We start from the raw sequence: 72,089 nt of genomic DNA, 5'->3' as shown, positions 1-72,089 counted from the left end.
GTATTTTGTGTTAGTATTATCACTTTATATCTTACACACAATCACAGAGTAAATCTTTATTAGAAATGAGTTCTAAATCAAACCTGAACTGGATCCTTCACTCAAAACTTCAATCTATTACATTTAATATTTCATTCTAAATAAAAACGCTTCTAGTGGTCGCACTGTATCGTACTCACCACTGTTCAGTAGAGACGCATTGGAGAAGGAATTGTACTCGGCAGCAGGTTCGAGTACAATCTCGCCAGGACTCATCTCAGCTGTACAGAGGCAGGGTCAGAAGTGGATGGTCAGGGGTACAAGGTTTAGGGTGGAGCAGGAATTAATCAGAAAGAGGAAGAAAGGTGGAACAGATGATTAAACAATAAAAGTGTTCTCGTTAGAGCCTGACCGGGGTCCTGAACCCACCTGAGGATCCAGAGACTGATTTTAGACGTAGCGAGTCTCTCTCGGCGTGTTTAGATCCTCGAGATTCAGAGCTACTGAATCCTTCCTGCTTTGCTTTTAAATCCACCACCTTGTTTAACTGGGATGTGATGGAAATCGACTTCAGAGTTTCACCGGACGATGATGACGATGACGACAGCTTCCTGTCCGGCTCCTGTCGAACACACAATACAGACGAGGTGCACTGAGATATTATTATTATTATTATTATTATTATTAATATTTTTAAAGCTGGAAAATCCATCGACGTCACAAAATGAACTAAAAGAGATGAAATGACAGTGTTTAGAAGGTGAGCGCTGGATTGTGAGACGTCATTTTCTGACATTTATTTTCTTTTTCTCTGCATTTAAATGTAAAAGAATCTTAGCGAAACAGTCATGATTGGACGTTTTGACTGTATACGATCTGTAAAGTGTTAGTGATGCTCTAAAGAGGTTTATGAGAGTAAAACAGAATTAAAAGAGAGTCACCTCGGCCTCGGAGTCGTCTCTTCTGTTATCATCAGTTTTAACGACGATGTTCTGAATAGTTCTGATCCAGGCCTCTCTTCTCTCCTCTGAAACAGCCTGTAATACACATTTCCTACACACACACACACACATGTAAACATGTACACAACACGTGCTTTATCATAAATATAGAATTATAATGAATGTTCATGGCTGATGGTGAACTCGACTCACTTTGTAGGTGAAACCACCTTAAAGCAGAAACGGCGTCCGATGCTCTTATAGTGTTCAGCCGTGCACAGACGTAGATCCTCCATCACCACAGTGGGGTTCTGCTGGGGGGTAAATACTTTATCAAACATCTTTTCCAAATACCATTTTAAATCAAAGCACAAGCAAAACGACTCAAACTTTAGCAAACGAGTCCTTACAAGTGATTCTTTAGAATCAGTTTGAGTAATTTCTCCTTTTTTATTTATTTATTTATTAAGATTTGAACTTCATGTTTTACACACTTTGGTTCCATTAATGACAGAAACGGTAGTTACCGTGCCGCCCCCTTTTTTATATATACAGCGGTACCTTGTAACTCACCAATTCCCTTAAACTCAACATGTTCAGTTTGTTTAAAATTTTTTTTATTTATTTAATTTTAAATGAACAATAAACAGCCGCTTTGTTCAGCAGTAAAACCTCATCAGCGTGTGAATCTGAGCTGAATCTGCATTAGTGTGAAATAAGCGTCAGATCCAGTGTTACAGCTCCACATGTATCTGTGTTTATCTGGATTTTCCTTCCTGTTTCACTTTTAAACTTGTGTTACAGCTCGAGCTTCTGAGAAATGGTGAGAATCAGAGTCTAAAACGCTTCTGGTTCAAAATAAAGCTTAACGTGGTTTAATGTAGTAAAAGAAGGAGACAGGAGCGTCAAGTTTTGTGCACCGCCGTCACACTTCATAGGAAATAACGGCACAGTGGCGCAAAAGCGGTTTTGTCACTTCTCATGTGAATGCGCCGGTGCTGAAGGGAATACGGTATTCCAACATCAAGCATCTCCAGCATAAAGTAGCATCATAAAACTATAAAGAAGTAAAGCTAAAGTACAGCTTTTATTGTATTTTTATTGATGTTTAACTGTTTGTAATTGTATTTCAGTGTTTTATATTAGATTTGTGTTATTTTCAGTGTTTAAGTGTCAAAAACAACCTCACTATTTTACATGAGACTAAAATATCTGCAGTTCTACGAGACCATGGATGCATTAACAGGTTTCCCAAACATCCTTATGGAGAAAAAAAGCTCGAAACTCAACATCTTCATGGGTTAGAACACACAGCTTAGGTTAAATACAATCTCTAATATTTCAGCTGCCAGTGCTTCCATCATCATATTTACTCCTGCTGGATCATTTGAACTGGACCATTACTACTGAAAGGCAGCTGAAAAAGCTCGAGTTTACTGCAGATAAAGCATTTGATTTGATGTAAAGGACACGTTACAGACCTCAGACTTCTTCTGGTACATGAGCTGGTTGTTTTGGATCAGGAACCAGCGCCTGAAGAAAAGAAATAATAGAAATAAAACAACGGCGTGGTGGATTTAATACATTTGAACTTGTAAATAATACAATATTTCAATAATAGATCAGATTTAAATCCTCGTGTTTTCTGATTTAACACGACATTGATCAGTCTGAGTCAGTACAGTTACATTACTCCATAATGATCTGCTTCTTGGCCTCCACGCCGCCCTTCGATTCGATTTCTCCAGCACAAACACCCTGAAAGGGCTGAGGATGAACTCGATTGTGCTGCCAGCACCGACACGGGATACCCAGAAAGCGCTGCATTCTAGCGGGACGGTGGGTAGCACATATCTTCTGTTCAGGAGCCATGATGAGAGTGATATGCACACACTGAAGGTTAAACTAAACTGAGCTCTCGTTCCATAAGTACTCACTGTTAGAACCCTCAGTGCCATCAGAATGATGATGTCACAATGGCACAAGGAGGCAGAGTGCAGAGGTAACGTCACCATGGTAACGGTGTACCTCTATATTACCAAATATGGACGTGTCTGAACTTTATCATTTGTTTATTTATCATTATGTTTTATCATTATTTGTTTATTTATCATTAAACAGAGTTTCTTACATTGTTTCTTATAATTGTGGTTATATCAGCTATTGTTGAGTGGCGGTTCTTGATGCCGTCTGGGGGATGGAAGATCACGGGCGTTCAGATTAAACTTGCACTCTTGGCCTTTACACTGAAATTCCTCCTGATTCCTTGAAAGGTTTAATGATTATATGCACTGTAGAGGGAGAACATGCACATCCCTTCCAATCTTTCTTTGAGGTTCATTGTTTGTAAACATTTCAATCATTTTCTCACACATTTGTGGACAAACTGGAGATCCTCTGATCATCTTTGCTCATCAGAGACTTTCAGCCTTTCCTGGATGCTGCTTTTGTACCAAACCATGATTACAATCACCTGTTCACATCACCTGTTTAAAATCACATCATTATTTAGTATTTTCACCTCATTACTAGCTCTAAATTGCCCCCGTCCCAACTTTTTTTGGAATGTGTTGCAGGCCTGAGATGCAGGATTGGATGTTTATTAATGCTTTGGGCGACGTTCTGCTGGGAAACCTTGGGTCCCGCCATCCATGTGGATGTTACTTTGACACGTAGCATCTACCTAAGCATTGTTGCATACCATGTTTACCCTTTCATGGAGACGGTTCCATGATGGCTGTGGACTCTTTCAGCAGGATGATGCTCCCTGCCACAAAGCTAAAATGCTTCAGGAATGGTTTGAGGAGCACAACAACCAGTTTGAGGTGTCGACTTGGCCTCCAAATTCCCCAGATCTCAATCCAATCAAACATCTGTGGGACGTGCTGGACAAACAAGTCCGAGGCCCCACCTCACAACATACAGGAGTTAAAGGATCTGCTGCTGACATCTTGGTGCCAGATACCACAGCACACCTTCAGGGGTCTAGTGGAGTCCATGCCTCGTTAGGCTTAGGATCAGGATTTAGTGACTGGGGAGGCCACTCTGATAAACCACTCAACTCGTTTACAATGCAGCATCATGCTGGATGTAGCTGTTATAAGATGCTAAATTCTACATGTCTATAACATTTAAAACATCTAAAACTTTTACCAGGCACTTTTATCCAAAGCAGCTTATTATAGTGCAAGGATTAAGAGCTTGGACCAGCGAGTGTTTCCTATGAAATGTGATCCTGAGCTTTCCTGAGCGACGCACCACCAATTGTTCCACGTTGTGTTCACGTTTTTTCTGCGGCGCTCAAGGTTCCCCTGATTCAGCTGTTTGCTGACCTTTTCAAAGCTCCTCCGATGAGACAAACTGTTTGATATGAGGAGGTAAAAGCGACTCAGGCTGTACGAACGATGCTTAACGCGAACAAAGCTGGATGATGTTTTACAACATTGATCAAACCAAGCCATGAGCGAAGCGGCAATTTACGCTGAGGCTCACAGTAAACATACCCACTTCCCTCTGAAATCTTCTGCGTTTGGCGTCTAGTTTTGGTTTCTCTGGAGCCGCCGCGTTTATCCAGAAACTGGGGAACGTTAATGTAGGTGTGACGTTAATGTTTTGAGTCGGGGGGAAATGAAGACGGGGAGAGTTTTAGATCTGGTTTATGTGAGAGCGCCACCCAGAGGTCAAACAGTTCTAGCAGGTTTTATAAAACTTGATTATAGCGGCAAGTTAAATTTTATTTCTAAAATACCTCACTAGTCGTGTAAAAAAGAATAACAGGCTGCAAATGGCCCACGGGATGTACAACCCCAAATCAGAAAACATTGGGACAGTACGGAAAATGCAAATACTGAAAACACAGAGTTCCTTACATTGACTTTAACTTATTTAATGTCAGACAGGATGAACCTGAGATATGTCATCTTTCATCTGCTCAACTTCATTTCATTTATTAATAAACATTTATTCCTGCATTTCAGGCCTGCTTAACATTCCTTTAACGCCCAGGCCCCACACTGTTGCAGTGCAACCACGATACTTACTGTGATAAAGTGGTCATGAGTGGTCAATGTTATGAGGCCGCCGTAAGAACTAGCCAGAGATGCGTCGTCAGGTCATAGCAAAAGTTGATATTTTATTGAAGTATCCAGTGATAATTTACAAACATTGGAAAAAGAAAAGAAAAAGCATAAAATGATGCAAAGGCTACTGCAGCGTGTACCTTGCTTTACTCGGGACTAACTTTGTAGCACACAACAAACAATTATGGCCCTCCGAGCTGCGGTTCACGCACCCAGCTGCTCCACAATCAAAACTGTCCTCCATCTTGATTAGATGGGCGCTTATAAACGGGATGCCCCTCCCCCTTTCCTGGAGCATACCATTTGCGGGTCACAGAAAGGATCCTGAAACAATACATTCATTCACAATACCGGTATTATTCAATTCAATTCAATTCAACTTTATTGTCATTATACAATACAGGGTTGTACAGTATAACGAAACACTGTCAGGCTACATCTCCAGTGCAGACAATGAAAGACAATAGTGCAAAAACAATGGGGGAGGGGATGGGGGAAGTTACCAAAAGAAAACCATACATAAGGTGCATAGACAAGGTGCAATGACAAGACAATATAAGGTGCAAAAACAATATAAGGTGCAAGAACAAAACAAGGTGCAAGAACAAAAGCAAGGTGCATAGACAGATTGAGGTAGTGGATTTGGATTTAGCAGCTAGGTTTGGGTAAACAAATTCGAGGTAGTGGATTAGCAGCAAGAGTGCAGTAAAAGTGCGAGTGCAACAGTCGTAGAGGTGGTTATGTCCTGGTAGTTATAGTAGGAATGACTAGTTTAACCGCTCGTGGGTAGAAACTGTTCTTGAGTCTGGTGGTTCTGGCTCGAATGGTCCGGTACCTCTTCCCAGATGGCAGTGGCTGGAACAGGAAGTGGCTGGGGTGTGTGGGGTCAGAGGAAATGTTCCTGGCTTTCCTCAGACATCTTTTATTGTAGATGTCCAGTATGGGTGGGAGTGCGGTTGCAGTGATGTGCTGGGCAGTTTTCACCACCCTTTGAAGAGCCTTGTGTTCAGCAGCTGTGGCACTGCCGTACCAGACCGTGATGCAGCTTGTCATGATACTCTCCACAGTGGATCTATAGAAGTTACAGAGAAGCTGCTGTGGCAGGTTGACTCTCCTCAGTCTTCGAAGGAAGTGGAGACGTTGTTGTGCCTTTTTGATGACGTGTGATGTGTTGAGTGACCAGGTGAGATCCTCAGCTAGGTGGACGCCAAGGAACTTGAAGCTGCTCACTCTTTCCACCATTGTCCCCTCGATGCTCAGTGGTGTGTGCACTCTACTCCCCCGTCTGAAGTCGATGACCATCTCCTTGGTTTTGCTAACATTGAGGGAGAGGTTGTTAGCAGTGCTCCACTCTGTGAGCATCCTCACTTCCTCCCTGTACAGCCTCTCATCATCGTTGGTGATTCTGCCGATTATTGTGATGTCGTCGGCAAACTTGATGATGGTGTTGGAGCTGTGTTTTGAGATGCAGTCGTATGTGTACAGTGTGTACAGCATAGGTGAGAGGACGCAACCTTGTGGGCATCCTGTGCTGAGTGTGAGGACGGGGGAGGTGTGGTCACCCATCCTAACAGATTGTGGTCTGGAGCTAAGAAAGTCCATAATCCAACTGCATATTGTGTGACTAATCCCAAGTGTGCTCAGTTTGGAGATCAGTCTGGATGGGATGATGGTGTTAAAGGCAGAACTGAAGTCAATAAACAACATCCTGACATATGTGTTAACTCCATCCAGGTGACTGAGTGCGGTGTGCATTGCCAGAGAAACTGCGTCATCAGTAGATCTGTTGGCACGGTAGGCAAACTGATGAGTGTCCAGGGTGATAGGAAGACTACTCTTAATATGAGCCAAGATCAGTCTCTCGAAGCACTTCATCACTATGGGTGTGAGAGCGATGGGGCGGTAGTCATTCAAACATGTGATGCTGGACTTCTTTGGGACTGGTATGATGGTGGTGGCCTTGAAACAGGCAGGAACAGTAGACTGTGCCAGGGAAAGGTTAAAGATGTCTGTGAAGGTGGCAGCCAGCTGGTTGGCACATGCCTTCAGGACCCGTCCTGGAATGCCATCTGGACCTGTTGCTTTCCGGGTTGGCACCCTCGAAAGAGCTCTTCTCACCTCGTCTGTAGCTAGGATGAGTGCTGGCTCTTCTGTGGAAAGCGGCACGGCAGACGTGGATGGTTGAGCCTGAGCAGTGGTCTCGAAGCGGGCATAGAAGGTGTTCAGTTCGGCAGGGAGTGAGGCGTCTGTAGTCTCCAAGTTACTGACTTTGCTCTTGTAGTCGGTGATTACTTGTATCCCTTGCCACATGCGTCGGGGGTCTGAATTGTTGTTAAAGTGGGCTGCAATTTGTGTGCTGTACTTGTGTTTAGCAGCCTTGATGCCGACCCTCAGGTTACGTCTAGCAGTCTTGAGTTCTTCGGGGTTGCCAGATTTAAAAGCTGCATCCCGTTCTTTCAGTAGACTGCGGACTTCGCTGTTCATCCATGGTTTTTGGTTTGGAAATGTGCGGATTTGCTTTGTTTGAGTCACATCATCTACACATTTCTGGATGAAGCCAGTGACAGATGATGCATATTCATTCACATCAGTCAGACAGTCACTGGTGGCTGCAGTTTTAAACATATCCCAGTCCGTGCACTCAAAACAGTCCTGCAATACTGATTCTGCCCCTTCAGGCCACACACGCACAGTTCTCACTGTAGTTTTAACACGTTTCAGTAGCTGTTGGTATGTGGGCTTCATCAGTAGCGAGATGTGATCACTCTTTCCGAATGGAGGTAGCAGGATGGAGCTGTAGGCATCCTTCACATTCGTGTAGACATGATCCAGCGTGTTTTTCCCTCGTGTCGGACAGAGGACGTGCTGATGGAACTTTGAAAGCACTGTTCTGAGATCAGTCTGATTGAAGTCCCCTGCGATGATGAGTGCAGCCTCCGGGTGGCGAAACTGATGCTTGTTGATAGCATTAGCTAACGTAGCTAGCGCTAGCTTAGCGTCGCTTTGTGGGGGTATGTAAACAGCCACCACGATGAGTACAGTAAATTCCCAGGGGAGGTAATAGGGTCTGCATCTTACCACCATAAACTCCAGGTCAGGAGAACAGTGGTGATCCACAACAGCTGAGTTGTTACACCATCGGTCGTTTACGAACACACATAATCCTCCGCCCTTTGTTTTTAGCGATGCAGCCGTACAGTCCGCGCGATGTGCTGTTAGTCCCTGTAGCATGATAGCCGAGTCTGATAGTCTGCTGTGAAGCCAGGTTTCCGTAAAAATAAAGACACAACAGTTCCTGGTTTGGCGATCTGTTATGAGCCTGAGTTCAACAACACATCAACACTATTAGTTAGCACACATATCTAAGGTAACTTGGTATTCTAACAGACTGATGTTTCCCTAGTGAGTAAAGGTGTGCTGTTCTCTGTGATGTGTCTGGCGCCTTGACATCATCACACACCCCCCACCCTAGGCACGTCAATCTTCAGAATGACGTGACAAATAATCTGCCGTGATATTCTGAGAACCCTTCTTATACAGAATATTAAACTTAAATGGTTGCAAAGACAAATACCACCTAGTAATTCTAGCATTAGTGTCTTTCATACGTGCCATCCATTGTAATGCTGGTCAATGGTGGTCAGTCTCAAGTGTGAACTCAGCCCCAACTAGATAATACTTTAGAGAATCTAAGGCCCACTTAACAGCTAGCACCTCTTTCTCTACAGTTGAGTATCTAGTCTCTCTGGGAAACAATTTCCGACTAATGTACAAAATGGGTTTTTGTTCTTCCCCTTGCCCCTGGAGTAAAACTGCTCCTAGACCCAGACCTGAAGCGTCTGTTTGCACTAGGTTTAGCATACTTGTCAGTGCCTCTCAGTACTTTATCCATAAGTCTTTGAAAAGTTGCTGCTGCTCCATGCAGCCCAAAAGCCATCACTTTAAAATGATATAGTCCACTTGGCACCCGAAATGCAGTCAATTCTCGCACTGCTGGGTCCAATGGGACTTGCCAATATCCCTTACATAAATCAAGGGTGGTAAGGAAAGCTGCCTTACCCAACCTCTCTATCAATTCGTCAGCTCTAGGATTGGGGTATGGGTCAAAAGTAGAGAAAGCATTCAACTTGGAAAAATCCACACAAAATCGCAGTCCTCCGTCCTTTTTGGGCATCAGCACTACAGGGCTACACCACTCACTGGATGATGGCTCAATAACATCCATCTCCAGCATTGCCTTCACCTCATTTTTCAGGTCAGGGACTAGACGGGCTGGCACTCTGCAACATGTTTGCCGGATAGGCTCGGTCTTTGCTAGCTGGATCTTGTGCTGCGTCATGTTTGTCCTCCCTGGCTCTGTACTGAAGAGTAACACTGGCAGAATCTTTGCTATCTTTGCCCTGCTGGTCCTCACTGAGATGTGACACACCCGGTGTGCCTGGTGCTGTGCTGGAGCCCAGAAAATACTGCTCTTGGTGCTCTTCCTCTTCTCCAATTGCTCTTATCCACTAGTTGAGGGCTGTTGGGGGCTCTTTCTGGTGCCATTTCCTGAGCATATTGATGTGGAAGCTCTGCACTTGTTTCTTCCGATCTGGCAGCACCAGTTCGTAGGTGATCTGGTTGATCTTCTTGCGGACAGTGTATGGTCCTTGCCATTTTGCAAGTAGACCAGTGTCAGAAGTTGGTAAAAAGATTGAGTTCTCTATCACCTGGTTTTAGCTCCAGACATCTTGCTGCCTTGTCGTACCACCTTTTTTGCTTTGCTTGAGCTGCTGCCATGTTTTCACGTACCTTTACCGAGAAATCTGCCAATTTGTCCCGCATTTTGAGCACAAAGGAAAGGATATTCAACTCATCAGTAGGGTTGTCACCTTCACATGCCTCTTTAAGGACGTCCAATGGCCCTCTCACTTCTCTTCCATACAGCAGTTCAAAGGGAGCGAAGCCTGAAAAAGCTTGTGGGACCTCTCTGTAAGCAAAAAGAAGACAGGGGAGCCACGTGTCCCAATCCGAGCCAGTGTCATCCACAAACTCTTTCAGCATAGATTTCAGGGTTTTGTTAAAACGTTCTACCATGCCGTCAGTCTGGGGGTGGTATGGGGTAGTTGTAATGCCCTTAATGCCTAAAAATGAATACACACCTTTTCACCTTTTAGCAGTTTTGGTTTGAAGTTTATAACCCGGATGCCCCTCCCCCTTTCTTGGAGCATACCATTCACGGGTCACTGAAAGGATCATTAAAACAGTGTATCCATTTACAATACCGGCATTATCAACAACATTAGCATATGCATATTTTTATGAGCTCATACTCCTACATCTGTCTAATCATTAATGTGTGCACACATGTTTAAGATAGCTTGGGAGCAAGGACGGATTAAGGATAGTCTGGGCCCCTGGGCAAAGAGTTAATTAATTTGTGTCTCTGCGCTTAAGAGAAATTGAACATAATAATTTTGAAACAATACAAATTCAGAAACATTAAGTAAGGGCCTGAATCGCATATTTGCAACAAAACGTCTGTTATGAAATATGGTAGCTTGCCTGGCAATTTGTAGGTCCCTAGAAAGTCAAGGAGCCATGGTAAACGACTTCTATGGAAGTCAAGGGCCCCATAGCAGGGGCCATCATGATCAAGGGCCCTCTAATGGTATGCCCTGCTCTTCTCTAGGGCCCCTGGTAGGGGCTCTCATAACCAGGGCCCTCTAAAAATATGCCCCCCTCTTTTCTAGGACCCCTAATAGCCAGAAGTTGAAGTCAGAGCAGTGCCACAACGCCTCATCCATTTTCATGAGGGCCCCAAATGCATGGCTAGGGCCCCCAAGAGGCCCTGGGGTCAAAGTCCCTAATAGTCAGAGGATCCTTAAAATGGAGGGCCCTCGGAAATAAAAATATATTGTATCATAAATGTTGATAGGCATCGCAAAATGTTTTGGGCCAGGGCCCCTCCGGGGCCCCCTGACCTCAAGGGCCCCTGGGCGCTGGCCCCACTGGCCAGGTCAGTAATCCAGCCATGCTTGGGAGTCTGACAGAATCTGGTGTTACTGGTGATGTGTCTGGCGCCTTGACATCATCACAGTTACTCATAATAATGTGAAAAGTTCATACAAATCTTAGTCCGTGTGGGGCGAGGGTGGTGTCGATGGTACCCAAGCTAGTCAGGATGCAGTCTAACGCGCTGCGTTCAGGTCACAGTCTCTCATTGAGGCGTGGGTTTGAATCCCACTTCTGACTGCTAGTGCTTCATACAAATTTATGTCTTTAACCCTCTAACATACATAATAATGTTAAAGATTCAGCAGTTCGTACAAATCTTTGGCCATGTGGGGGTGTTGAGAAAAATTGTCTTTCATAATGTGCGTTTAGGTCAGGATGGCCGAGCGGTCTAAGGTGCTGTGTTCAGGTCGCAGTCTCCCCTGGAGGCGTGGATTCGAATCCCACTTCTGACAGCTCATGCTTTATACAAATCTACTTCTTTAGAGGACACAGCCATCAGGGAATACAGTTTTCATGGAAGGGTGTACATGGTCTGCAACAATGCTGAGGTAGGTGGTACGTGTCAAAGTAACATCCACATGGATGCCAGGACCCAGGCTTTTGATCACTGAAAATCTGAGAAACTGAATCATGTATTCATCCTGATCTTGCTCTGTTTATTGTTGCAGCTCTGCTGGAGGGTTATTTTTTTGTTGTTTGTGGTGGTGGTGGTGGTGGTGGTGGTGGTGGTGGTGGTGGGGTCTTTGTTCCCATTTTGGTTTATTTAGTATATGATGTACTTTACATCCATTTAAATATGTACTTAAATACTTAAATATCCATTTAAGTATGTTTATTCAGCGTCCATTTACATTGTTACAGCAGTATTTTACGACAAAAATGGAAATGTTCACATTATTGAAATGGATGTAAAGTACATCATTTACTAAATAAACCAAAATGGGAACAAAGACCACCCCACCACCACCACCACCACAAACACCAAGAAAATAACCCTCCAGCAGAGCTGCAACAAGAACAGGACAATCTCCTACAGGTCCAACAAAATCAAAGAAAAAATGCACTTCATAAAAGACCTGACATTGTTCGTCCTAAAGGCTAAGATCAACGTTTTAAATAAACTGAGTCTGTGATGGTTTAAAAACAACGCATAATATAGAAAACAGTACGTGAGCTTACACACGTTGCACTCTCACTTTATAATGCAGCATCAACACTCTGTCAGTACATTACAATTTACAAATCCTAAAGGAAGGTTCTGTGTAAGGGGAATTAGCTCAAATGGTAGAGCGCTCGCTTAGCATGCGAGAGGTAGTGGGATCGATGCCCACATTCTCCAATGCCGAAACATTATGACCACTTAAAGGCAACACATAATATGAAAGTCATTGCTCACTGAAATGCTGCATCAAACATTAGGTCAGTCTGTAAGTTTTACAGCGACAGTTATGCTCTATTTTTACTCAAATCGTTTGGTTTAAAGACCTTTTTTGACTTGTTTAAATTGACAAATGTAGCGCCCCCTAGCACCCCTGGCTGTATTTGGAAAGTACTCCCTGACTTCTTTTATTTGTTTAAGAAATCTCTTTCTTTGTGGTAATGTAAGGATTTAAAAGGGCCACTACTTATCAGTACTTACGGTTATTTAATATTTAAACTATACTCTTATTTAAACCAAAAAAACTACTTCAATTACCCTATATATATGTGGTACTAGCCTTGCACAAAAAAACCTGCGACTAACACCATTTACAGTAGCTGTATTAACATTATCCCTGACTCACATACCAGACTTGTACACATTAATAATACTTAAACAAATTAACTATTTACTCATTTACACAATCATTAATATGCATTTCAAACACCAATATATTATACAAAAATGTTATAATACAGATTCACTTAAATTACCATCAGTAATATTCAAAATATTATCAATCTCTCCTAAGTTAGGTAAATAACTAACTAAAAAAAGGGTACCCAAAATTACCGTTGCAGGCCTGATCCAACCTAATAGTCCCAATCAGCACAGATCACGAAGTATATTTGGTCGGTTGTGGTGGAGCTGTCCACGTTCTTTGTTTACATGGATGAAACAGAAAAAATCCACCAGTCTTTTTCCTTTTGATCTTGGATGAATCAATCAGAGTTTATCTGATGCTTTTAATCCACTGTAATCATCACAGTTGCTGAGGAAGCGTACTGCCTTCAATGTCCATGCGCGTAAACTCAAGAGACGAAGTTCACGGCTGATGCAGCATAAACAATGTCACTAATCGACTGCAAGATGTTAATATAAGACTCACTGTCCATTTGTCTTTACGCATCAAGAGAGATAAATCCTAAACAGGTGTTTTACCTGCTTACATGACACTTGTTTCACATCACGCTATTTTCTCCACTTTTTTCTTCTTTTTCCACCCACTTTCTCACGCTCTTTTCCCGACCTGTGACAGTTCATGCTGATTGGCTTAAAAATAAATCAAGGGAGGGCTATACATACACTTTACTTTAAACAGCATAAAACAACCAGAACATTATTTACAGAACAAATAAGAACAACTTATTTACTAGTTATAAATTAACATAAACAAAATATTAGTAATCCCCAAATTTTAATTGGGCTACACAAACACACAATAACTTATAATTCTCCAATTTTGAAATGTCTCGGAGTTTTATCTAAAACAACATTTTGTTAAAGTAGAGGTACGTGAGTTTTTAATGGTTTTTCTTCTGGTGAAACTGCTTCATAGAAGATGAACAGCTGAAACTCATGACATCCCCTTTAAAATGCAGCATCAACCCTTAAGTCAGTCTATCAGTGGTACAAAGAGAGTTTTGACTGGGTTTAGTTCGTCCTAAAGTCTGCGATAAAAGTCTGTGATGGTTTAAAAGCAAGGCATAATACAGAAAAGAGTATGTGAGCTTAAACACGTTGCACCCTCACTTTATAATGCAGCATCAACGCTCTGATAGTACATTACAATTTACAAAAGGCTAAAGGGGATTAATCGTAAGGGGAATTAGCTCAAACGGTATCGCGCTCGCTTAGCATGCGAGAGGTAGCTGGATCGATGCTCGCATTCTCCAATGCAGAAGCAGTGCAAACTTTTAAGCACATTTCCCTGTGAGATTAGTAGTAAATAACATTTAGACTTTCTAAACAAACCATGTAGTACGGGACAATGCCGCTTACTCAACACAGTCAGAAACAACTCGCCCGAACAGGGACTTGAACCCTGGACCCTCAGATTAAAAGTCTGATGATCGACTGAGCTATCCGGGCTGTGAAAACCTGGGCTGTCTCTCTTGAGGGCGATTATATAAAGTTTTAGGTGAAGGCTGTTGCTGTTTACACACAAAGAAAAACATCTCTGGAGGAGAATTTTTGCAGGTAGATTACAAACAGATTCCTTTCTTTCACCTTTTTCCTTTTTTTCTGTATCAACTGCACGACTGTTTTCCAGTCAAAATGTTAAAATGTTATGTGCATTTATATGTGGCAAGAGAAAAAAAAATCCATAAAAATCAAATTGAGTTAGCAAAGAACCTTGAATTATACTAAAGGGTTCTTCAAGTAGAAACAGTTCTACCAAGAACACAAAAAGAACCCTTTCAAAAAACATTATTTGGTCAGTTGGAGATCTCATATGGGGCTCCCTTTCGATTGATATATGATTTACAGCGTAGTGACAAAGTGTACAGTGCAGCAAATGGGTTACATTCAGTAAATTTACCATACATAATAATGTGAAAAGATTAAGCAGTTCGTACAAATATTAGTCTGTGTGGGGCGAGGGTGGTGGTGATGGTACCCAAGCTAGTCAGGATGCGGTCTAAAATGCTGAGTTCAGGTCACAGTGTCCCATGGAGGCGTGGGTTTGAATCCCACTTCTGACTGCTAGTGCTTCATACAAACTTATGTCTTTAACCCTCTAACATACATAATAATGTGAAAAGATTCAGCACTTTGTACAAATCTTTGGCCATGTGGGGGTGTTGTTGGTAATTGGCATTAGGACCTTGCAGACATGTTAGGATGGCCGAGCGGTGTAAGGCGCTGCATAAAATATGTGGGTATTAATATGTACAACTCAGTGCATTATTAGGCTGCACATAATTATAGTTTCAAACGGTCCTCTTTTTACTACAGTGTGTTTGAAACGGCTGGGGGTACAATTAGTTGGTGTGGAGAACATGTTACACATTCAGTATGCGATTGTTTCAAGCTGATCAAGTACATGCTATTTTAATTAGAAATATCTCACAAAGTACAAATTCTTTAACTTTCTAAACAAACCATGTAGTACGGGACAATGCCGCTTACACAACACAGTCTGAAACAGCTCACCCAAACAGGGACTTGAACCCTGGACCCTCAGATTAAAAGTCTGATGCTCTACCGACTGAGCTACCTGGGCTGTAAAAATCAGTGCTGTCTCTCTTGAAGGTAATTATATAAAGTTTTAGGTGAAGGTTGTTGCTGCTTACACACAAAGAAAAACATCTCTGGAGGAGAATTTTGCAGGTAGATTACAAACAGATTCCTTTCTTTCACCTTTTTCCTTTTTTCCTGTATCAATTGCACGATTGTTTTCCAGTCATTAAAATGTTATGTGCATTTATATGTGGCAAGAGAAAAAAAAATCCATAAAAATCAAATTGAGTTAGCAAAGAACCTTGAATTATACTAAAGGGTTCTTCAAGTAGAAACAGTTCTACCAAGAACACAAAAAGAACCCTTAAGAAACACTTCTTAGTGCTACATACATCAGTTGTATTCTAGAGGTCAGCATGCGATGAAACTGTGATAAAAACAGACATCGTTTTACTTTATACAACAGTTAGTTCCGACCTTACAATCTGATTGGTTGAGAAGCGTTTTAACCGTGCTGATATTCGTGATAACAGCACAGCCTTTTCACACCACAACTGTATTACTCCGCTGACGCGTTGCCAGTAACGACAAGCTTCATGCACACAAACGCACACGCAGGCGACTCAGACCTTTCTCCCGATCGCGTTTTAAATCCGTTATCTGATATACAATCTAGCGCACTGTGTAGGGAACATAAATCAGTTGTCTAATTCACTGTCTAGTGCACTATGTAGGGAACATAAATCCGTGATCTGATACACAATCTAGTGCACTATGTAGGGAACATTAATGTGTTTGTAACGTGAACAGTTAGTTTAATAGCCCAGTTAGCAGCTCCTAAAAGTTCTGTTATCACCAATATCCTTTGGTGTGTGCAAGAGGTTTTTTATTTCTTTTTTCCCTTCGGAGGTTCTTGCCTTTTTCTTCTTGTTGTTCTTACCTCCCTGAAATGAGTTTTTGCAACTTGGGATGTCTGCTTTGTAATGTTAAACTTTATATTCGTTGTGGAACTACCTTTTGGCGGAAGGTATTGTTAATATTAAAGCATACAATTGAAAAGATTAAGCAGTTCGTACAAATATTAGTCCGAGTGGGGCGAGGGTGGTGTCGATGGTACCCAAGCTAGTCAGGATGCGGTCTAAAACGCTGAGTTCAGGTCACAGTGTCCCATGGAGGTGTGGGTTTGAATCCCACTTCTGACTGCTAGTGCTTCATACAAATTTATGTCTTTAACCCTCTAACATACACTACCGCTCAAAAGTTTGGGATCACTTGCAAATTTCCCTCTTTTCCAAAGAAAAACACATTTTCATGCAATTCACAAACAATTTAGTCCATTACACAATTATTTTAAATGTATCAGATGATTTTTGAAGAATGAAAATGTTTGCATTAAAGCCTATTTTTGTATAGAGGCCTATTTTGCATATAGTCCTATTATCAGCCATTCTTAGTCCTCTGCCTCAATCTCTTGGTTTGGCTGCCAATCCAAGTTAAGAATGTTATTAGGCTAATTGATTGTTAGGAAACCCTTTTTTAATTTTGTTGCACAGCTGAAAAACGTTATACTAATAAGGGAGCATAAAAGGGAGCACAACATTCTAGGTTAGTTTAGTATCTGAAGCATCAGCAGTTGTTGGCTTGCTTACTGGCTCAAAATGGCCAGAAAGAAACAATTTTCTTTAGAGACTCGTCAGTCTATTGTTGTGTTAAGAATGGAAGGCTACTCAATGCGAGATATTGCAAAGAAACTTAAAATATCTTACCATGCTGTTAACTACTCCCTTCAGAGAGTAGCACAAACTGGCTCTAATAAGGACAGAAAAAAGAGTGGGAGGCCCCGATGCACAACTGTACAAGAAAATAAACGTCTTAGACTGTGCAGTTTGAGACAAAGACGCCTCACAGGTTGTCAACTGACAGCTGCACTAAATGGAGCCCGTCAAACACCAGTGTCAGCATCAACGGTGAAGAGGTGACTTCAGGATGCTGGACTTCATGGCAGAATTGGCAAGAAAAAGCCATACCTTACACTGGCCAATAAAAAGAAAAGACTGCGATGGGCCAAAGAGAAAAGACATTGGACACTGGAAGATTGGAAGAAGGTGTTGTGGACAGATGAGTCCAAGTTTGAGGTCTTTGGATCAAACAGAATAACATTTGTGAGGCACAGGAACAATGAAAAGATGCAAGACCAATGCTTAATGCCAGCTGTCAAGCATGGTGGAGGCAGCGTGATGGTCTGGGGATGCTTTGAAGGTGGTAAAATAGGAGATTTATATAGAGTGAATGGGATTTTGAAGAAGGAAGGCTACCACAAGACATTGCAACGCCATGCCATACCCTGTGGACAGCACTTGATTGGGGCCAATTTCATCCTACAACAGGATAATTACCCCAAACACACCTCCAAAATGTGTCAGCAATATTTAAGAAATAAGAAGTCAGCCAGAATTTTGACTGTAATGGAGTGGCCAGCACAGTCTCCGGATCTGAACCCTATTGAGCTGTTGTGGGAGCAGCTGGACTGTATGGTACGGAGGAAGACTGCATCAAGACAATCCATGCTCCAGGGAGATGCACCAGGAAGTATGGGGTGAAATCACATCAGATTACCTCGAAAATTGACAGCTAGAATGCCTAAAGTCTGCCAGGCTGTAATTGCTGCAAAAGGTGGCTTTTGTTGATAAAGGCTAAATTTGAAGTACACAGTCATCATTTCCATCAAAATAATTTTTTTTTACTCAGACAATGTCTGCATGTCCTGTTTATTAGCTATATTTCCTAATCTCATGTGTGTTTTCATTGAAAACAAGAAAATTTCACAGTGATCCCAAACTTTTGAGCGGTAGTGTACATAATAATGTGAAAAGATTCAGCACTTTGTACAAATCTTTGGCCATGTTGGGGTGTTGTTGGTAATTGGCATTACGACCTCGCAAGCGTGTCAGGATGGCCGAACGGTCTAAGGCGCAGTCTCTCCTGGAGGCGTGGGTTCGAATCCCACTTCTGACATCTCAAGCTTCATACAAAGTTACTTCTTTAGAGTCAACAGCCTTCAGGGAATACAGTTTTCGTCAAAGGGTGTATACGGTCTGCAACGATGCTGAGGTAGGTGGTATGTGTCAAAGTAACATCCACATGGATGCCAGGACCTTGGTTTTTGATCTCTAAAAATTTGAGAAATTTAATCGTGTATTCATTCTGATCATAAAGTATGTTTATTCAGCGTCCATTTACATTGTTACAGCAGTATTTTACAATTGAAATGTTCACATTATTTAAATGTATGTAAAGTACATTGTATACTAGCTGTTTACTTTTTTCCCTAAGTAAAAACTGTCATTACCTCAACATGTCATTACCAACACATAACTTCTTGTGATGGTAAAGACACTTAGTGATGATAATAACAGGTTTTTAGTTTCACCATCACTATCTTATTAACTGTTTAATAATTAAAGCTAATTAAAGCTAAATAAGCATAATGGTTTTATTATACAAGGGAACATTAATTTTCACTGATTAGTCAATATGGTCCATAAAATATCAGCAGAGATCCAGTAAAATATCAGTAATTACATGAAAAAGAAAAGTTAAGCTTAAAGTAATATCACAACCTTCAAAATGGGAACAAAGACGCAAATGCACATAAGGTAGTAAAGTTACATATAATCACAACCCCCTTCCCCTAACCACCACCACCACCACAAGTCCAACAAAATCAAAGAGAAAATGCACTTCGTAAAAGACTTCACATTGTTTGTCCTAAAGGCTAAGATCAACGTTTAAATAAAGTGAGTCTTAGATCGTTTAAAAGCAACGCATAATATAAACAAGAGTACGAGAGTTTAAACACGTTGCACCCTCACTTTATAATGCAGCATCAACGCTCTGTTAGTACATTATACAGTTTGGTGGGTTTTTTGTGAGGGGAATTAGCTCAAATGGTAGAGTGCTTGCTTAGCATGTGAGAGGTAGCGGGATTGATGCCCACATTCTCCTGAAACGTTATGATTATTTAAGGGCAACACATAATATGAAACTCGGTGCGGCGTTGCTTAATGCACAGCATCAAAAATTAGGTCAGGATTTAATCCGAATCCTTTATTGTCATTGCACATTGTACTTGTACACTTGCACAACGAAATTGGAATACAACCCCCCCCCCCCCCCCCCCCTACCTTCTCGGTGCAAGAAAAAACAGCAAACAATAAAAGTACTATATACAAATATAAATTAGGGCTGTCAAACGATTACAAATTTTAATCGCGATTAATCTCAGAATTTCATATAGTTAATCGCGATTAATCACATTTAAAAAAAAAAGAAGAAAACAAGGTTTTTTTTAAGTGAAATGTTACAATTAAAATGGTGAACACATTTTATGCTAAATGTACTTATGTTAAAAACTGCTGGGACAAGAGAAAACTGTAAGGGAGTTTTATTCACTCACATACTAGGCAGTAATACTATCCAGCAGAGACCCTTGACTTCGTATATATGTCAGATTGTAGGTTAAAATTTCTCCATCAGCAAACATTGTAGATCAGCGGTGCTTTAGGTGGGATAAGGCGTAGTTATTGTAACAGACTTTTCTGTGGTTGTATTGTGACAATGGTTTGATGGACGTTTCTACACAAAGTGAGTGTGTTTTGACCCTTTGGGGCTTCCATAGTTCATGGAATAGCGTGCATGGCTAACGACTCTAGCTGTCCGCTATTCGGTACCGTAACAGAAGGAGTTAATAAAGTGTTTTGCTCCCGACAATATGTGAATATACCGTGTATTTATTCCTTTATTAAGTGAGTGCATCACTACCACGCTCGGTTACATTATGTTAACAAACCGCAAATGAAAAACGGTGGCAAGCCTCAACATGAACTACAGATGACTCGCAGAGCCAAATAGAATTTGCGTTAACGGCACAATTTTTTTTTATCGCGTTAAATTGAGATCGTGTTAATGCGTTATTATCGCGTTAACTTCAACAGCCCTAATATAAATATAAAAATATAAAACAGTATAAAACAGAAGCAGAACTGAAGCTATTGCAGCTATTGCACATGTCCTATTCAAATTAAATTAAAAGTTAAAAGTTAAATTAAAAGTTGCACATGTCCCATTAAAGTGAACGAAGTGAAATTGCACAAGACCCATTGAATGACGCCTGTTGTGTCACATGTTTGTGTTTAACAGAGCTATGGCCCTGTTGTAAAAACTGTCTCTTAGTCTATTAGTCCTTCTTTTGATTTGCCTGTACCGTCTACCCGAGGGCAGCAGTTCGAACATTCGGTACCCTGGGTGTGTGCTGTCTTTTTTAATTTTGTGTGCCCTCCTGAGACAGCGGGTGCTGTAGAGCTCCTTTAGTGATGGGAGAGGGTGCCCGATGATTTTCTGGGCGGTGTTGATGACCCTCTGTATGGCCTTCTTGTGTGCTGTGATGCAGTTGGAGAACCACACAGAGATGCAATAAGTCAGCACGCTCTCCACGGAGCAGCGGTAGAAAGCAGTCAACAGATCTTTCCTCAGGTTCAGCCTCCTGAGGATCCTCAGAAAGTGGAGGCGCTGCTGGGCCCTCTTCACTACCGCCGAGGTGTTAGAACTCCATTGGAGGTCTGCGTCCATATGCACCCCCAGAAACTTGAAGCGGTACCCTCTCCACACACTCCCCATTAATCCAGATTGGTTGCAGATCAGACTTCCTCCTCCTGTAGTCTACAATCAGTTCTTTGGTCTTGGAGGTGTTGATGACCAAGTTGTTCTCTGCACACTACCCCACTAGCCTTTGGAACTCCTCCTTATATGCTGTTTCATCGCCATTAGAGATAAGCCCGACCAGGGTGGTGTCATCTGCGAACTTATTTGTGACATTGTCTGGATGGCTACTGACACAGTCATACGTGTACAGGGTATAGAGTAGTGGACTCAGCACACAGCCCTGTGGAGACCCAGTGTTGAGTCTGAGGTCTGTGGAGAGATGTGAGCCAACTCTAACTCTCTGTGTACGGTCTGAGAGGAAGTCTCTAATCCAGCAGCAGATGTTGGTTGAAAGTCCAATGTCCATTAACTTAAAAGTTAGTTTTTCCGGGAGTATGGTATTGAAGGCCGAACTAAAGTCAACAAAAAGCAGCCTGGCATAGCGTCCCTGCAGTTCCAGGTGAGAGATGGTGGTGTGGAGCGCTGTTACTATGGCATCCTCTGTAGATCTGTTAGCTCTGTATGCAAACTGGAATGGGTCAAGGGTAGGTGGGAGGCAGGACATGATGTGATGTTTCACCAGTTTCTCGAAGCACTTCATGACAATCGGTGTCAGAGCGACTGGTCGGTAGTCATTAAGGCTGCTGATGCTGGTCTTTTTCGGCAGTGGTATGATTGTGGCCGCCTTCAGACATGGTGGGATGAAGGACTGGGACAGTGAAGCATTGAATATCTTTGTAAAAATCCCAGCTAACTGATCCGCACACTCTTTGAGGACCCTCCCGGTCACTCTGTCTGGTCCAGCAGCCTTTCTGGGGTTCACCGCTCTCAGTGTGCACCTCACCTCATGTTCCTGCATCACGGTTGATGGGGCTGCTGCTGCCTCTGAACTTTCCACCTCGAAGCGTGCGAAGAAGTGGTTCAGCTCCTCCACAAGCGCCGGGTCGTCCTCAGCCATCGTGATGTTGCTGGACTTGTAGTTGGTGAGATGCTGGACTCCCTGCCACATTTGCCTAGTGTTGTTGGTTTCAAAATGGTTCTTGATCTCCCCTTTGTACTCTATCTTGGCCTCCCTGATGCCTCTCTTCAGGTCAGCTCTAGCTGCTCCGTACTGCACACCATCTCCAGACCTAAAAGCGATGTCACGTTGTCTCAGCAGGACCTGTACTTCTTTGGTCATCCAGGGTTTTTGATTGGAATATGCACGAATACGTTTGTCCACAGTGACATTTTCAACGCAGAAGTTGATGTATGAGAGCACCGACGTGGTGTATACCTCCAGGTCTTGATGTTCAAAAACACTCCAATCTGTGCTCTCAAAACAGTCCTGAAGCTGATGTGATGCCCCCTCTGGCCATGTTTTTACAGTCCTTGAGGCTGGTGGAATTCTCTTCCTGCAGGGTGTGTATGCAGGGATCAACAGCATGGAAATATGGTCTGACAGACCCAGATGTGGTAAGGGGTTTGTCATATAGCCTTTCCTGATGTTGCTGTAAACTTTGTCCAGTGTGTTTGCACCCCTAGTTGCACACTTAATGTGCTGTTCAAATTTTGGGAGTACTGTTTTTAAGTCGGCATGGTTGAAATCCCCCGCTACTATGTGCACTGCGTCGGTTCTGATATGAGTTCTGTTGGTTACTTAATGCGTTGTGTAGCTCACCCAGAGCCCGGTTAGCATTAGCATCGGGTGGTATGTATACGGCCGTTACCATAGCGACAGTGAACTCGCGAGGTAGATAGAATGGTCTGCATTTAACAGTTAAATATTCCAAATCCGGGGAACAATGGCTGTCTACAGTCTTTGTATCTTTGCACCAGCTGTTGTTTATGTAGATGCATAATCCCCCTCCTCTGCTCTTACCGGAGTCGCCGTTTCTGTCGTAGCGGTGAGCCGTGTAGCATGCTAACTCGATAGTCGAGTCCGGTATGGTGGGCTGCAGCTAGGTCTCTGTAATTATCGCAACGCTGCAGTTCCGAAGACAGTTATTATCAGCAAAACTGTAGCCTCAGTTCATCGATCATGTTTATTATGGATCTGGCATTTGAGAGGAAAATGCTGGGGAGCGGCAGTTTAAACGGTTGTCTCTTTAGCCGTGCTAGCGGGCCGGCCCTGCAGCCATGCTTCTGTTTCCTTTGTTTACGTTTCCTCCTGGGCTTACCGCTGGGTAAAACTATCCACGGAGACCCCGGAGTCCTGACTATTTCTCCCGGTATATCGTGAAAGCTGTGATAGTCCGATGAAATAATCCTTTCACAGCGGAATCCCAGGTCCAGGAGATCCTGACGACTATAAGCCCAACAAACTGTAATATTTACAAACTGTCCTCTATTTACTACAGTCTGTTTGAGACAGCTGGGCGTACAACTAGTCAGTGTGGAGAACATGTTACACATGCAGTGTGCTATTATTTCAAGCTTATCAGGTACATGATATTTCACTTAATAACATCTCACAAAGTACAAATTCTTCAACTTTCTGATTACACCATGAAGTACGGGACATTATCGCTTACCCAACACAGTAAGAAACAACTCACCCGAACAGGGACTTGAACCCTGGACCCTCAGATTAAAAGTCTGATGCTCTACCGACTGAGCTATCCGGGCTCTGCAAGCTGCTTTAACCCTCACAAGGATGTGACTTAAATTACAAACTTTAACATACGTTGTCCTGTAGAACAGTTCCAGCAAGAACACCAAAAAAACCCTTAAGAAACACTTCTTAGTACTACATACATTAGTTGTATTCCACAAAGGTCAGCATGCGACATCGTTTTACTTTCTAACTGTATTCATATTATGCCATCTAGTAGGGCTGGGCGATATATCGAGATTTTATAATATATCGATATATTTTCATACGCGATATAAGATAAGACAATATCGCATATATCGATATAGATGTTGCGTTCCAGTTAGATCCGACAGTTCGACTTTCTCTTCTCCCAGTTTGTCTCTGCACATGTTCACCTGCCCCGCCTCTCTCCCTCACTGAACACAACTCGCCCCTCCTCTCTCCTTCACCAGTAAGTCCTGCAGGCAGCGATAGCATGGAGACGGATAAAGACATGACAGAAGCTATCGAAGAGGAGCTGCTTAGTAAAAAGAATAATAATGGCTCAGTTATTTGGAGATGGTTCGGATTCAGTGTCAGATGAGCAGCAGAATAATGTATTCTGTAGAGAATGCCGAAAACAAGTCCAGACAAAATCTTCGTGCTCCGTGTACCATTCGTTTTTCACTTCAAATCCCAAAGTTGAAAAACAAGAAAACGAGTCGTTATTCGTTTCAAAAACCAATATAAACATACAAGCGCATGCACGGGCTGACATGCACGTTAGTTTATACTGGATGATATCCCGACGTCCGAGACTCATTTATTTATTTATCTTCTATTATAGTATTTCTTGTTCTCGGCCAATAAACATCCAAAAATTTATAAAATTGCATGAACTAACTCTGCAGTAAACAAGGAGCAAACAGCAATTAAACAACAAATAAAGCTGTTAAATAATGATAAAGTGCATTATATTTTGTAATATTTACACAGTAACATGAACGATTAGTTCTGCCTGAATTACAGAACTGAGTTCTATACAGTAAAAGAAAATATTAATGTAAATGTTAATGTTGTGGCGACTGATGTAAAATAATGTATAAAGTCCAAACGTGAGGGGGGTTTAACGAGAACGCTATATTTAATGTCGCACAAGCTCAGTGCAAAACACGCAAGCTCACACAAGCGCAGCCGGAAACGGTCAATTTCTGTTATCTTCCCTACACACTCGCTCCCTGCGCCCTATAGTACACTTAACATTCTTAAAGGGCCAGACAATTTGTAATTCACATTACACGACAGGTGAGACGTTAGAAAACTACAAACTTTTTCTTACAATAGTTATTTTTTTTCTTAAGGAAAAATTGTTCTTGTGTGAAGCTTTCCCAGCATGAATATTAATAAAAGTGCCTGTAAAAAATTTGGAACATGTAGCTTCGTCGCAGAAGTGTCTTTTTGTTATTACCTTATGGGATGAAAAAATATCGAGATATATATCGTATATCGCCATTCAGCTAAAATATATCGAGATATTATTTTTGATCCATATCGCCCAGCCCTACCATCTAGTGATCGATTGAATAGCCTACAACCAGCACAAACAGGGTTTGAGTTAATAACACATAATCCAGTCAGTTAAAAACCCAACAAGAAGGCTGTACCTAATAAACTCATACCAGAGAAAACATTTACATTTTCAGCATACGCTTTTATCCAAAACAACTTACACACTGAGCAATTGAGGGTTAAGGGCCTTGCTCAGGGACCCAACAGCAGCAACTTGGTGGTGGCGGGGCTTGAACCGGCAATCTTCTGTTTACTAGCCCAGTACCTTAACCACTGAGCTATCACTGGCCCTAACCTAAAACACATTATTTGGTCAGTTGGAGTGCTCATATGGGGCTCCCTTTCTATTGATATATGATGTGGTGTCAACGGTACCCAAGCTAGTCAGGATGCGGTCTAAGGTGCTGCGTTCAGGTCACAGTCTCTCATTGAGGCATGGGTTTGAATCTTACTTCTGACAGCTCATGCTTTATACAAATTTAACCAAATCTTTAACCCTCTACCATACATAATAATGTGAAAAGATTTGTTTCAAGTTTGTTTCAAAGTTATTGCATGTTTGTCAATTAAAAAAAATAATAAAGGTGTTTAAACTAAACAATGAATGAAAATAGTGTAAACTGACCTCATTTTTGACGCAGCGTTTCAGTGAGCAATGACGCAACGAGTCTCATATTACGTGTTGCCTTTAAATGATCATAATGTTTCTGCATTGGAGAATGCGGGCATCGATCCCACTACCTCTCGCATGCGAAGCAAGCGCTCTACCATTTGAGCTAATTCCCCATATAAAGAACTCTCCTTTACCCTTTGTAATTTGTAATGTACTAACAGATCATTGATGCTGCATTATAAAGTGGGGGTTCAACGTGTTTAAGCTCACGTACTCACGTTTATCGCAGCCTTTACGACGAACTGAACCAAATCGTAACTGTCTTTGTACCACTGACAGACTGAATTAAGGGTTGATGCTGCATTATGTAAGGGCCAAAATAGTGCAGGATATACCAACTGTTTAGTGCAGTGCAATAACAAAGCAGCTCTGTGAAGCAAGAACTGAAATTATGATGCATGTCATTCAACATAAAACATGTGGGTATTAATATCTAAAACTCAGTGCATTATTACGCTGCACATAAATATAGATTTAAACGGTCCTCTATTTACTACAGTCTGTTTAAAACAACTAGTTGGTGTGGAGAACATGTTACACATACAGTGTGCTATTATTTCAAGCTGATCAAGTACATGCTATTTTACTTAGAAATATCTCACAAGGTACAAATTCTTCATCATTCTAAATAAACCATGTAGTACGGGACATTACCGCTTACCTAAAGCAACTCACCCGAACAGGGACTTGAACCCTGGACCCTCAGGTTAAAAGTCTGATGCTCTACCGACTGAACTATCCAGGATCTGGAACATGCTTTAATCCTCACAAGCATGTGACTTAAATTACAAACTTTAACATATGTTGTCCTGTAGAAATTCAATTAATATAAAAAATTTTTTTTTCTGTTTCGGCTCTCTTGAAGGCGATTATATAAAGTTTTAGGTGAAGTATGTTGCTGCTTACACACACAAAGAAAAACATCTCAGGAGGAGAATTTTGCAGGTAGATTACAAACAGATTCCTTTCTTTCACCTTTTTCCTTTTTTCCTGTATCAGTTGCACGATTGTTTTCCAGTCCTTAAATGTTATGTGCATTTATATGTGGCAAAATAAAATAATCTTTAAAAATCTAATTGAGTTAGCAAATAACCTTGAATTATACTAAAGGGTTCTTCAAGTAGAAACAGTTCTAGCAAGAACACAAAAAACCCTAAAGAAACACTTCTTAAGACTTCTTAGTCTTAGTTTTTTATTATTGCAAATACCATTCATTATTTCAAATGCCATTAATAATTTCTAATCACTGATTTGTGAGATATCAGCAGTAGTAGGTCATGTTTAACTGGTTTAATATTGTTTAAGCGCTGATTATCGGCTGTTTTTCGTATGTTGGGCGGTTTTCCATGCATTTTGGCGGCCTTTGAAATGCGCAATCTGGCAACCCTGGTTGAAGCGTTCATTCATATTTTGGAGCGATGTATGTTTGTATGCTAGAATATAAATAACATCTTTTACAAACTGCTGTATATTTACATTGACATTTTCTCTTCTGTCTAAACCTTGAAATTGGGTTTGTAAAAGTAAGCGATACTGTGGATAATATATTTAATGAGCTGAACTAACTGAGAGAAGCGCTAACGGTGGTGGAAGAGTCTAAAAGGGTTTGGAACATAGTCGTATCATCATAGCAGTACAACACAGTTTTGTCCGTAGTATCCGAAAATATCCAGAAGCTAATATACAAAAAACTTTTATTTTAATAAACTTACCTTGTTGAAAAAAGTATGACCACATTTTCTAAACAAATACAGTATCCGCTGCTGCAGTCTCTACACAAACTTTTCTGCACTGAAATCGCAAGGACACATTTTATGGATATTACGGTAATGCACTGAAAACTCGTCCTACAGTCATGCAAGCACATACAACAGTGTGTGAGTTTACACTAATCAACCATAACATTAAAACCACCTCCTTGTTTCTACACTCACTGTCTATTTTATCAGCTCCACTTACCATATAGAAGCACTTTGTAGTTCTACAATTACTGACTCTAGACTGCTCACTCTGTTCTTCAATGGTCAGGACCCCCACAGGACCACCACAGAGCAGGTATTATTTAGATAGTGGATGATTCTCAGCACTGAGAATCAGGGCAGTGGTTCATTATTCCTGGTTCAATCGATTAAGACTCCCATGAAGTCACCCAAATGTCAAAGCATCCCCACACAATCACACTTCCACCACCTGGTGGTATGATGGATGTTCTTATTGTTTCTTATTATGGAATACATTCATTCATTCACTGCCTGTTTTATCCTGGTAATGATCACCGTGAGTCTTTTTTTTTTTTTAATTCAAAAAGTAAATAAAAAAGATAACAATAATATCATTTCAGTTATATCAATAGCAGCGATCAAACTAAAAAATAAAACTCTGGTGCATTTTAATATTGTAGCATTATAAGTTCATGCGTTTCTGTCAAAACAAAACAAAAAAGGTATGTAAATAAAACTGTTTAAGAGTAAATAGGGCGTTAATGACATTGTAACACTGACAGACTAGCTTAAAGATTAATGCTGCAACGAATTTCACCTTAATTTTATCATTTCAGATTCCGAGTTGCTGCCAAATGATCATAATGTTTCTGCACTGGAGAATGCGGGCATCGATCCCACTACCTCTCGCATGCTAAGCGAGCGCTCTACAATTTGAGTTAATTCCCCTTACGAAGACCCCACCTTTACTAATGTACTAACAGAGCGTTGATGCTGCATTATAAAGTCAGGGTGCAAGTGTTTAAGCTCAGACTCAGCTTTATAGTCATTCTATTATATAATACAATATTAACTGTATTCATATTATTCAATCTTGTGGACGATTGAATAGCCTACAACAAGCACAAACCGGGTTTGAGTTCATAACAAATAATCCAGTCAGTTAAAAAGCCAACAAGAATACACTCATACCAGAGAAAACACACCCTAACACGCTAGTGCCGTTACAGTGCTAAGAATGGTCCACCCAAAATCATTATTTGGTCAGTTGGAGTGCTCATATGGGGCTCCCTTTCTATTGATATATGATTTACAGCCTAGTGACAAAGTGTACAGTGCAGCAGATGGGTTACAGATTAAGGAGTTAGTACAAATCTCAATCCGTGTGGGGTGAGAGTGGTATTAATCATTTTCGGCTAGTCAGGATGGCTGAGCAGTCTAAGGTGCTGTGTTCAGATCGCAGTCTCCCCTGGAGATGTGGGTTCGAATCCCCCTTCTGACAGCACATACTTGATACAAATTTATGTCATAAACCCACTACCATACATGATAATGTGAAAAGATATTACGGTTTGTACAAATCTTAGTCCTAGTTAGTCTTAGTTTTCTATTACAAAAACTATCATTTACCCTTTGTAAATTTTAATGGATTAACAGAGCATTGATGCTGCATTAAGTAGGAGTGCAACGTGTTTAATCTCACGTACTACTTTCTATATTATGTGGTGCTTTTATATCATCACAAACTCAGTTTATTTAAAATGTTCATCCCAGCTTTTAGGACGAACTGAAAAAAATAATAACTGTCTTTTTACCACTGACAGACTGACTTAAGGGTTGATGCTGCATTTAAAGGGGATGTCGTGAGTTTCAGCTGTTCATCTTTTACAAAGCAGTTCACCAGATAAAAAACCAACAAAATGTCACGTACCGCTACTTTAACCAAAAACATTTCAAAACTGAAAAATTACAAGTTATTGCGTTTGTCAATTTAAAAAAATCTTTAAAAAAATTAAAAAATGATTTGAGTGAAAATAGAGCATCATTGTAAGATTGTAAATTTTGATGCTGCGTTTCAGTGAGCATTGACGCAACAAGTTTCATATTACGTGATGCCTTAAATGATCATAATGTTTCTGCACTGGAGAATGCGGGCATCGATACCACTACCTCTCACATGCTAAGCGAGCGCTCTGCCATTTGAGCTAATTCCCCCTACTCTGAACCTCCTTTACCCTTTGCAAATTGTAATGTACTGACAGAGCGGAGTGTTAATGCTGCATAACTGTCTTTGTACCACTGACAGACGGACTTAAGGGTTGATGCTGCTTTATGTAAGGGCCAAAATAGTGCAGTTCAAAAAGTCTCAGTCAGCCGACAGTGCCAACATGCAGCCATATTCAGGGATGAGATCTTTTATGAAGTGCATTCTCTTTGATTTTGTTGGACTTGTAGGAGATACTTCTGTTCTTGTTGCAGTGCTGCTGGAGGGTTTTCTTTTTAATGGTGGTGGTGGGGTGTTAGTGATTATATGTAACTGTAATACCTCATGTGCATTTGCATCTTTGTTCCCATTTTGAAGGTATAAAGCATGAGCTGTCAGAAGGGGAATTCGAACCCACGGCTCCAGGGGAGACTGCGAGCTGAACGACTGCTTGGCCATCCTGACTTGCTTGCACGTTACCAATGCCAATTTTCCTCAACACCCCCACATGGCCTAAGATTTGAACTGCAAGCTGCTTGAGCTACAGCAACAAGGCGCCGAGGAACTAATACACAGAGTTTTGCTCGAGTCCAATCATAAAGGCCAATTCCCATACCGGAAGTCAAAAACCTGGGTAAAAATCAGGAATCCTGACCGCTAGACCATATGGGAAACTGCAAGGCTCAGCACCGGCTGACGCCAGAATCAGCCACTTCATTCCGCTCTGCCAAGTCTTTGTCACCTTGACAAGACCTGCATTGTTGGATCTGGGGTACAGAGAACCATACACAAGGAGTTAGAGAGACAAAAAAAGAGAGAGAATAGAAACCTTCGAAGCACGGCATACGAAAAGACAGTGCCGTGACACAGATTCGAACCGGGGTTGCTGCAGCCACAACACAGAGTATTAACCACTATACGATCATGGCTTCCCAGCAGTCTGCCACTGGTGGCTCATGTCAGCTGCCCCCTGATAGACTGCAGTCATAGTTCCAACAGAAAAAGCTGCTTGAGCTACAGCAACAAGGCGCAGAGGAAGTAATGGGCAAAGTTTTGCTCAAGTCCAATCATAGAAGGCAATTCCCATACTGGGAGTCAAACCCAGGCCACCTGGGTGAAAACCAGGAAACCTGACCACTAGACCATATGGGAAACTGCAAAGCTCAGTATCGGCTGGTGCCAGCATCAGCCACTTCTTTCCGCTCTACCAAGTCTTTGTCACCTTGACAAGACCTGCATTGTTGGATCTGGGGTACAGAGAACCATACACAAGGAGAGAATAGAAACCTTCGAAGCACGGCATACGACAAGACAGTGCCGTGACCCGGATTCGAACCTGGATTGCTGCGGCCACAACGCAGAGTACTAACCACTATATGAGCATGGCTTCCCAATGCTCAGCCGCTGCTTCCCAATGCTCAGCCGCTGCTTCCCAATGCTCAGCCGCTGCTTCCCAATGCTCAGCCGCTGCTCCCCAATGCTCAGCCACTGCTCAGCCACTGCTCCCTGATAGACTATAGTCACAGTTTCAACAGAACAAGCTGCTTGAGCTACAGCAACAAGGCAACGAGGAACTAATAGGCAAACAACGAGCACAACAGGGTTTGAGTTCTTAAAAAATAATAAATAATCTTAATAAATAATCCAGTCAGTTAAAAACCCAACAAGAAGGCTGTACCTAATACACTCATACCAAAGAAAACACACCCTAACATGCAAGTGCCGTTACAGTGCTAACAATGGTCCATCCAAAAAACATTATTTGGTCAGTTGGAGATCTCATATGGGGCTCCCTTTCTATTGATATATGGTTTACAGCCTAGTGACAAAGTGTACAGTGCAGCAAATGGGTTACAGTCAGTACATTTACTGTACATAATAATGTGAAAAGTTCGTACAAATATTAGTCCGTGTGGGGCGAGGGTGGTGTCGATGGTACCCAAGCTAGTCAGGATGCGGTCTAACGAGCTGCGTTCAGGTCACAGTCTCTCATTGAGGCGTGGGTTTGAACTTCTGACTGCTAGTGCTTTATACAAACTTATGTCTTTAACCCTCTAACATACATAATAATGTAAAAAGATTCAGCAGTTCGTACAAATCTGTGGCCATGTGGGGGTGTTGAGGAAAATTGTCTTTCATACTGTGCGTTCAGGTCAGGATGGCCGAGTGGTCTAAGGCGCTGTGTTCAGGTTGCAGTCTTGCCTGGAGGTGTGGGTTAGAATCCCACTTCTGACAGCTAATGATTTATACAAATCTACTTCTTTAGAGGACACAGTCATCAGGGAATACAGTTTTCATCAAAGGGTGAACATGGTCTGCAACAATGCTGAGGTAGGTGCTACGTGTCAAAGTAACATCCATATGGATGCCAGGACCCAGGCTTTTGATCACTGAAAATGTGAGAAACTGAATCATGTATTCATCCTGATCTTGCACTGTTTATTGTTGCAGCTCTGCTGGAGGGTTATTTTGTTGGTGTTTGTGGTGGTGGTGGTGGGGTCTTTGTTCCCATTTTGGTTTATTAAGTATATGATGTACTTTACATCCATTTAAATATGTAATTAAATATTTAAATATCCATTTAAGTATGTTTATTCAGCGTCCATTTACATTGTTACAGCAGTATTTTACGACAAAAATGGAAATGTTCACATTATTTAAATGAAAGAAGAGTCTTTGTTGAGCCTTCTTAATCAGGTGTGAGGTGTTAACGGTCCACGTCAGCTGGTCAGACACGTAGACTCTGAGGAATTTCAGGCTTTTCACCATCTCCACCTTGTTTCCATGGATGTGCAGGGGGAGATGGTTTATCTCCTTTGTTCTTCGAAAGTCAATGACGATCTCCTTTGTCTTAGAGGTGTTAAGAGCCAGGTTGTTTAATGTACACCAATCAGACAAGTGAGCTACCTCCTGCCAGTAGACAATTTCATGATTGTTGGAGATCAGTCCAACTATAGTTGTGTCATCTGAAATTTTAATTATTCTGTTGGAATTGTGAATGGTGGTACAGTCCTGTGTAAAAAGTGTGAAAAGCATAGGGCTTATCACACAACCCTGCGGCGTTCCTGTGTTTAGGATGCTGAAGTTCACAAATAAAATCCTCACATCGCTGTCAAGTTCCTCCAAATGTGTCAGCGCGGTGTTGAGTGCTGTTGTTATGGCGTCCTCTGTTGAGCGATTTGGTCGGTAGGCAAACTGATACATGTCCAGGCCACATGGGATGACTGTTCTGATGTGTGAAAGCACCAGCTTCTTGAAGCATTTCATGACTATGGGTGTTGTGTTAGAGCCACTGGACGATAGTCATTCAGGCATGATGAAGCTGATTTCTTGGGTACTGGAACGATGGTGGAGGATTTGAGACACGTTGGGACAGCAGCTTGTTGGAGTGAGAGGTTGAATATGCTGGTAAACACCTCTGTAAGCTGGTCGGCACATGCTTTCAGCACCCGGCCGGGAACTCCATCTGGATCTGCTGCTTTGCTTGCATTGACTTTCCTCAGGGTGGTTCTCACCTGGTGGTGGTTTAGAACCAGTGTTGGTCCTCCAGTAGTTGGGTTGGTGAGTGGCGGGATGGGCGGAGCCACATTCTGAGTATATAAAAATATTAGTCCGTGTGGGGTGGGGATGGTGTTGAGGATGGTGTTGAGGATGACTCAGCTAGTCAGGATGGCCGAGCAGTCTAAGGCGCTGCGTTCAGGTCGCAGTCTCCCCTGGAGGCGTGGGTTCGATACAGCTACAGGATGATCAAACCTGAGCTTGTGTCCCATGCCCAATCATGAGAATTGCCTGGTTATTTAAGTGGCGCAGCCCACGGGACTATGCAAGGCAGGGGGTGTCCTCTTCCCCGAGTCAAGCCTAGCACTAATCGTATACCTTGTTCATCCTCCTCCTGGAGGGTTGTGACCTGGGTTCTCTAATGGGATGGGGTGTGGGGGAAATTAGTGAGCGGGTCCTGTCGATGCTCTTTGAGCCCAGCAATGGTCCTTCCGCTTGATCCATATCCACTGGCTGCTTCTTTCGGCCGCTTCAGACAAAGCGGCAAATAATTGTTTGTCGTAGAGCCTGTCCATGGATGCCAAGTTCTTTCAGCAGCCTGATGGTGGAAGAAGCCACAAAACCTCTGCATCCCACTTCAACTGGATAGACTTTCGCGTTCCATCCTCGTTGCTGAGCATCTGCTGCCAGTTCTGTGTAGCGCAGTTTCTTGCGCTCATAGGCCTCTTCTGTTGAATTCTCCCATGGAACTGTGAGCTCTGTGATGTATACAGACTTCAATGAAGGGGACCAGAGTACCAAGTCTGGCCTAAGGGTGGTGCACAACAGGGTTTGAGTTCTTAAAAAATAATAAATAATCTTAATAAATAATCCAGTCAGTTAAAAACCCAACAAGAAAACTGGACCTAATACACTCATACCAGAGAAAACACACCTTAACACGCTAGTGCCGTTACAGTGCTAACAATGGTCCACCCGAAAAACATTATTTGGTCAGTTGGAGTGCTCATATGGGACTCCCTTTCTATTGATATATGGTTTACAGCATAGTGACAAAGTGTACAGTGCAGCAAATGGGTTACAGTCAGTACATTTACCATACATAATAATGTGAAAAGATTCAGGAGTTTGTACAAATATTATTCCTTGTGAGGCGAGGATGGTATCTGTGGTACTCTAGCTAGTCAGGATGGCCGAGCGGTCTAAGGCGCTGCGTTTAGGTCGCAGTCTCCCCTGGAGGCGTCTGACATCTCATGCTTTGTACAAATTTACATCTTTAATCCTCTACCATACATAATAATGTGAAAAGATACAAAAGTTAGTACAAATCTTAGTTTTTTATTATTTCAAATGACATTAATAATTTATAATCACTGATTTGTGAGATATCAGCAGTAGTAGGTCATGTTTAACTGGTTTAATATTGTTTAAGCGCTGATTATCGGCTGTTTTTCGTGAGTATATTTGGGCGGTTTTCCATGCATTTTGGCGGGCTTTTAAATGCGCAATCTGGCAACCCTGGCTGAAGCGTTCATTCATATTTTGGAGCGATGTATGTTTGTATGCTAGAATATAAATAACATCTTTTACAAACTGCTGTCTATTTACATTGACATTTTCTCTTCTGTCTAAACATTTTTGGAATTGGGTTTGTAAAGATAAGGGAAACAGTAGATAATATATTTAATGAGATGAACTAACTGAAAGAAGCGCTAACGGTGGTGGAAGAGTCTAAAAAGGTTTGGAACATAGTCGTATCATCATAGCAGTACAACACAGTTTTGTCCGTAGCATCCGAAAATATCCAGAAGCTAATATACACAAAGTTTTCTTTAAAAATACCCTATACCATCCACCATCCTTAAAGACATCTCACAGGACCTAATCCCCTTCATCACACCCATCATCAACAACTCCCTGACATCAGGTGTTGTCCCTACTGCATTTAAGAAGGCTCAGGTCATTCCCCTTCTTAAGAAACCTACACTAGACACTACAGACATTAACAACTACAGACCTGTCTCACTCCTCTCTTTTCTATCCAAAATTCTTGAACGTGCTGTCTATAACCAACTATCTTCCTTTCTTACTCAGAATGACCTCCACGATCCGTACCAGTCTGGCTTCAAGGCAGCACATTCTACGGAAACAGCACTTGTAGCTGTTACTGAGAAGCTTCATGCAGCCAAAGCAGCCAAACTGTCATCGGTCCTCATTCTTCTTGACCTCTCCGCAACCTTCGACACAGTGAATCACGGCATCCTCTTGTCCACTCTCTCCAACCTTGGAGTAACAGGTTCAGCATGGCAATGGATGACCTCCTACCTCAGTCTCCAACCCAGGACCTAGTCATTTCTCTTGATGACTCCCAGATCAGACCATCTGATAAGGTAAGAAGTCTTGGTGCTGTCCTGGATAACCAGCTGACCTTCTCTCCTCATATAGCCAACATGACAAGATCGTGCCGGTTCCTCCTGTACAACATCAGGAAGATTCGACCATTTCTCTCCAGGGAAGCTACCCAGATTCTGGTCCAATCACTTGTAATCTCACGGTTAGACTACTGCAACTCCCTCCTGGCAGGAGCTCCCATGTCCACTATTAAACCCTTGCAGCTCATTCAAAATGCAGCTGCCCGTCTGGTTTTTAACCAACCTAAACACTGCCACATCACCCCACTGCTGCGTTCTCTTCACTGGCTTCCTGTAGCTGCACGCATTCTATTTAAAACACTGATGCTCGCCTACAAAGCCAAAAATGGACCAGCCCCAAGCTACCTTCGGGGTCTAATCAAACCCCCGCTCTGTACCACGCAACCTCCGAATCACTAGTCTCGCCCGACTTGATCCTCCACCCAGGACTAAAGGAAGACAAGCATCAAGGCTCTTCTCTGTTCTAGCACCCAAGTGGTGGAATGAACTTCCTCTGTCTGTCCGAACATCTGAGTCTCTTGCTGTCTTTAAAAAACGATTAAAAACCCACCTTTTTACTAAGCACTTAAGCTGACTTGTACTTATTTACTAAAATTTTTTTCCATTTCCAAAAAAAAACAAAACACTTTGGTTCTAACAGGTTTCAGCAGATTTGTGTTCTTTGACTGTTGTTTACTAAAACTTGAGAAATGAAATGTTTACTATGGAAGCACTTCTGTAAGTCGCTCTGGATGAGAGCGTCTGCTAAATGCAGAAAATGTAAAATGTAAATGTAATTAGAGATTTAAACGGTCCTCTATTTACTACAGTCTGTTTGAAACAGCTGGGCGTACAACTAGTTGGTGTGGAGAACATGTTACACATACAGTGTGCTATTATTTCAAGCTTATCAAGTACATGCTAGTTCACTTACAACCAACTCACAAAGTACAAATTCTTCATCATTCTAAACAAACCATGTAGTACAGGACATTACCGCTTACCTAATGTAGTAAGAAACAACTCTCCCGAACAGGGACTTGAACACTGGACGTCAGATTAAAAGTCTGACGCTCTAGCGACTGAGCTATCCGGGCTCTGCAAGACACCTCAATCCTCACAAGCATGTGTCCACAAGGATGTGACTTGAATTACAAACTTTAACATACACTGCCTGGCCAAAAAAAAGTCACCAAAAAACCCTTAAGAAACACTTCTTAGTACTACATACATCAGTTGTATTCCACAGAGGTCAGCATGCGATGAAACTTTGATAGTAGATTCAAGATTCAAAGTAGCTTTATTAATAACAGACATTTATTTATTTATTAGTAACGGACATCGTTTTACTTTCTAACTGTGTTCATATTATGCTATCTAGTGGACGATTTAATAGCCTACAATGAGCACAAACAGGGTTTGAGTTCTTAATAAATAATAAATAATCTTAATAAATAATCCAGTCAGTTAAAAACCCAACAAGAAGGCTGTACCTAATACACTCATACCAGAGAAAACACACCGTAACATGCTAGTGCCGTTACAGTGCCAAAACATTATTTGATCAGTTGGAGTGCTCATATGGGGCTCCCTTTCGATTGATATATAGTTTACAGCCTATAGTGACAGTGTGCAGTACAGCAAATGGGTTACAGTCAGTAAATTTACCAAACATAATAATTTGTGAAAAGATTAAGCAGTTTGTACAAATATTAGTCTGTGTGGGGTGGGAGTGGCGTCAACAGTGTCCAAGCTAGACAGAATGGTTTTAGCAGTCTAAGGCACTGTGACAGCTCATGCTTTACACAAATTTATGTCTTTAACCCTCTACCACACATAATAATGTGAAAAGATTAAGCAGTTTGTACAAATCTTAGACCATGTGGGGCGAGGGTGGTATCAATGGTACCAGTGGCGGCTGCTGGTCTTTCAAAGAGGGGAAGCTCATTGTCGGCTTACATCATAAAATTTGTCAATTTATTTATATATAAATGTATAAATTCTCCCCTTTGTTAGTTTTCAAGAAAATGGCATGAATTGGGTTGCAGTTTGTCTTCCGACTTCACTCGCAAAATCCGCGATGGTACTGAAGCTCCCAGCGACAGCTGTCAATCAAAACGGGATTCAGCCTTTCCACTGATCCTCCAATCATCTTGCAGAAGCTCAGCATCCAGACCCGCCCACAGCCCCATTCACCCCCAGAGACGCTCAGCGTCTGGGGCCGGGACAAAATCGTGGCATTTATCCAATGACCGGCGAGTTTCGAAGTCCCGCCCATGCAGCCCCATAGAAGCAAAGAGACGCTCAGCGTCTGCGGGTAAATGCATTGACGCTCCGGGAAGGTATGAGTTAAGTTAACAAAATCGAGTCGATTTGTGATAAGTAGCTGATTCTGAACTAACTCGTCTTCAAGATGAACGTGTTCTAACGCATTTGTAGTCAATGAAATGTTAACACAACTGTACATATTTGACCATTTTATTTTTCCCTTCTGTCTAAACATTTTTGGAATTGGGTTTGTAAAAGTAAGGGATACAGTAGATAATATATTTAATGAGCTGAACTAACTGAGAGAAGCGCTAACGGTGGTGGAAAAGTCAAAAAGGGTTTGGAACATAGTCGTATCATCATAGCAGTACAACACAGTTTTGTCCGTAGCATCCGAAAATATCCAGAAGCTAATATACAAAAAACATTTATTTTAATAAACTTACCTTGTTAATAAAGTATGACCACGATTTCTAAACAAACACAGTATCCGCTGCTGCAGTCTCTACACAAACTTTTCTGCACTGAAAACTCAAGGACACATTTTATGGATATTACGGTAATGCACTGAGAACTCGTCCTACAGTCATACAAGCACATACAACAGTGTGTGAGTTTACACTAATCAACCATAACATTAAAACCACCTCCTTGTTTCTACACTCGCTGTCTATTTTATCAGCTCCACTCACCATATAGGAGCACTTTGTAGTTCTACAATTATTGACATGACCACTACAGAGCAGGTATTATCTAGGTGGTGGATCATTCTCAGCACTGCATTGACATGGTGTTGGTGTGTTAGTGTGTGTTGTGCTGGTATGAGTGGATCAGACACAGCAGCGCTGCTGGAGTTTTTAAATACCGTGTCCACTCACTGTCCACTCTATTAGACACTCCTACCTAGTTGGTCCACCTTGTAGAGACAGTCAGAGACGATCGTTCATCTATTGCTGCTGTTTGAGTTGGTCATCTTCTAGACCTTCATCAGTGGTCATAGGACACTTCCCACAGGGCGCTGTTGGCTGGATGTTTTTGGTTGGTGGACTATTCTCAGTCCAGCAGTGACAGTGAGGTGTTTAAAAACCTGCAGCGCTGCTATGTCTTATCCACTCATACCAGCACAACTCACACTAACACACCACCATCATGTCAGTGTTACTGCAGTGCTGAGAATGACCCACCACCCAAATAATAGCTGCTCTGTAGTGGTCCTGGGAGAGTCCTGACCATTGAAGAACAGCATAAAAGGGGGATAAAAAAAGCATGTAGAGAAACAGATGGATTACAGTCAGTAATTGTAGAACTACAAAGTGCTTCTATATGGTGGAGCTGATGAAATGGACAGTGAGTGTAGAAATAAGGAAGTGGTTTTAATGTTATGGCTGATCGGTGTATACTCACCATGTATGCGTGGCTTTCCTCCGGGTTTGAAAACGTGCCAGTAGGTGTAACTGCTGCTCTAAATTGCACCTGTATGTGTGAGTGAGTGGATAAATTAGTGTGTGATGTTTTGCGGTGGTTTGACGCGCCCTGTCCAGGGTGTATTTTTGTCTCGAGCCCAGTGTTCATGACACTGGACCCACGCTTGCCCTGTAATGCTGAATATCAATACAGGCAAATGAAGCGCATTTAAAAAAGCTTTAAAGCATTCTTGAAAAATGATCAGGCCAACCTTTTTAAAAAGTAGATCCCGATGACCTGTTGACTGAAATAGTAGATCCCAAGCCACAGAAGTGTGGGCACCAGTTTTCCATTGGCTACGTTTTAACAAGACGTACCAAGAATGGCCTGTAGATGGCGCACTGTAGTCGTTTTTAAAAGCAAGCTATGGCCAATTATGCCACCGAACTTAAATATGTACAATACTTTATAATGTATCAATTGTAACAGTATCAAATAATAAAACATTATAAAAAATTATAAGTTTATGCGTTTCTGTCAAAACAAAACAAAAAAGGTATGTAAACAAAACTGTTTGAGCGTAAATAGGGCGTTACTGACATTTTACTCGTACAGACTAGCCTTATGGTTAAAGCTGCAACGAATTTTACCGTAATTTCATCTTTTCAGATTGCAAAATGATCATAATGTTTGTGAACTGGAGAATGTGGGCATCGATCCCACTACCGCTCGCATGCTAAGCGAGCGCTCTACCATTTGAGCTAATTCCCCTTACACAAAACTTTCCTTTACCCTTTGTAAATTGTAATGTACTAACAGAGTGTTAATGCTGCATTATAAAGTGAGAGTGCAACATGTTTAAGCTCACGTACTCTTTTCTATATTATGCGTTGCTTTTCATTAAAATGTTATGTGCATTTATATGTGGCAAAATAAAAAAAAATCCATAAAAATCAAATTGAGTTAGCAAAGAACCTTAAATTATACTAAATGGTTCTTCAAGTAGAAACAGTTTTACCAAGAACACCTAAAAGAACCCTTAAGAAACACTTCTTAGTGCTACATACATCAGTTGTATTCCACACAGGTCAGCATGCGATGAAACTTTGCTCGAACAGACATCGTTTTACTTTCTAACTGTATTCATATTATGTCATCTAGTGGACAATTGAATAGCCTACAACCAGCACAAACAGGGTTTGAGTTCTTAATGAATAATTATTCATCTTAATAAATAATCCAGTCAGTTAAAAACCCAACAAGAAGGCTGTACCTAATACAATCAGACTAGAGAAAACACACCCTAACATGCTAGTGTTGTTACAGTGCTAAGAATGGTCCACCCAAAAACATTATTTGGTCAGTTGGAGTGCTCATATGGGGCTCCCTTTCTATTGATATATGATGTGATGTCAACGGTACCCAAGATTGATATATGGTTTACAGCCTAGTGACAAAGTGTACAGTGCAGCAGATGGGTTACAGTCAGTACATTTACAATACATAATAATGTAAAAAGATTAAGCAGCTTATGCAAATATTAGTCCATGTGGGGCGAGGTGGTATTGTTCATGCCTAAGCTAGTCAGGATGGCCGAGTGGTCTAAGGTGCTGTGTTCAGTTTGCAATCTCCCCTGGAGGTGTGGGTTCGAATCCCACTTCTGACAGCTCATGATTTAAACAAATCTACTTCTTTAGAGGACACAGCCATCAGGGAATACAGTTTTCATCAAAGGGTGAACATGGTCTGCAACAATGCTGAGGTAGGTGCTACGTGTCAAAGTAACATCCACATGGATGTCAGGACCCAGGCTTTTGATCACTGAAAATGTGAGAAACTGAATCATGTATTCATCCTGATCTTGTTCTGTTTATTGTTGCAGCTCTGCTGGAGGGTTATTTTTTTGGTGTTTGTGGTGGTGGTGGTGGGGTCTTTGTTCCCATTTTGGTTTATTTAGTATATGATGTACTTTACATCCATTTAAATATGTACTTAAATACTTAAATATCCATTTAAGTATGTTTATTCAGCGTCCATTTACATTGTTACAGCAGTATTTTACGACAAAAATGGAAATGTTCACATTATTTACATGGATGTAAAGTACATCATTTACTAAATAAACCAAAATGGGAACAAAGACCCCACCACCACCACCACCACAAACACCAAGAAAATAACCCTCCAGCAGAGCTGCAACAAGAACAGGACAATCAGGGTGAACAAGACTTATTTACTGTCTTGCCCAAAAACCAACTGGCATAAAGTACTCGACGAGTACAACACACTGAACAATAAAATATAGATGACATACTATAGGCCAGTGAGGTGGCTGCTGCTTCTGGGTGTGTAGTTTCTAAATGATCAAGTCAGCACAGGCACAAGCGCTACAAGTATTTATAATAAAGATCATTTTATGTTCAATATTGTGTATATACTGTATCCTTTCCCTCCGCCCAGAGATTCCCAGTAAAAAAATGACCCACCACAACCCCATCGAAGATAAAATGTTTGATGATAATTAAATTAAATAAAAGAATATGCTGCACCTGAGATTAATCTACTTTTGGTTTAAACTAGACTGTGCTGGTGTTATGTTGGGTTAGTCTGTAACTGAGCAACAGTGTATGCTACAATGACAACCATAACAATGGTTATCACTGCACACTAAGCTATTCAGTTTTTTGTGATTGTCATTTTAAGATAATACTGAATCAGTCATCAATAAGAGGTCAGTCAGGACACAGAAAGAACTCATCATTGAAGGGCCAAAATAGTGCAGGATTTACCTACTGTTTAGTGCAGTGCAGTAACAAAGAACTGAACAAAAAAAAGCATGTAATTTGACATAAAGTATGTGGGTATTAATATGTACAACTCACAACTGCATTATTAGGCTGCACATAATTATAGTTTCAAACGGTCCTCTTTTTACTACAGTGTGTTTGAAATGGCTGGGGGTACAATTAGTTGGTGTGGAGAACATGTTACACATTCAGTATGTGATTGTTTCAAGCTGACCAAGTACAAGCTATTTCAATTAGAAATATCTCACAAAGTACAAATTCTTTAACTTTATAAACAAACCATGTAGTACAGGACATTACCGCTTACCCAACGCAGTAAGAAGCAACTCACCCGAACAGGGACTTGAACCCTGGACCCTCAGATTAAAAGTCTGATGCTCTACCGACTGAGCTATCCGGGCTGAAAAGATCTGTGCTGTCTCACTTGAACCAGTGGTAGCGTGGCCGAGTGGTCTAAGGCGCTGGATTAAGGCTCCAGTCTCTTCGGGGGCGTGGGTTCAAATCCCACCGCTGCCAACTCATGCTTTTCAACGCCGGCTCCATGTTTACCCACCCAATGCAACGTATACTCAATCACAATCCCAAGTATGGCACACACGATTGGCCCTTTTCGACCCACAACCTTTCTTAACTTTTTTTTTTTATGTAACATGAAACAGTTCGACCGCACTGTGCACACAAACCTTAACTTGGTGTACCTTTGTATCGTTGCTGTTATCTCCAGCATCGCTCCGACTACATGCAACTATGATATAATAGGAAGCATAATAAAAAAAAAAACTTGTACTCACCCAATAACTGTGTTTATACCTAATATGGAACGCAGACACTGTGAAAACAGCATACGTTCTAAAGCCAATGAGCTTTTAAACAAGCTCAAACACACCGATGCACCACAGAGTCTTAAATTAAGCATACAGCACGATGGTTTAGCAGAAGAAATGTTGTAAGAAAGGAAGCCCTTAAATACTGACCGTCTTGTTGCTCTGCTTGCAAGCTTACTGTAACAAAAGAATGGTCGTGTATCTGATGGGTTAAGATTAGTCGCTACTCCAACAGTTCTTCGCTGTGGCTGGTTAAATGCTGGAAATTACCGCTTACCTAATGCAGTAAGAAGCAACTCACTCAAACAGGGACTTGAACCCTGGACCCTCAGATTAAAAGTCTGATGCTTTACCGACTGAGCTATCCAGGATTTGCAACCTGTTTTAATCCTCACAAGGATGTGACTTAAATTACAAACTTTAACATATGTTGTCCTGTAGAACTTCAATTATTATAAAATGTTTTTATTTCTGTTTCGGCTCTCTTGAAGGCGATTATATCAAGTTTTAGGTGAAGTATGTTGCTGCTTACACACACAAAAAAAACATCTCAGGAGGAGAATTTAGCAGGTAGATTACAAACAGATTCCTTTCTTTCACCTTTTTCCTTTTTTCCTGTATCAATTGCACGATTGTTTTCCAGTCCTTAAATGTTATGTGCATTTATATGTGGCAAGAGAAAAAAATCCATAAAAATCTAATTGAGTTAGCAAAGAACCTTGAATTATACTAAAGAGTTCTTCAAGTAGAAACAGTTCTAGCAAAAACACAAAAAACCCTTAAGACTTCTTAGTCTTAGTTTTTTATTATTTCAAATGCCATTAATAATTTATAATCACTGATTTGTGAGATATCAGCAGTAGTTGATCATGTTTAACTGGTTTAATATTGTTTAAGCGCTGATTATCGGCTGTTTTTCGTGAGTATGTTGGGCGGTTTTCCATGCATTTTGACGGGCTTTTAAATGCGCAATCTGGCAACCCTGGCTGAAGCGTTCATTCATATTTTGGAGCGATGTATGTTTGTATGCTAGAATATAAATAACATCTTTTACAAACTGCTGTCTATTTACATTGACATTTTCTCTTCTGTCTAAACATTTTTGGAATTGGGTTTGTAAAAGTAAGCGATACTGTGGATAATATATTTAATGAGCTGAACTAACTGAGAGAAGCGCTAACGGTGGTGGAAGAGTCTAAAAGGGTTTGGAACATAGTCGTATCATCATAGCAGTACAACACAGTTTTGTCCGTAGCATCCGAAAATATCCAGAAGCTAATATACAAAAAACGTTTATTTTAATAAACTTACCTTAAACTTGTTAATAAAGTATGACCATAAAATCTAAACAAACACAGTATCCGCTGCTGCAGTCTCTACACAAACTTTTCTGCACTGAAATCGCAAGAACACATTTTATGGATATTACGGTAATGCACTGAGAACTCGTCCTACAGTCATGCAGTGTGAGTTTACTCTAATCAGCCATAACATTAAAACCACCTCCTTGTTTCTACACTCACTGTCTATTTTATCAGCTCCACTTACCATATAGAAGCACTTTGTAGTTCTACAATTACTGACTCTAGACTGCTCACTCTGTTCTTCAATGGTCAGGACCCCCACAGGACCACCACAGAGCAGGTATTATTTAGATAGTGGATGATTCTCAGCACTGAGAATCAGGGCAGTGGTTCATTATTCCTGGTTCAATCGATTAAGACTCCCATGAAGTCACCCAAATGTCAAAGCATCCCCACACAATCACACTTCCACCACCTGGTGGTATGATGTTGTTATTGTTTCTTATTATTGAATACATTTATTCATTCACTGCCTGTTTTATCCTGGTAATGATCACTGTGAGTCTTTTTTTCAAAAAAACTTCAAAAAGTAAATAAAAAAGATAACAATAATATCATTTCAGTTATATCAATAGCAGCGATCAAACTAAGAAATAAAACTCTGGTGAATTTTAATATTGTAGCATTATAAGTTCATGTGTTTCTGTCAAAACAAAACAAAAAAGAGTAAATAGGGCGTTAATGACATTGTAACACTGACAGACTGGCCTAAAGATTAATGCTGCAACGAATTTCGCCTTAATTTTATCATTTCAGATTCCGAGTTGCTGCCAAATGATCATAATGTTTCTGCACTGGAGAATGTGGGCATCGATTCCACTACCTCTCGCATGCTAAGCGAGCGCTCTACAATTTGAGTTAATTCCCCTTACGAAGACCCCACCTTTACTAATGTACTAACAGAGCGTTGATGCTGCATTATAAAGTCAGGGTGCAAGTGTTTAAGCTCAGACTCAGCTTTATAGTCATTCTACTGTATTATATAATACAATATTAACTGTATTCATATTATTCAATCTTGTGGACGATTGAATAGCCTACAACAAGCACAAACCGGGATTGAGTTCGTAACAAATAATCCATTCAGTTAAAAAGCCAACAAGAAGGCTGTACCTACTACACTCATACCAGAGAAAACACACCCTAACATGCTAGTGCCGTTTCAGTGCTAAGAATGGTCCACCCAAAAAACATCATTTGGTCAGTTGAAGTGCTCATACGGGGCTCCCTTTCTATTGATATATGATTTACAGCCTAGTGACAAAGTGTACAGTGCAGCAAATAGGTTACAGATTAAGGAGTTAGTACAAATCTTAGTCCGTGTAGGGTGAGGATTGTATAAATCATATCCTGGCTAGTCAGGATGGCCCAGTGGTCTAAGGCGCTGCGTTCAGGTCGCAGTCTCCCCTGGAGACGTGGGTTCGAATCCCACTTCTGACAGCACATACTTGATACAAATTTATGTTATTAACCCTCTACCATACATAATAATGTGAAAAGATATAACGGTTTGTACAAATCTTAGTCTTATTTTTCTATTACAAAAACTATCCTTTACCCTTTGTAAATTTTAATGGATTAACAGAGCATTGATGCTGCATTAAGTAGGAGTGCAACGTGTTTAATCTCACGTACTCTTTTCTATATTATGTGGTGCTTTTATATCATCACAAACTCAGTTTATTTAAAACGTTCATCCCAGCTTTTAGGACAAACTGGAAAAAAAAATAACTGTCTTTGTACCACTGACAGACTGACTTAAGGGTTGATGCTGCTTTATGTAAGGGCCAAAATAGTGCAGTTCAAAAAGTCTCAGTCAGCCGACAGTGCCAACATGCAGCCATATTCGGGGATGAGATCTTTTATGAAGTCCATTCTCTTTGATTTTGTTGGATTTGTAGGATATTGTTCTGTTCTTGTTGCAGTGCTGCTGGAGGGTTTTCTTTTTAATGGTGGTGGTGGGGTGTTTGTGATTATATGTAACTGTAATATCTTATGTGCATTTGCATCTTTGTTCCCGATTTGAAGGTATAAAGCATGAGCTGTCAGAAGGGGAATTCGAACCCACGGCTCCAGGGGAGACTGCGAGCTGAACGACTGCTTGGCCATCCTGACTTGCTTGCACGTTACCAATGCCAATTTTCCTTAACACCCCCACATGGCCTAAGATTTGAACTGCAAGCTGCTTGAGCTACAGCAACGAACAAAAGACAGTGCCGTGACCCAGATTCGAACAGGGATTACTGCGGCCACAACGCAGAGTACTAACCACTATACGATCACGGCTTCCCAGCAGTCTACCACTGGTGGCTCACGTCGGCTGCCCCCTGATAGACTGCAGTCATAGTTTCAACAGAAAAAGCTGCAAGGAGAGAATAGAAACCTTCGAAGCACAGCATACAAAAAGACAGTGCCGTGACCCGGATTCGAAGCAGGGTTGCTTCAGCTACAACGCAGAGTACTAACCACTATACCATCACGGCTGCCCAGTGGTCAGCCACTGGTGGCTCATGTCGGCTGCTGCCTGATAGACTGCAGTCATAGCTCCAACAACATCAGCCACTTCTGTCCGCTCTGACAAGTCTTTTTCACTTTGACAAGACCTCCATTGTTGGCGCTCCATACACGAGAAATTAGAGAGACAAAAAAAAGGAATAAGGTAACCGAGCCAGCCAGGAGTCGAACCTAGAATCTTCTGATCCGTAGTCAGACGCGTTATCCATTGCGCCACTGGCCCCTGTTTGACTATGGTTCCTGAAGCTCCAGCCTCATTTCGGTCTCTTGCCCGATGAGAGAATAGAAACCTTCGAAGCACGGCATACAAAAAGACAGCACCATGACTTGGATTCGAACCGCGGTTGCTGCGGCCACAAGGCAGAGTACTAACCATTATACGATCACGGCTTCCCAGCAGTCTACCACTGGTGGCTCACGTCGGCTGTCCCCTGATAGACTACAGTCACAGTTCCAACAGAACAAGCTGCTTGAGCTACAGCAACAAGGCGCCGAGGAACTAATAGGCAAACAACGAGCACAACAGGGTTTGAGTTCTTAAAAAATAATAAATAATCTTAATAAATAATCTAGTCAGTTAAAAACCCAACAAGAAGGCTGTACCTAATACACTCATACCAGAGAAAACACACCCTAACATGCTAGTGCCGTTACAGTGCTAACAATGGTCCACCCAAAAACATTATTTGGTCAGTTGGAGTGCTCATATAGGGCTCCCTTTCTATTGATATATGGTTTACAGCCTAGTGACTAAGTGTACAGTGCAGCAAATGGGTTACAGTCAGTAAATTTACTATACATAATAATGTGAAAAGTTCGAACAAATCTTAGTCTGTGTGGGGCTGCACTCAGGTCACAGTCTCTCATTGAGGCATGGGTTTGAATCCCACTTCTGACTGCTAGTGCTTTATACACATTATGTCTTTAACCCTCTAACATACATAATAATGTGAAAAGATTCAGCAGTTTGTACAAATCTTTGGCCATGTGGGGGTGTCTTTCGTAACATGCATTCAGGTCAGGATGGCCGAGCAGTCTAAGTTTACAGTCTCACCTGGAAGCCTAGGTTCAAATCCCACTTCTGACAGCTCATTATTTATACAAATCTACTTCTTTAGAGAACACAGCCATCAGGGAATACAGTTTTCATCAAAGGGTGTACATGGTCTGCAACAATGCTGAGGTAGGTGGTATGTGTCAAAGTAACATCCACATGGATGCCAGGACCCAGGCTTTTGATCACTGAAAATGTGAGAAACTGAATCATGTATTCATCCTGATCTTGCTCTGTTTATTGTTGCAGCTCTGCTGGAGGGTTATTTTCTTGGTGTTTGTGGTGGTGGTGGTGGTGGTGGTGGTGGTGGTGGTGGTGGGGTCTTTGGTCCCATTTTCGTTTATTTAGTATATGATGTACTTTACATCCATTTAAATATGTACTTAAATACTTAAATATCCATTTAAGTATGTTTATTCAGTGTCCATTTACATTGTTACAGCAGTATTTTACGACAAAAATGGAAATGTTCACATTATTGAAATGGATGTAAAGTACATCATTTACTAAATAAACCAAAATGGGAACAAAGACCCCCCCACCACCACCACCACCACAAACACCAAGAAAATAACCCTCCAGCAGAGCTGCAACAAGAACAGAACAATCTCCTACAGGTCCAACAAAATCAAAGAAAAAATGCACTTCATAAAAGACCTGACATTGTTCGTCCTAAAGGCTAAGATCAACGTTTTCAATAAACTGAGTCTGTGATGGTTTAAAAACAACGCATACTATAGAAAACAGTACGTGAGCTTAAACACGTTGCACCCTCACTTTATAATGCAGCATCAACGCTCTGTCAGTACATTACAATTTACAAATCCTAAAGGAAGGTTCTGTGTAAGGGGAATTAGCTCGAATGGTAGAGCACTTGCTTAGCATGCGAGAGGTAGTGGGATCGATGCCCACCTTCTCCAATGCCGAAACATTATGATCACTTAAAGGCAACACATAATATGAAAGTCATTGCTCACTGAAACGCTGCATCAAACATTAGGTCAGTCTGTAAGTTCTACAGTGACAGTTATGCTCTATTTTCACTCAAATCGTTTGGTTTAAAGACCTTTTTTGACTTGTTTAAATTGACAAATGTAGTGCCATGTAGCGCTCCCCGACTTATTTTATTTGTTTAAGAAATCTCTTTCTTTGTGGTAATGTAAGGATTTAAAAGGGCCACTACTTATCAGTACTTAAGGTTATTTTATATTTAAACTATACTCTTATTTAAACCGAAAAAACTACTTCAATTACCCTATATATATGTGGTACTAACCTGGCACAAAAAACCTGCGACTAACACCATTTACAGTAGCTGTATTAACATTATCCCTGACTCACATACAAAACTTGTATACGTTAATAATACTTAAACAAATTAACTATTTACTCATTTACACAATCATTAATATGCATTTCAAACCCCGATATATTTTACAAAAATGTTATAATACAGATTCACTTAAATTACCATCAGTAATATTTAAAATTTACATTTACAGCATACGCTTTTATCCAAAGCGACTTACACAATGAGCAATTGAGGGTTAAGGGCCTTGCTCAGGTACCCAACAGTGGCAACTTGGTGGTGGTGGGGCTTGAAACGACAACCTTCTGTTTACTAGTCCAGTACCTTAACCACTGAGCTATCACTGGCCCTTAAAATGTTATCAATCCCTCCTAAGCCAGTGTTCTGTCGATTTATCCTACCCATCGATTTGTCCTACCGAGCATGCGCACATCAGTTTTTGACTCGATGCGGGGAACGCCTATAATTCTGTGCTACCTTTGCCTATTTTATTTCTTGTAGCGGTTAGTAACGTGTGGTTTCGTTTTAGTTCTTTAAAAAGTTTAAAGTTTAAGTGTATGTAATGCCGTTATTATGTGACTTTAAAAAAAAGCTATATAAAAATATGCAAAGTGCTCAAATTAGCTGTACTTCAGATTACTGTTGAATAACTGTTTATCTAATAACGCTGTGTGTTAATGTTTTATTTAACCATGGTACTTTGATAATATGTACAGTTAAGGTTGTGTAAAGTTTAAAGTTGAGTTTAAAGTTAATTACTGAGGGAATATGTTGACCATTTATTACGTGTTTTATGTACTTAGCTATTGGTATGTGTAAAACTATTTTGTTGCTGCTCCCTTGTCAGTTCAGTCCTAATTATTTGAGATTAAGATATCCCTCCAAAATGTTTTGTATTTATATTACAGATCTGTAATATATATATATATATATATATATATATATACTGTAAATACACACACACACACACATATATATACAGTGTATCACAAAAGTGAGTACACCCCTCACATTTCTGCAAATATTTCATTATATCTTTCCATGGGACAACACTATAGACATGAAACTTGGATATAACTTAGAGTAGTCAGTGTACAGCTTGTATAGCAGTGTAGATTTACTGTCTTCTGAAAATAACTCAACACACAGCCATTAATGTCTAAATAGCTGGCAACATAAGTGAGTACACCCCACAGTGAACATGTCCAAATTGTGCCCAAATGTGTCGTTGTCCCTCCCTGGTGTCATGTGTCAAGGTCCCAGGTGTAAATGGGGAGCAGGGCTGTTAAATTTGGTGTTTTGGGTACAATTCTCTCATACTGGCCACTGGATATTCAACATGGCACCTCATGGCAAAGAACTCTCTGAGGATGTGAGAAATAGAATTGTTGCTCTCCACAAAGATGGCCTGGGCTATAAGAAGATTGCTAACACCCTGAAACTGAGCTACAGCATGGTGGCCAAGGTCATACAGCGGTTTTCCAGGACAGGTTCCACTCGGAACAGGCTTCGCCAGGGTCGACCAAAGAAGTTGAGTCCACGTGTTCGGCGTCATATCCAGAGGTTGGCTTTAAAAAATAGACACATGAGTGCTGCCAGCATTGCTGCAGAGGTTGAAGACGTGGGAGGTCAGCCTGTCAGTGCTCAGACCATACGCCGCACACGGTCTGCATGGTCGTCATCCCAGAAGGAAGCTGACGCACAAGAAAGCCCGCAAACAGTTTGCTGAAGACAAGCAGTCCAAGAACATGGATTACTGGAATGCCCTGTGGTCTGACGAGACCAAGATAAACTTGTTTGGCTCAGATGGTGTCCAGCATGTGTGGCGGCGCCCTGGTGAGAAGTACCAAGACAACTGTATCTTGCCTACAGTCAAGCATGGTGGTGGTAGCATCATGGTCTTGGGCTGCATGAGTGTTGCTGGCACTGGGGAGCTGCAGTTCATTGAGGGAAACATGAATTCCAACATGTACTGTGACATTCTGAAACAGAGCATGATCCCCTCCCTTCGAAAACTGGGCCTCATGGCAGTTTTCCAACAGAATAACGACCCCAAACACAACCTCCAAGATGACAACTGCCTTGCTGAGGAAGCTGAAGGTAAAGGTGATGGACTAAACCCAATTGAGCACCTGTGGCGCATCCTCAAGTGGAAGGTGGAGGAGTTCAAGGTGTCTAACATCCACCAGCTCCGTGATGTCATCATGGAGGAGTGGAAGAGGATTCCAGTAGCAACCTGTGCAGCTCTGGTGAATTCCATGCCCAAGAGGGTTAAGGCAGTGCTGGATAATAATGGTGGTCACACAAAATATTGACACTTTGGGCACAATTTGGACATGTTCACTGTGGGGTGTACTCACTTATGTTGCCAGCTATTTAGACATTAATGGCTGTCTGTTGAGTTATTTTCAGAAGACAGTAAATCTACATTGCTATACAAGTTGTACACTGACTACTCTAAGTTATATCCAAGTTTCATGTCTATAGTGTTGTCCCATGGAAAGATATAATGAAATATTTGCAGAAATGTGAGGGGTGTACTCACTTTTGTGATACACTGTATATATATATATATATACTGTATATATATATATATATATATATTATATATTATATATAGATATACAGTATATATACAGTATATATATATTCAGATTATTCAGATACTCAGACAAATCGATGTATATATATATATATATATACAGTATATATATAGTGTATATAATATAGTGTGTATTATATATATATATACAGTACAGGCCAAAAGTTTGGACACACCAGCCAAAAGTTTGGACACACCTTCTCTTCAATGTTTTTTCTTGATTATTGTTATTTTCTACATTGTAGATTAATACTGAAGACATCCAAACTATGAAGAATTATGTAGTGAACCAAAAAGTGTTAAACAAACCAGAATATGTTTTATATTTTACCAACTCTACCTCTGCACAACCCAACTGATGGTCTCAAACACATTAAAAAAGCAACAAATTCCAAAAATTCACTCTAGACAAGGCACAAACATTCATTGAAAACCATTCCAGGTGGAAACCTAATAAAGCTGGTTGAGAAAATTTCAAAGAGTGTGCAAATCTGTCATTAAAGCAAAAGATGGCTACTTTGAAGAATCTAAAATATAAAACATATTCTGGTTTGTTTAACACTTTTTTGTTTACTACATAATTCCATATGTGTTCCTTCATAGTTTGGATGTCTTTAGTATTAATCTACAATGTAGAAAATTTAAAAAAAATTAAGAAAAACCACAGGAATGAGAAGGTGTGTCCAAACTTTTGGCCTGTACTGTATATATATATATATATATATATATATATATATATATATATATATATATATATATATATATATATATATATATATATTATACACACTATATTGCCAAAAGAACTCGCTAGCCTGCCTTCACATGCATATGAACTTAAGTTCATCCTGAAAAACTTACCATATAGAAGCACTTTGTAGTTTTACAATTACTGACTGTAGTCCATCTCTTTCTCTACATGCTTTGTTGGTCTCTTTCATGCTGTTTTTCAATGGTCAGGACCCCCACAGAGCAGGTATTATTTAGGTGGTGGATCATTCTGACACTGACATGGTGGTGGTGTGTTAGTGTGTGTCGTGCTGGTATGAGTGGATCAGACACAGCAGTGCTGCTGGAGTTTTAAGATACCGTGTCCACTCACTGTCCACTCTATTAGACACTCCTACCTAGTTGGTCCACCTTGTAGATGTAAAGTCAGAGATGATCTCTCATCTATTGCTGCTGTTTGAGTCGGGGATCTTCTAGACCTTCATCAGTGGTCACAGGATGCTGCCCACGGGGCGCTGTTGGCTGGATGTTTTTGGTTGTTGGACGATTCTCAGTCCAGCAGTGACAGTGAGGTGTTTAAAAACTCCAACAGCGCTGCTGTGTCCGATCCACTCATAGCAGCACAACACACACTAACACACCACCACCATGTCAGTGTCACTGCAGTGCTTAGAATGATCCACCACCTAAATAATACCTGCTCTGTGGTGGTCCAGAACAGGGTGAAAGCAGGTTAAAAAGTATGTAGAGAAACATATGGACTACAGTCAGTAATTGTAGAACTAAAAAGTGCTTCTACATGTATGGTAAGTTTTTCAGGATGAACTCAAGTTCATATGCATGTATAAATAAACAACAACAGAGGTGTTATTGTTATTGAACATTTTAAACTAGTTAGAATTTGCTAAACCAGTTTGTAACTTTTGCCAATGTCTCCATGAATTAATAGGAATTATGAAGCCAAGGCAACTTCATGACAGCAGGGCTGAGTGGTGATTTACGACAATGCAAAGGATTACTGATTACTGCATAAGTTGCTCCATGCTGCAAGACAGAGCTGACAAGAGCATGATTGAAATTGTAAATATTTAGAGCAGCTATATTATACAGATTTCATCTAATTTTACCTTTATTACTAAAAAGTCAACATTATTTGTACAGCATTGTTACCTGTTTTTCTCAGGTGCAGTGTGACAGTAGATGGGTACATTTTAATGTGCAGAATTTACACCCGAACTACATATGTAAAAAATGTAGACACTAATCCTCCAGAGACTCAGGATGTGTTGTTGTTATTGTTAATAAACTAGTTTAAAAATTACACAATTATTTGAGATGTATGGGCCACATAGTGGCTCAGTGGGTAGCATTGTTGATTCACAGCAAGAAGGTCCTGGGCTCGATTTACAGGTGTGTTCTTTCTTTGTGGAGTTTGCATGTTCTCCCATGTCTATGTGGGTTTTTTTTCCGGGTGCTCCGGTTTTCTCCCACAGTCCAAAGACATGCAAGTGAGGTGAATTGGAGACACAAAATTGTCTATGACTGTGTTTGATATTAAACTTGTGAATTGATAAATCTTGTGTAATGAGTAACTACCGTTCCTGTCATGAATGTAATCAACATGAAGTTAAAATCCTAATAAAAAAAAAATTGAGATATATGTCTGAGAGAAGAGTCAATGAATCAAGTGTGCTACCCATCGTTTTTTAATGATATATAGACCTATCGAGATGTGCTACCACTAATTATAATAATATATAGAGCTGTCGAGATGTGCTACCCATCGTTTTTTAATAATATATAGACCTATCGAGATGTGCTACCACTAATTATAATAATATATAAAGCTATCGAGATGTGCTACCTATAGTTTATAATAAGATATAGAGCTATCGAGATGTGCTACCTATAGTTTATAATAAGATATAGAGCTATCGAGATGTGCTACCTATAGTTTATAATAATATACAGAGCTATCGAGATGTGCTACCTATAGTTTATAATAATATATAGAGCTATCGAGATGTGCTACCACTAGTTATAATAATATATAGAGCTATCGAGATGTGCTACCGCTAGTTATAATGAGATACAGAGCTATCGAGATGTGCTACCACTAATTATAATAAGATATAGAGCTATCGAGATGTGCTACCTATAGTTTATAATAATATACAGAGCTATCGAGATGTGCTACCTATAGTTTATAATAATATACAGAGCTATCGAGATGTGCTACCTATAGTTTATAATAATATATAGAGCTATCGAGATGTGCTACCACTAGTTATAATAAGATACAGAGCTATCGAGATGTGCTACCACTAATTATAATAAGATATAGAGCTATCGAGATGTGCTACCTATAGTTTATAATAATATATAGAGCTATCGAGATGTGCTACCTATAGTTTATAATAATATACAGAGCTATCGAGATGTGCTACCTATAGTTTATAATAATATATAGAGCTATCGAGATGTGCTACCACTAGTTATAATAATATATAGAGCTATCGAGATGTGCTACCTATAGTTTATAATAATATATAGAGCTATCGAGATGTGCTACCTATAGTTTATAATAATATAGAGCTATCGAGATGTGCTACCACTAGTTATAATAAGATACAGAGCTATCGAGATGTGCTACCACTAATTATAATAAGATATAGAGCTATCGAGATGTGCTACCTATAGTTTATAATAATATACAGAGCTATCGAGATGTGCTACCTATAGTTTATAATAATATATAGAGCTATCGAGATGTGCTACCTATAGTTTATAATAATATACAGAGCTATCGAGATGTGCTACCACTAGTTATAATAATATATAGAGCTATCGAGATGTGCTACCTATAGTTTATAATAAGATACAGAGCTATCGAGATGTGCTACCACTAATTATAATAAGATATAGAGCTATCGAGATGTGCTACCTATAGTTTATAATAATATACAGAGCTATCGAGATGTGCTACCTATAGTTTATAATAATATACAGAGCTATCGAGATGTGCTACCTATAGTTTATAATAATATATAGAGCTATCGAGATGTGCTACCTATAGTTTATAATAATATACAGAGCTATCGAGATGTGCTACCACTAGTTATAATAATATATAGAGCTATCGAGATGTGCTACCTATAGTTTATAATAAGATACAGAGCTATCGAGATGTGCTACCACTAGTTATAATAATATATAGAGCTATCGAGATGTGCTACCACTAGTTATAATAATATATAGAGCTATCGAGATGTGCTACCTATAGTTTATAATAAGATATAGAGCTATCGAGATGTGCTACCTATAGTTTATAATAATATAGAGCTATCGAGATGTGCTACCTATAGTTTATAATAATATATAGAGCTATCGAGATGTGCTACCACTAGTTATAATAATATATAGAGCTATCGAGATGTGCTACCACTAGTTATAATAATATATAGAGCTATCGAGATGTGCTACCTATAGTTTATAATAAGATATAGAGCTATCGAGATGTGCTACCACTAGTTATAATAATATATAGAGCTATCGAGATGTGCTACCTATAGTTTATAATAATATATAGAGCTATCGAGATGTGCTACCACTAGTTATAATAATATATAGAGCTATCGAGATGTGCTACCTATAGTTTATAATAAGATATAGACCTATCAAAATGTGCTACCACTAGTTATAATAAGATACAGACCTATCAAAATGTGCTACCTTTAGTTTATAATAATATATAGACCTAATTTTAATAAGAATATATCGATAAAACTTAAATATTTACTACAAGAATACATTTCGATAAGGTAGGAGAAATCGACAGATAGATCTATAAATCTGCGCTACTGTAGGAAGTTTCGATAGGGTAGGACAAATCGACAGAAAACAGGTGTTACGGAGAATTCAGTTCCCCCTGTTTCCCCTTTAACGCGCATGTGCAAAAATCATGACGTTTTTTTCAGTCGCTTCGTTGAGCGTCGGTTTATTTGGAATATGCATTTATAGCGGTATGTTCTTTTCACATTTCATGTTGTATGTTAGGTAGTTTGTGATTAAATACATACTTTAAAGTATTGAATGAACTACTGTCAGAGGTTTTATTGCTCCACCGCAAGTCAGAGGTTTTCACACTGCTGTCTTCAGCCTTGCTGTCAAACAACTAGAATTAACGTGTCAGATTTATTTGTAAATATATCCTAATACAGGACATGCTCTTATTCACACACTAGTTTAAGGTTATTCATCTCAGCTGCACTACCATTTACTTTCAAGAATAGTTTCATTCATGGTGATCTCTCGTTCATTTAAACTTCACAAACTGCATCCATGTGATTTAAAATTAACAAACAGTATGTAGAACAAGTTTAACCTATAGATCAGTCCATTACACTAACAACACAGGGGGGAACACATTTACCTGGAGACCTGGGGAATATGGTTCCCCACATGTATATTACTGTGTGTGTATTCATATAACACCACAGTGATGCTGGTGATGTATTTACCTGTTGTTATTATGTAGAACAAGTTTAACCTATAGATCAGTCCATTACACTAAAACACAGGGGGGAACACATTTACCTGGAGACCTGGAAAAAATGGTTCCCCACATGTATATCACTGTGTGTGTAATTATAAAACACTACAGTGATGCTGGTGATGTATTTACCTGTTGTTATTATGTAGATCAAGTTTAACCTATAGATCAGTCCATTACACTAAAACACAGGGGGGAACACATTTACCTGGAGACCTGGAAAAAATGGTTCCCCACATGTATATTACTGTGTGTGTAATTATAAAACACTACAGTGATGCTGGTGATGTATTTACCTGTTGTTATTATGTAGATCAAGTTTAACCTATAGATCAGTCCATTACACTAAAACACAGGGGGGAACACATTTACCTGGAGACCTGGAAAAAATGGTTCACCACATGTATATTACTGTGTGTGTAATTATAAAACACTACAGTGATGCTGGTGATGTATTTAACTGTTGTTATTATGTAGAACAAGTTTAACCTATAGACCAGTCCATTACACTAAAACACAGGGGGGAACACATTTATCTGGAGACCTGGGGAATATGGTTCCCCACATGTATATTACTGTGTGTGTAATTATAAAACACTACAGTGATGCTGGTGATGTATTTAACTGTTGCTATTATGTAGAACAAGTTTAACCTATAGACCAGTCCATTACACTAAAACACAGGGGGGAACACATTTACCTGGAGACCTGGGGAATATGGTTCCCCACATGTATATTACTGTGTGATGATTCTTTTCTTTTTTTTAGTGCACACTACAGGCACACACACATTTTAAGAACAAAATATCTGTATTAGAAATTAGTGTTAAACTAAATTATGCATATATTACAATTATGCAAATATATAATAAAGAAATCCACCTCAATGCAAATTAAAACTTAAATACATATTTATAGCTTAATAGAAATATATATATTTTTAAACGAAATAAAATAAAATCTGGGATGGTGCCCTGGGATTGACTAGCATCACATCCATAGTGCACTCCTGCCGTACGTCCAGTTTCCCCAGGAACAGTTATGGATCCTCCACGGCCATGACCAGGATAAAGCAGTTACTAAACAGAAATGAATGATTAATTTACTATCTACTTTTTAAATAAACTAAAAGAGCAACATAAAATAAAATACAGCAACAAGCAAATTTTTTAGAAATAACGTCCCAGTTAACCTTGGTCTAATCTTCAGTACATGCCGGACAATGAAGGTCTTCCTCTACTGGTGGGTTGCCAACACATGACTGGTGGTACCATCTGTCACATCCATCACAGGCTATAATAGATAGATCACTTTATTAATCCCAGAGGGAAAGTCAAGGACATATATAATAGCATGGTGCAGTGAAAAAGCCAATAAAATTAAGGCATTATTTCTTTGGTACCACCAGTCAAACTTGTTCTACATAATAACAACAGGTAAATACATCACCAGCATCACTGTAGTGTTTTATAATTACACACACACAGTGATATACATGTGGGGAACCATTTTTTCCAGGTCTCCAGGTAAATGTGTTCCCCCCTGTGTTTTAGTGTAATGGACTGATCTATAGGTTAAACTTGTTCTACATAATAACAACAGGTAAATACATCACCAGCATCACTGTAGTGTTTTATAATTACACACACAGTGATATACATGTGGGGAACCATTTTTTCCAGGTCTCCAGGTAAATGTGTTCCCCCTGTGTTTTAGTGTAATGGACTGATCTATAGGTTAAACTTGTTCTACATAATAACAACAGGTAAATACATCACCAGCATCACTGTGGTGTTATATGAATACACACACAGTAATATACATGTGGGGAACCATATTCCCCAGGTCTCCAGGTAAATGTGTTCCCCCCTGTGTTGTTAGTGTAATGGACTGATCTATAGGTTAAACTTGTTCTACATACTGTTTGTTAATTTTAAATCACATGGATGCAGTTTGTGAAGTTTAAATGAACGAGAGATCACCATGAATGAAACTATTCTTGAAAGTAAATGGTAGTGCAGCTGAGATGAATAACCTTAAACTAGTGTGTGAATAAGAGCATGTCCTGTATTAGGATATATTTACAAATAAATCTGACACGTTAATTCTAGTTGTTTGACAGCAAGGCTGAAGACAGCAGTGTGAAAACCTCTGACTTGCGGTGGAGCAATAAAACCTCTGACAGTAGTTCATTCAATACTTTAAAGTATGTATTTAATCACAAACTACCTAACATACAACATGAAATGTGAAAAGAACATACCGCTATAAATACATATTCCAAATAAACCGACGCTCAACGAAGCGACTGAAAAAAACGTCATGATTTTTGCACATGCGCGTTAAAGGGGAAACAGGGGGAACTGAATTCTCCGTAACACCGGCAGTTAGGTAAATAACTAACTAAAAAAAAGGGTACCCAAAATTACCGTTGCAGGCCTGATCCAACCTAATAGTCCCAATCAGCACAGATCACGAAGTATATTTGGTCGGTTGTGGTGGAGCTGTCCACGTTCTTTGTTTACATGGCTGGAACAGAAAAAATCCACCAGTCTTTTTCCCTTTGATCTTGGATGAAACAATCAGAGTTTATCCGATGCTTTTAATCCACTGTAATCATCACAGTTGCTGAGGAAGCGTACTGCCTTCAATGTCCATGCGCGAAAACTCAAGAGACGAAGTTCACGGCTGATGCAGCATAAACAATGTAACTAATCGACTGCAAGATGTTAATATAAGACTCACTGTCCGTTTGTCTTTACGCATCAAGAGAGATAAATCCTAAACGGGTGTTTAACCCACTTACATGACACTTGTTTCACATCACGCTATTTTCTCCACTTTTTTCTTCTTTTTCCACCCACTTTCTCCCGCTCTTTTCCCGACCTGTGACAGTTCATGCTGATTGGCTTAAAAATAAATCAAGGGAGGGCTATACATACACTTTACTTTAAACAGCATAAAACAACCAGAACATTATTTACAGAACAAATAAAAACAACTTATTTACTAGTTATAAATTAACATAAACAAAATATTAGTAATCCCCAAATTTTAATTGGGTTACACAAACACACAATAACTTATAATTCTCCAATTTTGAAATGTATCGGAGTTTTATCTGAAATGACTTTTTCGTTAAAGTAGAGGTACGTGACTTTTTAATGGTTTTTCATCTGGTGAACTGTTTTGTAAAAGATGAACAGCTGAAACTCATGACATCCCCTTTAAAATGCAGCATCAACCCTTAAGTCAGTCTATCAGTGGTACAAAGACAGTTTTGATTGGGTTTAGATCGTCCTAAAGGCTGCGATAAACGGAGTCTGTGATGGTTTAAAAGCAAGGCATAATACAGAAAAGAGTAAGTGAGCTTAAACACGTTGCACCCTCACTTTATAATGCAGCATCAACGCTCTGATAGTACATTACAATTTACAAAAGGCTAAAGGGGGTTCATCGTAAGGGGAATTAGCTCGAATGGTAGAGCACTCGCTTAGCATGCGAGCGGTAGCTGGATCGATGCTCGCATTCTCCGAGTTTGCTGGCCAATTAAGAACAGGGATACCATGGTCCTTAAACCAGGTACTGTGTGCAGGTGCCAAGTCCTGTTGGAAAATGAAATCTGCATTTCCATAAAGCTGGTCAGCAGCAGGAAGCATGAAGTGCTCTAAAACTTCCTGGTAGACGGCTGCATTGACCTTGGACCTCAGAAAACACAGTGGACCAACACCAGCAGATGACATGGCACTCCAAACCATCACTGACTGTGGAAACTTTACACTGGACCTCAAGCAATGTGGATTCTGTGCCTCTCCTCTCTTCCTCCAGACTCTGGGACCTTGATTTCCAAAGGTAATGCAAAATTTACTTTCATCAGAGAACATAACTTTGGACCACTCAGCAGTCCTTTTTGTCTTTAGCCCAGGCGAGACGCTTCTGACGCTGTCTCTTGTTCAAGAGTGGCTTGACACAAGGAATGCGACAGCTGAAACCCATGTCTTGCATACATCTGTGTGTGGTGGTTCTTGAAGCACTGACTCCAGCTGCAGTCCACTCTTTGTGAATCTCCCCCACATTTTTGAATGGGTTTTGTTTCACAATCCTCTCCAGGGTGCGGTTATCCCTATTGCTTGTACACTTTTTTCTACCACATCTTTTCCTTCCCTTTGCCTCTCTATTAATGTGCTTGGACACAGAGCTCTGTGAACAGCCAGCCTCTTTAGCAATGACCTTTTGTGTTTTGCACAAGGAGTGCAAGGTGTCAATGGTCGTCTTTTGGACAACTGTCAAGTCAGCAGTCTTCCCCATGATTGTGTAACCTACAGAACTAGACTGAGAGACCATTTAAAGGCCTTTGCATGTGTTTTGAGTTAATTAGCTGATTAGAGTGTGGCACCAGGTGTCTTCAATATTGTACCTTGTCACAATATTCTAATTTTCTGAGATACTGAATTTGGGGTTTTCATTAGTTGTCAGTTATAATCATCAACATTAAAAGAAATAAACATTTGAAATATATCAGTCTGTGTGTAATGAATGAATATAATATACAAGTTTCACTTTTTGAATGGAATTACTGAAATAAATCAACTTTTTCATGTTATTCTAATTTTATGACCAGCACCAGTAGTACGGGACATTACTGCTTACCCAACACAGTAAGAAATAACTCGCCCGAACAGGGACTTGAACCCTGGACCCTCAGATTAAAAGTCTGATGCTCTACCGACTGAGCTATCCGGGCTGTAAATATCTGGGCTGTAAATATCCAGGCTGTCTCTCCTGAAGGTGATTATATAAAGTTTTAGGTGAAGGTTGTTGCTGTTTACACACAAAGAAAAACATCTCTGGAGGAGAATTTTGCAGGTAGATTACAAACAGATTCCTTTCTTTCACCTTCTTCTTTTTTTCCTGTATCAACTGCACGATTGTTTTACAGTCATTAAAATGTTATGTGCATTTATATGTGGCAAGAGAAAAAAAATCCATAAAAATCAAATTGAGTTAGCAAAGAACCTTAAATTATTTTCAAGAGTTCTTCAAGTATAAACAGTTCTACCAAGAACACAAAAAGAACCCTTTCAAAAAACATTATTTGGTCAGTTGGAGATCTCATATGATTCGATTGATATATGGTTTACAGCCTAGTGACAAAGTGTACAGTGCAGCAAATGGGTTACAGTCAGTAAATTTACCATACATAATAATGTGAAAAGATTAAGCAGTTTGTACAATCAGTTCGCCTGTGTGGGGCGAGGGTGATGGCGATGGTACCCAAGCTAGTCAGGATGAGGTCGCTAAAATGCTGAGTTCAGGTCACAGTGTCCCATGGAGGCATGGGTTAGAATCCCACTTCTGACTGCTAGTGCTTCATACTAATTTATGTCTTTAACCCTCTAACATACATAATAATGTGAAAAGATTCAGCACTTTGTACAAATCTTTGACCATGTGGGGGTGTTGTTGGTAATTGGCATTAGGACCTTGCAAGCGTGTCAGGATGGCCGAGCGGTCTAAGGCGCTGCGTTTAGGTCGCAGTTTCCCCTGGAGGCGTGGGCTGGAATCCCACTTCTGACACCTCAAGCTTTATACAAATTTACATCTTTAGAGTCAACAGCCATCAGGGAATACAGTTTTCATCAAAGGGTGTATATGGTCTGCAACAATGCTGAGGTAGGTGGTACGTGTCAAAGTAACATCCACATGGATGCCAGGACCCAGGCTTTTGATCTCTAAAAATGTGACAAATTTTCACTGATTAGTCAATATGGCCCACAAGATATCAGCAGAGATCCAGTAAAATATCAGTAATTACATGAAAAAGAAAAGTTAAGCTTAAAATAATATCACAACATTCAAAATGGGAACAAAGACACAAATGTACATAAGGTAGTAAAGTTACATATAATCACAACCCCCTTCCCCTAACCACCACCACCACAAGTCCAACAAAATCAAAGAGAAAATGCACTTCATAAAAGACCTCACATTGTTCATTCTAAATGCTAAGATCAATGTTTAAGTAAAGTGAGTCTATGATCGTTTAAAAGCAACGCATAATATAAACAAGACTACGTGAGTTTAAACACGTTGCACCCTCACTTTATATTACCGCTTACCTAATGCAGAAACAACTCGCCCGAACAGGGACTTGAACCCTGGACCCTCAGATTAAAAGTCTGATGCTCTACAAGAATGTGACATAAATTACAAACTTTAACATACGTTGTTCTGTAAAACTTCAATTAATATCAAAAGGATTTTTGCCAAAAGTATTTACTCATCTGCCTTCACACGCATGTGAACTTGAGTGATTTCCATTATTAATCCAAAGGGTTTAATATGATGTCGGCCCACCCTTTGCAGCTATAACAGCTATAACTCTTCTGAGAAGGCGTTCCACAAAAACCAGGTTTGAGTTCTTAGGAAATAATCCAGTAAGTTAAAAACCCAACAAGAAGGCTGCACCTAATACACTCATACCAGAGAAAACACACCCTAACACGCTAGTGCCGTTACAATGCTAAGAATGGTCCACCCAAAAAACATAATTTGGTCAGTTGGAGATCTCATATGGGGCTCCCTTTCGATTGATATATGGTTTACAGCGTAGTGACAAAGTGTACAGTGCAGCAGATGGGTTAGAGTCAGTAAATTTATCATACATAATAATGTGAAAAGATTCAGGAGTTCGTACAAATATTAGTTTGTGTGGGGCGGGAGTGGCATCAACAGTGTCCAAGTTAGACAGAATGGTTTAGCAGTCTAAGGCCCAGATCCGGCCCGCCGCGTCATTTGATCCGGCCCGCGAGAGCTTAAACGACTTTGTGATGGTTCGAGTCGTTACAGAGACGCGCTTATAATTTAATTCGCTCCTGCGCCTTTAAGAGACAACGCAACATCGTAGTCATGGCAACTAACTTTACCCTTGCTAAGAAGCCATGTGACTTTTACGGCAAAAGAACGCGGGGTAGCGTAGTCAGTAATGTAAACAATAATAAATAAATACAAATAATTATATTGCAATATAATACCCAAGCATCGTCTGTAAGTAGTGGCGTTTATATTCTCAGTTGTTAGTAAATGTTTAGTGAGTATATCACAGCGCTTTAGTTACAAATTTACCGTAATTAAATACTGTTGTTACGTTACTATAGCAATTAGTATCTTTACACAAAATGCTAACTCGTTATTTTACGTTTGGTTAAATCTCATATTGTACCAGATGTAAGTAACACTTGACTACAGCTGTGTGCTTTTACTGTATTAAGTTCTTTATTGTTTTTATTGTTTGTATTTTTACTTCATTTTGATGCACACAGCTGGGGAGCAAATAAACCGACTGTATTCTGAAGGGAGCTGTCTGTCTGTCTGTCTGTCTAGCTGAGAAAGGGGGATAAACTATTAGTGAGGGCAGAATGATTGTCTTAAAAATACACTGTAAAATCCTAAACAAACTGCATCTTTCAAAATGCAGGCTGATTTTGTGACCTACAAAGTGACACATCCCACCAGTAGATGATGTTACACATACTTACACATGATCCTAAAATGTACAAAAAGATAATTAAGCAAATTAAGCATAAGGAGGAAATGTAATGAAAGTGAAAACAAGTTTGTGCTTCAGGAAGAGAAACCGGTGCGTCTCTTGTGTTATGAGGCTGTGTCTGTGGTAGAGTAGAACAATATAAATGCAGAATTCAGCCTCCAAGAAAAACAGCAATGTGACTGCAATCACAGCAGGATACGTTACAATCGGCCCTTTCAGGGTCACCATAATGCTGATGTGGCCCTCGGTGAAAATGAGTTTGACACCCCTGCTGTATGCAGTCTTCCCTGGAGGGATGGGTTCAAATCCCACTTCTGACAGCTCATGCTTTATACAAATTTACATCTTTAACCCTCTACCATACATAATAATGTGAAAAGAATGATACAACAGTTTGTACAAATCTTAGTCCTAGTTAGTCTTAGTTTTTAATTACAAAAAACATCTTTTACCCTTTGTAAATTTTAATGTATTAACAGAGCGCTGATGCTGCATTGAATCATGAAACACCGGACGTGATGGTAAACTTGTCCATTGTGCGAGTAAATGGTATGCACATGAGGTTTGCCTTGGTGTTGAGAGTGGCGTGAGAGCTGTATCTCAGATGTGGAAAGATGTACATTTCGGGACACATCATCAATAGTGTACCTTTGAATCAAGGGGTGTTTCAGCCTTTCAACACTAAACACCCTCATCAAAGGTGGCCAGCTACAGGGTGATCAAACCTGAGCTTGTGTCCCATGCCCAATCATGAGAATTGCCTGGTTATTTAAGTGGCGCAGCCCACGGGACTATGCAAGGCAGGGGGTGTCCTCTTCCCCGAGTCAAGCCTAGCGCTAATCGTATACCTTGTTCATCCTCCTCCTGGAGGGTTGTGACCTGGGTTCTCTAATGGGATGGGGTGTGGGGGGAATTAGTGAGCGGTTCCTGTCGATGCTCTTGAGCCCAGCAATGGTCCTTCCGCTTGATCAATATCCACTGGCTGCTTCTTTCGGCCGCTACAGAGACTGATCTAATTGTTTGTCGCAGAGCCTGTCCATGGATGCCAAGTTCTTTCAGCAGCCTGATGGTGGAAGAAGCCACAAAACCTCTGCATCCCACTTCAACCGGATAGACTTTCGCATTCCATCTGAGCATCTGCTGCCAGTTCTGTGTAGCACAGTTTCTTGCGCTCATAGGCCACTTCTGTTGAATTGTCCCATGGAACTGTGAGCTCTGTGATGTAATCAGACTTTAGTGAAGGGGACCAGAGTACCAAGTCTGGCCTAAGGGTGGTGGCTGCAATCTCAGGTGGAAAAATTAGTTGCTGGCCAATATCGACTAGCATCTTCCAGTCCCGGGCCATGGCTAGCTGTCCAGCTTCTGGTTTAGTAGGGGGATGGCTAGGCTTTTCCTGTCCCTCCCGAATGAAGATTGTTTCAGTTGTTATTGGGAGCTCATAGACAGTGAGTGGCCACATTATCCGAGGGAAAAGTCCAAATTGCAGGCACCAGAGCTTGAGCTTCCCTGGCAGTAGGGTCTTATTGATGTTTTCCAGACTGTTGGTGATGTCCTGCCTTACCTGCTGCACTTGGTCTTTGTCCTTGAGGCTTGCGTTGTACCATCTGCCCAGGCTTTTGACAGGTTGCTCAAACACTGTATTTTTTTGTATTTTTGTATTTTGTATTGGCTCATCACCAATGTAGAACTTCATGTTTTTTAGCTGTCCCTTGACTATTGAAATGCTTCGTGACTTGTTCGGCTTGATTTTTATCTGGGCCCACTTTATGTTCTCCTGCAGTTTACCAAGTAACCGCCTGGTACATGCTGCAGTAGTGGTTAGAGTGGTCATGTCGTCCATGTATGCTCGGATAGGTGGAAGGTTCTTAGCTCGCTCACTTCCCACCACCCATCTTGAGGCCCTGATGATGACCTCCATAGCCATTATAAAGGCCAGGGGTGCAAGAGTGTAAGAGTGCAATGTTTTAAAGCTCACATACTCTTTTGTATATTATGCGTTGCTTTTAAGCGGTTACAGACTCGGTTTATTTGAAACGTTTATCACACTTCTAACAGCTAAGACTTTATACAAATTTACTTTATTAAAGGCCACAGCCATCAGGGAATACAGTTTTCATCAAAGGGTGTACATGATCTGCAACAATGCTGAGGTAGGTGGTACATGTCAAAGTAACATCCACATGGATGCCAGGACCCAGGCTTTGATATCTGAAAATGTGAGAAATTTGAACATGCATTCATTCTGATCATAAAGTATGTTTATTCAGCGTCTATTTACATTTTTACAGCAGTATTTTACAATTGAAATGTTCACATTATTTAAATGTATGTAAAGTACATTGTATACTAGCTGTTTACTTTTTTCCCTAAGTAAAAACTGTCATTACCTCAACATGTCATTACCAACACATAACTTCTTGTGATGGTAAAGACACTTAGTGATGGTAATAACAGGTTTTTAGTTTCACCATCACTATCTTATTAACTGTTTAATAATGAAAGCTAATTAAAGCTAAATAAGCATAATGGTTTTATTATACAAGGCAGCGCATTAATTTTCACTGATTAGTCAATATGGTACACAAGATATCAGCAGAGATCCAGTAAAATATCAGTAATTACATGAAAAAGAAAAGGTACGTTTAAAGTAATAGCACAACCTTCAAAATGGGAACAAAGGTGCATCGTGAGGGGAATTAGCTCAAATGGTAGAGTGCTCGCTTAGCATGTGAGAGGTAGCGGGATCAATGCCTGCATTCTCCAGTGCAGCTCCATTATGATTATTTAAGAGTAACATGTAATATGAAACTCGTTGCGGCATCGCTTAATCGCAGCTTCGAAAATTAGGTCAGGATTTAAGTGAGTCTTTAAGGCAACAAAAGATATGTGGGTATTAATATCTAAAACTCAGTGCATTATTAGGCTGCACATAAATATAGATTTAAACTGTCCTCTATTTACTACAGTCTGTTTGAAACAGCTGGGCGTACAACTAGTTGGTGTGGAGAACATGTTACACATACAGTGTACTATTATTTCAAGCTTATCAAGTACATGCTGTTTCACTTAATAACATCTCACAAAGTACAAATTGTTCAACTTTCTAAACAAACCATGTAGTACGGGACATTACCGCTTACTTAATGCAGTAAGAAACTTTTAGAATAAATGTCTGATGCTCTACCGACTGAGCTATTCAGGCTCTGCAAGCTGCTTTAATCCTCACAATGATGTGACTTGAATTACAAACTTTAACATATGTTGTCCTGTAGAACAGTTCCAGCAAGAACACCAAAAAAACCCTTAAGAAACACTTCTTAGTACTACATACATTAGTTGTATTCCACACAGGTCAGCATGCGACATCGTTTTACTTTCTAACTGTATTTATATTATGCCATCTAGTGATCGATTGAATAGCCTACAACCAGCACAAACAGGGTTTGAGTCATTAACACGTAATCCAGTCAGTTAAAAACCCAACAAGAAGGCTGTACCTAATACATTCATACCAGAGAAAACACACCCTAACATGCTAGTGCCGTTACAGTGCTAAGAATGGTCCACCCAAAATCATTATTTGGTCAGTTGGAGTGCTCATATGGGGATCCCTTTCTATTGATATATGATGTGGTGTCAACGGTACCCAAGCTAGTCAGGATGCGGTCTAAGGTGCTGCGTTCAGGTCACAGTCTCTCACTGAGGCGTGGGTTTGAATCTCACTTCTGACAGCTCATGCTTTATACAGATTTACATCTTTAACCCTCTATCATACATACTAATGTGAAAAGATACAAGAGTTGGTACAAAGCTTAGTCCACGTGGGGGTGTTGTGGGATTGGCATTTGATCTTTGCAAGCGTGTCAGGATGGCTGAACGGTCTGTGGTGCTGCGTTCAGGTCGCAGTCTCTCCTGGAGGCATGGGTTTGAATCTCACTTCTGACAGTTCATGCTTTATACAAATTTACATCTTTAACCCTCTACCATACATAATAATGTGAAAAGATTTGTTTCAAGAATGTTTCAAAGTTATTGCATGTTTGTCAATTAAAAAATTAATAAAGGTCTTTAGACTAAACGATGAATGAAAATAGAGCGTAAACTGACATTATTTTTGACGCAGCGTTTCAGTGAGCAATGACGCAACGAATCTCATATTACGTGTTGCCTTTAAATTATCGGAATGTTTCTGCATTGAGGAATCCGGCTATCGATCCCGCATCCTCTCGCATGCAAAGCGAGCGCTCTACCATTTGAGCTAAGTCCCCTTATAAAGAACGCTCCTTTACCCTTTGTAAATTGTAATGTACTAACAGATCATTGATGCTGCATTATAAAGTGGGGGTTCAACGTGTTTAAGCTCACGTACTCACGTTTATCGCAGCCTTTAGGACGAACTGAACCAAATCGAAACTGTCTTTGTACCACTGACAGACTGACTTAAGGGTTGATGCTGCATTATGTAAAGGCCAAAAAAGTGCAGGATATACCAACTGTTTAGTGCAGTGCAATAACAAAGCAGCTCTGTGAAGCAAGAACTGAAATTATGATGCATGTCATTCAACATAAAATATGTGGGTATTAATATCTAAAACTTAGATTAGCATTATTAGGCTACACATAAATATAGATTTAAACTGTCCTCTATTTACTACAGTCTGTTTAAAACAACTAGTTGGTGTGGAGAACATGTTACACATACAGTGTGCAATTATTTCAAGCTTATCAAGTACATGCTATTTTACTTAGAAATATCTCACAAAGTACAAATTCTTCATCATTCTAAACAAAGCATGTAGTACGGGACATTACCGCATACCTAATACAGAGAGAAACAACTCGCCCAAACAGGGACTTGAACCCTGGACCCTCAGATTAAAAGTCTGATGCTCTACCGACTGAGCTATCTGGGCTCCTACCTTCTCTTTGACTTTCATTTAAAAACCAGTCTGAAGAAGAAAGTTCATCACCAACTCATGATGTTGAGGTGTAGCTTGTGCTTCATCACAAGTGTGGCGATTGCACTTGCGGACTTTTCAGTCCGCAACCTCTTTGACTTCTATTGGAAAATGCAGGTAGAAATTGCATACGTAGTTGCTCGTTTCCATCTGCCTCTTAACCAGTGGTAGTGTGGCCGAGCTGTCTAAGGCGCTGGATTAAGGCTCCAGTCTCTTCGGGGGCGTGGGTTCGAATCCCACCGCTGCCAACTCATGCTTTTCAACGCCGGCTCCATGTTTACCCACCCAATGCAACGTATACTCAATCACAATCCCAAGTATGGCACACGCGATTGGCCCTTTTCGACCCACAACCTTTCTTAACTTTTTTTTTTTATGTAACATGAAACAGTTCGACCGCACTGTGCACACAAACCTTAACTTGGTGTACCTTTGTATCGTTGCTGTTATCTCTAGCATCACTCCGACTACATGCAACTTTGATATAATAGGAAGCATAATAAAAAAAAAAACTTGTACTCACCCAATAACTGTGTTTACACCTAAAATGGAACGCAGACACTGTGAAAACAGCATACGTTCTAAAGCCAATGAGCTTTTGAACAAGCTCAAACACACCGATGCACCACGGAGTCTTAAATGAAGCATACAGCACGATGGTTTAGCAGAAGAAATGTTGTAAGAAAGGAAGCCCTAAAATACTGACCGTCTTGTTGCTCTGCTTGCAAGCTTACTGTAACAAAAGAATGGTCGTGTATCTGATGGGTTAAGATTAGTCGCTACTCCAACAGTTCTTCACAGTGGCTGGTTAAATGCTGGAAATTACCGCTTACCTAATGCAGTAGGAAGCAACTCACTCGAACAGGGACTTGAATCCTAGACCCTCAGATTAAATGTCTGATGCTCTACCGACTGACCTATCCGGGCTCTGCAACCTGTTTTAATCCCCACAAGCATGTGACTTAAATAACAAACTTTAACATATGTTGTCCTGTAGAACTTCAATTAATATAAAATGTTTTTATTTCTGTTTCAGCTCTCTTGAAGGCGATTATATCAAGTTTTAGGTGAAGTATGTTGCTGCTTACACACACAAAAAAAACATCTCAGGAGGAGAATTTAGCAGGTAGATCACAAACAGATTCCTTTCTTTCACCTTTTTCCTTTTTTCCTGTATCAATTGCACGATTGTTTTCCAGTCCTTAATGTTATGTGCATTTATATGTGGCAAGAGAAAAACAATCCATAAAAATCAAATTGAGTTAGCAAAGAACCTTGAATTATACTACAGAGTTCTTCAAGTAGAAATAGATCTAGCAAAAACACAAAAAACCCTTAAGACTTCTTAGTCTTAGTTTTTTATTATTTCAAATGCCATTAATAATTTATAATCACTGATTTGTGAGATATCAGCAGTAGTAGGTCATGTTTAACTGGTTTAATATTGTTTAAGCGCTGATTATCGGCTGTTTTTCGTATGTTGGGCGGTTTTCCATGCATTTTGATGGACTTTAAAATGCTTAATCTGGCAACCCTGGCTGAAGCGTTTATTCATATTTTGGAGCGATGTATGTTTGTATGCTAGAATATAAATAACATCTTTTACAAACTGCTGTCTATTTACATTGACATTTTCTCTTCTGTCTAAACATTTTTGGAATTGGGTTTGTAAAAGTAAGCGATACTGTGGATAATATATTTAATGAGCTGAACTAACTGAGAGAAGCGCTAACGGTGGTGGAAGAGTCTAAAAGGGTTTGGAACATAGTCGTATCATCATAGCAGTACAACACAGTTTTGTCCGTAGCATCCGAAAATATCCAGAAGCTAATATACAAAAAACGTTTATTTTAATAAACTTACCTTGTTAATAAAGTATGACCACGATTTCTAAACAAACACAGTATCCGCTGCTGCAGTCTCAACACAAACTTTTCTGCACTGAAATCGCAAGGACACATTTTATGGATATTACGGTAATGCACTGAGAACTCGTCCTACAGTCATGCAAGCACATACAGCAGTGTGTGAGTTTACACTAATCAACCATAACATTAAAACCACCTCCTTGTTTCTACACTCACTGTCTATTTTATCAGCTCCACTTACCATATAGAAGCACTTTGTAGTTCTACAATTACTGACTCTAGACTGCTCACTCTGTTCTTCAATGGTCAGGACCACCACAGAGCAGGTATTATTTAGATAGTGGATGATTCTCAGCATGGAGAATCAAGGCAGTGGTTCATTATTCCTGGTTCAATCGATTAAGACTCCCATGAAGTCACCCAAATGTCAAAGCATCCCCACACAATCACACTTCCACCACCTGGTGGTCTGATGGATGTTCTTATTGTTTCTTATTATGGAATACATTCATTCATTCACTGCCTGTTTTATTGTGGTAATGATCACTGTGAGTCTTTTTTTATAAAAAAAAAGTAAA

The 72,089-nt window shown here is 40.3% G+C and overlaps 1 long non-coding RNA gene and 11 other non-coding genes across 12 annotated transcripts; 4 read left to right on the top strand and 8 right to left on the bottom strand.

Annotated features, from left to right (window-relative positions):
* The first annotated feature begins 12,262 nt into the window (after positions 1–12,262).
* On the top strand, positions 12,263–12,335 carry trnaa-agc (transfer RNA alanine (anticodon AGC)). Its single transcript has one exon. It is a non-coding gene; the product is annotated as a tRNA-Ala (tRNA).
* An 11,279-nt stretch (positions 12,336–23,614) lies between these two features.
* On the bottom strand, positions 23,615–23,687 carry trnak-uuu (transfer RNA lysine (anticodon UUU)). The gene has a single exon. It is a non-coding gene; the product is annotated as a tRNA-Lys (tRNA).
* Positions 23,688–30,880: 7,193 nt separating this feature from the next.
* trnae-uuc (transfer RNA glutamic acid (anticodon UUC)) lies at positions 30,881–30,952 on the bottom strand. Its single transcript has one exon. It is a non-coding gene; the product is annotated as a tRNA-Glu (tRNA).
* Positions 30,953–40,079: 9,127 nt separating this feature from the next.
* Positions 40,080–40,152, bottom strand: trnaa-agc (transfer RNA alanine (anticodon AGC)). The gene has a single exon. It is a non-coding gene; the product is annotated as a tRNA-Ala (tRNA).
* Positions 40,153–42,516: 2,364 nt separating this feature from the next.
* trnak-uuu (transfer RNA lysine (anticodon UUU)) lies at positions 42,517–42,589 on the bottom strand. The gene has a single exon. It is a non-coding gene; the product is annotated as a tRNA-Lys (tRNA).
* A 33-nt stretch (positions 42,590–42,622) lies between these two features.
* On the top strand, positions 42,623–42,704 carry trnal-aag (transfer RNA leucine (anticodon AAG)). Its single transcript has one exon. It is a non-coding gene; the product is annotated as a tRNA-Leu (tRNA).
* A 3,029-nt stretch (positions 42,705–45,733) lies between these two features.
* Positions 45,734–45,816, top strand: trnal-cag (transfer RNA leucine (anticodon CAG)). Its single transcript has one exon. It is a non-coding gene; the product is annotated as a tRNA-Leu (tRNA).
* Positions 45,817–47,040: 1,224 nt separating this feature from the next.
* Positions 47,041–47,113, bottom strand: trnar-acg (transfer RNA arginine (anticodon ACG)). The gene has a single exon. It is a non-coding gene; the product is annotated as a tRNA-Arg (tRNA).
* Positions 47,114–57,927: 10,814 nt separating this feature from the next.
* On the bottom strand, positions 57,928–59,554 carry LOC134321746 (uncharacterized). Its single transcript, XR_010013893.1, has 3 exons — positions 59,400–59,554; positions 58,329–58,429; positions 57,928–58,215 (listed from the first exon to the last, which is right to left on the bottom strand). It is a non-coding gene; the product is annotated as an uncharacterized LOC134321746 (long non-coding RNA).
* Positions 59,555–61,807: 2,253 nt separating this feature from the next.
* On the bottom strand, positions 61,808–61,880 carry trnak-uuu (transfer RNA lysine (anticodon UUU)). Its single transcript has one exon. It is a non-coding gene; the product is annotated as a tRNA-Lys (tRNA).
* A 7,645-nt stretch (positions 61,881–69,525) lies between these two features.
* On the bottom strand, positions 69,526–69,598 carry trnak-uuu (transfer RNA lysine (anticodon UUU)). Its single transcript has one exon. It is a non-coding gene; the product is annotated as a tRNA-Lys (tRNA).
* A 211-nt stretch (positions 69,599–69,809) lies between these two features.
* On the top strand, positions 69,810–69,891 carry trnal-aag (transfer RNA leucine (anticodon AAG)). Its single transcript has one exon. It is a non-coding gene; the product is annotated as a tRNA-Leu (tRNA).
* The last annotated feature ends 2,198 nt before the right edge of the window (positions 69,892–72,089 follow it).

The sequence above is a fragment of the Trichomycterus rosablanca genome, chromosome 10, assembly GCF_030014385.1.
Source record: "Trichomycterus rosablanca isolate fTriRos1 chromosome 10, fTriRos1.hap1, whole genome shotgun sequence".
NCBI classification, from domain to species: domain Eukaryota; kingdom Metazoa; phylum Chordata; class Actinopteri; order Siluriformes; family Trichomycteridae; genus Trichomycterus; species Trichomycterus rosablanca.
Note: the sequence above shows the minus strand (reverse complement) of the source record. Positions and strands in the feature narration are given on the sequence as shown.